This window comes from Adiantum capillus-veneris, chromosome 27, assembly GCF_014529385.1.
Source record: "Adiantum capillus-veneris isolate H3 chromosome 27, ASM1452938v2, whole genome shotgun sequence".
Classification (NCBI taxonomy): Eukaryota; Viridiplantae; Streptophyta; class Polypodiopsida; order Polypodiales; family Pteridaceae; genus Adiantum; species Adiantum capillus-veneris.
The window spans coordinates 128,840,417-128,912,505 of record NC_140957.1 but is presented as its reverse complement, the minus strand read 5'-3'; the positions used below and the strand labels follow the sequence as shown (position 1 = coordinate 128,912,505).

General features: G+C 42.8%; 1 protein-coding gene across 3 annotated transcripts; it reads left to right on the top strand.

Moving 5' to 3' along the window:
• Positions 1 to 18,388: 18,388 nt before the first annotated feature.
• Positions 18,389 to 51,425, top strand: LOC147422750 (putative protein S-acyltransferase 22). Of its 3 annotated transcripts, XM_086503671.1 has the most exons (10): positions 18,389 to 18,709; positions 18,799 to 19,017; positions 19,643 to 19,756; positions 49,169 to 49,444; positions 49,523 to 49,591; positions 49,706 to 49,777; positions 49,931 to 50,059; positions 50,155 to 50,235; positions 50,322 to 50,483; positions 50,555 to 51,425. In XM_086503671.1, exons 2-10 carry the CDS (start codon positions 18,976 to 18,978, stop codon positions 51,092 to 51,094), a joined length of 1,485 nt encoding a protein of 494 aa, XP_086359797.1. In that variant the 5' UTR covers positions 18,389 to 18,709; positions 18,799 to 18,975; the 3' UTR covers positions 51,095 to 51,425. The 3 variants fall into 3 exon arrangements, with proteins under 3 accessions (XP_086359797.1, XP_086359798.1, XP_086359799.1); XM_086503672.1 differs by lacking the exon at positions 18,799 to 19,017 and having other exon boundaries at positions 18,390 to 18,709; XM_086503673.1 differs by lacking the exons at positions 18,799 to 19,017; positions 19,643 to 19,756 and having other exon boundaries at positions 18,390 to 18,709.
• Positions 51,426 to 72,089: the final 20,664 nt, after the last annotated feature.

Below are 72,089 nucleotides of genomic sequence, written 5' to 3'. Positions count from 1 at the left end.
CTGGTAAGGCATCAAGAACAGTCTGCACAAGGGAACTGTCTGAAATGACTTCACCTGCAAAAATAAGTTGCTCATTGATATCCTTGACACCAGCAAGAGAAGTGTCCATATCATCATCCTCATGCATAATCTTTGACTCCAGCTCTTTACGCAACAAAGCAATTTTAGCCTCATTGCGGCTTGCATAAAGACCTGCTATAATATCCCAAGCCTGTTTTGCAGATTTTGCTGAACGGATGTGAGGAACAATAGTGCGCTTCACAGACAACGCAATCAATGCATGAGCCTGTGTATCCTTTACATCCCAACGAGCTTGTTCTATCGTAGGCAAAACAACTCTAATAGCAGCAATCCTTGCAGCAAGACCTGCAACATCTCTTGCATCCTTAGAACCAGGACGTACATCAATGCCCTGCACAATATTCCAGAGGCCCTTTGACACAAGAACATGTTGCATCATATAAGCCCACATAGGGTAATTGTCCCCATCCAACCTGCCCTCAACAGCAAACATCTCGAACACATTTGTGTTGTTGTCATCCATGGTAAATGCTCCACCTGATGTGAAAACCATCCGAAAAGAGGAGAAATGAAGCGGGAACAACATGTGCTATATAGCACAAACCGTAGAAGACTATAAGGCACCTGTTATGCAAAAAATGGCACTCACAGAATATTTGCACAAAATGATGAAATAGCCTGTGCAGACCTGCCTGTAGTAGAAACGGAGGCCGAAATGAGCCTGAATCAAAAATCTGAGCAGACTAAGCTCTACGAGTACTCCCGAGATTTTTGTCGACCTGCACGCTCGCCAAACCTCACTGTAATCGGAGAAAGTGAGCAGCGTGTGCTGGAGTAGCTGGCGACTAAGCCCGGGAGGACGTGACCTGCTCTGATACCAATTGTTGGAATTAGGGTTACAGAGAAACACACACAGCTTGGAGAAGACGAAGGAAGCTCAAGGCACACAATAGAGAGTGTGTTACTTAGTGTGCAATGGAAAGATAGATAGCCCTAGAGTGATGGGCGTATATACAATGCTCGGGGGAAAAAACCTCCTAAAGAGGGAAAAAATGCCCCGGCGGTCCTAGTGTGTTCACACACATCACTACCACATGTATATGGTAACAAAAATCTCTCTGTTGTGCAAAGCAAAGTTCTCTGGTAGACTCCATAAGCAGCCATTGTACAGCAAAGCACAGTGCTTTGTTGGTCTTCATGTGAAGCAGGGGTTCTCTTATGTGTCCAATTGACTTTAGCTCATTAATACTGGCACACATCTTTGGCACTATATGGATATATGCTCACAATTTACACAGCCAAGCATTGTGATGTATCCATGCCAGTGTAATCGTGCACGACACGTATACCAGGGGCTCACATGGTTGAGACTTTCATTGAAGCCAAGGGCTTATTATTCTATTTTTGGTTTGGTATGCATGGCATAATAGTGCGATGGCCGTACAATACCCATCATTGCATACGCTTCCGCTATAACATTAAATACTCTGTCATGGACAAGGTAAGTAATATAAAATATTTTTAATGTTATTCTTAGGCAAAGTGCCGTATTTCAAGTTACCCTGGTACAGTCACACTCCCATACAAGGTCAGTGGGTCAAGATGTGACTTATGGTATCTCTCTCTACAAGAGCATGGTACAAGTACACAGTTGTACGCTTATAGGATAAGCTAACCCTCTCTCTACAAGGACATGTAGTTGTACGCTTATAGGATAAGCTAAGACACAAACATGGTCTGCATGGGATCATATGCAAGGGGCATACAAGACATTCAAATAAGGGGTTTTCCTCAGCCCAGCATTCTCTCTCTCTCTCTTTCCAACTTCTATGCGGGAAAGGTGAAACTAGGCATGATTTTATTGAAATCTTTTTATGTCAATACGGTAACAGGAAGGGCTAAGAGTGCCAGCTATTTTGGAATGGTTAAAAGCCATTTGTTTGTAATCCATTAGTGATGGAACAATTCTATTTTGTTGAGTACCCATCGATTCTAATGGACAAGCACGAGTCTTTCCGTTAGAAAATTGTGGGGCATTCTTTTCAAGCTACATGCTTTACGTGGGCAACTCAACTTGAGTTGTGAACCTCGTAAGGGCTTATCTCTACCAAGGTGTCTAGATGAAGCCAATATTTTCGACAGCACGACTATTCACAAACAACCAAGATCATGGATTTTTGGGTGTGAACAAGATTTAGTTATGATTACAACTCCAACTTCAGTGGAGCTCATATTAGCACTAAGAGTGCCTCTATGAGTACACTTTTGGGTAAGACCCAACTCGTGATTATTAAATCAGTTATTAAAGTGTGATGGTCAATACTTGGAATCTTCATACTTGCACCTTCAAGGAAAGCAGTCCATCAGCTGCCAAGGGCTCGTGGATAATTTAACTTCCAAAGTTGAATTAAGATACTATCGGCTACTAGTTGAGCAATTTTCCTGCAACGTTTAACCAGGGATTTGACAATGCTAATTTTACCCAATGGGTCTAGTTTGCAAAGGCAACACCCACAGTTACATGTGCAATACTACTTGCATTTCACTAATTTTTAGTTAGTGTTCCTAGGCCTTTGTCGGCAAGAACTTTGGGCAGGTGCTCTTCACTCTGCTACAAGTACGCATCTGTTTTGGTTTTGTTTCTTTTTTATGTAGGATGCATAAACTATGTTTGCTCTTCAGAGAAATGACAAGGTCATGTAAGAGCCAAGCAATTTGGCCTATGATGTCCAAAATATATTTTTTGCATTATGCAGCTATAGACCCACTTGAGCAAGGCTAATGAGGGTCCCTCTCACTCCTGTCGTAGAGTGTTTGTAGTTACCTCCACACACAAGTACATCTTGTACTTGTAGGATGTTCTTTTTTCAAACATCTTTAGTTGAGACATATTCCACATGTGGCAAATATGAGTCTCTGGGATTGACACTGGAGCCCACTATTTCAAGTATGTGTCACGACAATGTCCCTAAGTGCTAGTCAAATCTGTTTTTTAGACCATTTTCAGCACGACGTATCAAGAGCACTTTTAGTGGCTAGAAATTGTCGGATACTTAGAATGACTTGTTACGGTACAAGTGTTGCTAAACAACATTACATATGGTTGTTTATATATATATATATAGCAAGGCTATGAATTGTTCATGAAAAAGTTTCATTGTTTGTACCTAGACGTGACTTCTGTTTCACCTTCTATTATGGTTTAAACGTTTCAACAAGGCTTGCAAATGATTGCAGCAGAAAGTATTTAGTTTCTTTTGAGAGCTATTTACATTCCTCTTTTGTGTGTGCTAGGAGCATCACATTCTCCATCAGTTTTTGCAAAGATTACCATGGATATACAGGTTCGGATCTGTTTTTGCTAAATGCATGCACACTAGGTGTTATGGGCCCTAGTGTTTAGCAAAGACTGATTTGGAACGGCATGCATATTCATCACATTACTTGCTTATGAAGCATTTTGCACTCTCAGTGCAGTATCTCTATGAGATTACTTTTGGGTCTACCAATCACCAATAGAGGTCATGGCTCGGTTTTGGTGCTTGTGGATTTTTCAAGTTAACCACAATGGTTATTCAGGACATTGTTTATTCCTAAGCAATGTTGTACGATATTGTGATCCCCTTTACTAGTTATCTGGGAGGACTGTCTGTAAACTGTGGGGGAAACACACCTCAGTATTGTCAATTATCCAAGGGGATAGGTAGATTACAAAGTGTAATCTTGTGCTAAAGAATATGCAAAGTGCGTACATTAGCACCAAGCAATCCAATTAATAAGAATTTATTGCTCTACATGGAGTTTGCTTACCATCAGATAAAGCATGTTTGCGACTAGGTTTAGTCTCTTCATGTATACGTCAAGTTGTCAACCTTGAACACTAGTTATGGTGGGGTTGTTTACTGATGAAATTTGAGAACAAGTCAAGGACTTACACTTAGCTGATGAGTTATGTCAACAAGTTTCCTTCATGGAAAGTGAAAAGCGGTACTCTTTCAGGTACATCTTTGTTGTGATAACTCGTTTAGCATGCTCATGTGCGTTCTAAATGGAGTCTACACACTATGATTGGATTGGAACCGATAATGCAAGATGGTTGCAAATGGACAACAATGTGAAAAATCAAGTTGTTATTCTTGATTATATTGGACCTCCTACTGCACCATGTTTCGGTTAAACAAGCAGCTGGATCCATGAGGGATACCACGCTGGAAAACATTAGTGTTCTTATGAAGATCCTACCACTTTTGTTTTCGGTGACACAAACGCTTCTCCAAGGGGGAGTAATGTCATGCCAAGGGTAGGACTATAGGAGGGCACGGCCCTGGCCAAGGGCAGATGGATACACATGCGGTACAGGGGCTATATATAGCTAAGAGCCAGAGGGCCAAGGGCCTATATATAGGTATGGTTGGGAAGTTATTGGCATGTCTATCTCCCTATGCCCTTTCATTTATGCATCCAGTATTTCGCATCTACGAAAAAGTGATATGTCGACTACGTATGGGAGATGGAATTTCAAAATTTTTTGCAAGCTCCATTGGTGTCAAACAAGGATGCCCACTTTCCCCAACTCTCTTTGGGCTACTCATTGATGAATTGGAATGCATGGTTCTTGATTTTATGCAACAAGAAGGCATAGAAGAGGTTAAGATTGGAAATGCGGTGATCATGCTTTTGCTTTATGCCGATGATGTAGTGCTCTCGGGACATACCTTAGAAGATGCAAAAAAGCTTACGAGTGTCTTGGAACGCTTTTGCCTACATAGCGGGTTGTTCGTGAATGGATCCAAAACCAAGGTTATGCTTGTAAAGACCCTTAATGACAAAAATGTATGCATTGTATACAACAATGGGCAACTTGAAGTGGTAGATAGTTTCAAGTACCTTGGCCTTGAGGTTCCATCCAATCATGAATGGAAGGATTGCGCAGTGCGTCACTTGGAAGCCGGAAAGAGGGCTTATTATGCATTTGAGAACATGTGCAATGCTGGAGAGATCAAGTGTTGGACTCTCAAAAAGTACCTCTTTGACACATTGGTGACATCGGTGCTTCTTTATGGAGTGGAGGTGTGGGGTGGTAGCTTTGGGAAGTCTACTTCGAAAGAGTTTGAGAATGTTCAAAAGCGTTTTCTCACCAACTTTCTCCAAGTCAATACATGAACACCCTATATGCTCTTACTTCTTGAGTCGAGATCGCTTCCCATTGAGGTCTTAAGCATGCAAAGGATTGTGGAGTACATGCTTAAGACACAACATAGCCCTTTGTATCGACTTCCTAGAATCGCATATGAAGCAAGTCAAAAGATCCAAAAGACATGCAAAAGACTAAGTTCAGGTGGATGCTTGACATCAAGAAATGGTTTGGAAGATAGGATGCATGTCACTTTGTCAAGGATGCATCGATCGACTCCCAAGTTAATGAAGCCTTCTTACAACGCCAATGTATCATGGCTTGGGAGAAATCCGGAGGTTCTCACTTCAGCCATTACACCACACACATTGCCCCAAACTACAAATCTCTTTTCTTCTCCGAACGAAGTAATTGAACCCATACCTACATCCTTGAGCCCATCCCGTTGAGTGCGATCTGCACCATTGCCTCCATTCGTCTTAACTCCCATTCTCTACGTTGCAAGACAGGACGTTGGGGCACTGGCGAGGAGTCTCATCGACTTTGCACCTTATGCCCTCGTCAAGTGCAAGAGAGTGAGTACCACACACTACTTGAGTGCTCGGCTTTTGACCACATTAGGTCCTCTTTTCCCCATATATTCAGCCATGAGCTCTCCCTACATACCTTCCCCTCCCAACCACAATGTGGACTCTCTATTGCGACGCTCATTGCATCCATTTTTGAGCATCGAGAGTCACTTATGACCTCCACTCACACCACATGACATGTTCATTTGGTCCCATAGGTCATATTTGACCTTCGAGGACGATAATAGAACTCTCTCTCTCTCTCTCTCTCTCATGCAACCGTTTTTTGACCTCGTAGACATCAGTTCACTCTTTTGATCATAACTTCTTCATCCAAACTCCGATTTGGGTGATCTATAGCCTCAATCAAAGAGCACGACACTTTCTACTCATTGATGTAAAGATAGAAATTTTCAAGGTTATGGAAGGCATTTTTGTAGCATAATTTCTAAACTGAACAGGTTCAGGAAGGTTGACTCTCATCTCTTATTTACATACAATGTCTTCTGACACTCATAAGGGTTATTCCTCTTCAACAAGGTCCACAACCATTGTAGAAAATGATCCTGAATCTCATAAGTGTGGAGATAGCAAGACAACCACTCAACCAATGGCATCGGCAACCATGATCATGGCATACTTGGTATCATTGCAAGAGACCGTAAACAAACAAGGTGAAGACTTACGGGCGCTTGCAATGGAGAATGGCACACTAAGGGTTCTTATGGTTGAGAATGTTCACAAACGGAACCTACCTCCGTTTTCTCCCCTTGGATAGGTGGGAGGGGAGGTCTCCCCCAAGGCCAAAAATAGAGCACCCCCACTCTAAACCCCTCATAGACAAGGTGTCGAGAGCTACCATCACTATCGCTTTCGCAATCCTAGATTTTTGGGGGGGCGGGGAGGAGGGGATTTTTTTCTCTTTTTTAACACATTCAAAAGCTTTAAAAAAAAAAAGCATTCACTTTTTGCATTAAGTACAACAACCTACTCACTTTGCATTCACTACAAGAAGAGAGTTTTTATTTTTGGGCAAAACTCACAAAATGTGAGTGTGATTGATGAATTAAGACCAAGAAAATTTTACATAGCTAGCCATGTTTGCACCCAGCCATGGCGTCAATCTTAATACCAAATACTCAGACCATACATCAGATACATCGACTGAAGGAACCCTGGAAGAGGAGCCAGGTGCCACCAAGAAAACCCACCAACTCTGACACGGAGCACCTCTAGATCCCGTCACCAACCCTCCCATCCACAACATGACCTGCAAGACCACAGTGCGGTAGCGAGCCTGCAAACCAAAACTTGGCTTCAAGGGAGACAAACCCTTTACCATGCAGTATCGCCAAGGGAATGCCACCGCCACAAGCACCACAACCCCATTCGTATCTGAGCCGCAACCACCAAAGAGATCCAACCACCGCTGGCCCATACAAGCCGTGGAGGGGCGGCCTCCACCACATTGGCAAAAATAGATGGTTGCCAAAGCTGTTGTGGATGATGGGCACATGCCAGCCAATGTCTCCCACAAGACAACCCAAGTTTGCATTGCAAATCCCATCCCTAGCCACAAATACCCCCCCATGCCCAGAGCACCTTAGAAGAAGAATACCCCACCTCCCCCAAACAGTCCGCCTATGAGCCCCCTCGTTCCCACAAAGTTGTCGAAGCTAAAGTGAGACATCCCTACTCCTAGGTTTCGACAAAGCTGAAAAAAGCCTCCCTAAAAGATTACTTAAAGAGAGTTTTTGTAAATAAAAAAACCCTCCCTAATGGACTACTTAATGAGAGCGTTTTTATAAAAGAAACCCTCCCTAATGGATCTGCACAGGCAATGCAGATCCATTAGGGAGGGTTTTTTTTAATAAAAAACTCTCTCATTAAGTAGTCCATTAGGGAGGCTTAAAAAAACAAGTGATAAAATCACCAGGCCTGCCTTTAAATTTGAGATGGAAAAAGAAACTAGACCCCAATAAATGCATCCCACAACAATAAATGAAGCCATAGGATCAAACGGGTTGGTATAGGCCATGGTCACTTAAGGGTTAGTTTCCCGTTTTGCAAATAGACATCACAAACAACTTGCAGTTTTCCACCTGTTTTTGTTACTATGCCTAAAAAGGCATAGTTCTCAAACTTTGCTGGTAAACAACCGGTCAGCCCTCTCTCCATTGTCTGCACCTCACTCTCCCTCTCACTACCTGTTGATCACATGAACCACCATACCTGTAGTAGTCAAGGTGTCCAGGCCTATTGAAAAATCAAGCCTCGAGTGACCAAAGCCTTATTAATAAACAGAAAAGATACCTTTGGACTTCAGTGCAATAGGCATATGTACACTTATGGACACTTCACAGCTCGGATGGAGTGAGCAAGCGATTTACCTCATGCAATTCTAGAAGTCCAGTGGCCTTGACATGTTCATGCCTTGTGTGGAGACTTGACACATGATGCACGCACTCCAGGAATTTGACCTATCCAAGACGGAGAAACTACCGACAACTCTCAACCGAGAGACGGAGTAGCTGCCAAAGACGATTGAGAGACGGAGTAGCTGTCAAAGACTCAACCGAATGCTCTGTTCTTTGTGTGTGTGTGTGTGTGTGTGTGTGTGTGTGTGTGTGTGAGAGAGAGAGAGAGAGAGAGAGAGAGAGAGAGTCGTAGGCTGCACTTTCATACCAAAGTTGAGATTTCGTTTGACCTGCATAGTTGCCCTAAAGGATGGGCTTGGGGTCAAGGGTTGCTGGCATGGAAGAGAATAAAGGAGGATACAACAAGTCACAGAGCTGGAGAGAGGTTGCAGAGCCAAAGATGGTCGCATAATAGAGATCACAGAGCGAGAGAGTTCATGGCCGATGCTGCGTAGATGGAGCGGAAGAAAGTTGGAAGCACAGAATACCTTAGACTAGACAAGGCTCGACATATTTAGGCAGGGAGGGGCGACACTGCTGACGAATAATCAAGGTCGAAGATCTCTTTTGGCTTTTCCATTTTTCATGGTACTACAACTACACAGAGGCACTATTCTCTCCGTGAGGGCATACATGGGCTCTCTCTCTCTCTCTCTCTCTCTCTCTCTCTCTCTCTCTCTCTCTCTCTCTCTCTCTCTCTCTCTCTCTCTCTCTCTCTCTCTCTCTCCCTCTCCGAACTCCGAACTCCGATTTAGGTGATCTATAGCCTCAATCGAAGAGCACGAAGCCCTCTACGCATTGATGTAAAGACAGAATTTTTCTGTGTAATGGAAGGCTTTGCTGTAACAACATCTCAGAACTGAAAAAACTGTCAAAACTTTGCGTTTTTGTTGCCGACTTAAAGGCAATGTCAGACAAAACTCGCAAGGGTGGAAAAGCCACACTCTCCATGGAGAATGATGCAAAATCTCCAAGGAATTTGGATGCTAATCCAACCACATCATCTACAACAACGGAAGCAATGATCATGGCTTACTTGATCTCGTTACAAGAAATCGTCAACAAACAAGGTGAAGAGTTGCGTGCACTTGCAATGGAGAATGGTACTTTAAGAGTTCTCGTAGTGGAGAATGAGCACCTCAAGAAGGTTCTTGAAATGCAAACAACACGCTTGATGCATCTTGAGAATGAAGTTCAAGAATGTAAATGCTCTCTTGTTGACATGAATGTATTGAAAGAGCGCTTGAGCAAAGTTGAGAGTGATCACGTATTGAAAGAGGAAACAATAGATACAATACGACATGATGTATGTGAGATGAGAAATGCATCCAAATCATGGGCTGATATATGTAAGGATAATGTGGTTTCTACATCTCCTATCACGCAAGCCGTTGTCCAAGCAAAGAATGTAGAAAATGTGGACACTCAAGAATTGCACGAACGACAAAAACGCTCAAAGAACATCGTCATTCATGGAATCAAGGAGGAAAGCATGGAAACACCCCAATCTCTTGCAGTTGCTATTGAAGAGTTTTTTGCTACACACTTTGGCATGTCAGGAATCATGGCTTATGGTGCACATCGAGTTGGAAAACAAGGAGTCCCTCGCTCGGGAGAAAGACCTATTGTATGTACCATGCTGATGAGGTAAAGAGAAAGATCATCCTTGACAATGGTTGGATCTACCTCAAAGGAACAGGTTGTAATGTATATGAGGATCGCACTCTTATGCAACAAAATGTACGTCGCAAAGCATATGAGGAAAGAAGCAAGAAGGTTAAGGTATCACCTCAAGAAGAAAAGCCACTTAAGGAGGATGCAAGTCCACCCAACAATATAGGGACACATGATCTATGAGACCAACTCATGCTTGCGAATAAGCTTTTGGAATTGTAACGGGTATCCATGGAATGCGGGAATTGGCATTGATGAGCTTACCAATGACTCCGATGTGATACTTCTTGTCGAAACATGGGAGCATGATGCGCAACGAATTCTTGGATTTGACAAATACGATGTGCATTCTTTGATGTGGGCCAAAAATGCAAAGCAACGAAGAGGCCAAGGAGGCGTAGCATGTATGACCAAAAAGGGTTTGAAAGATGTTTCCATTGTCAAAGAAGATAAGTATAAACGCTACTTATGGCTGAAAATCAGCCCACCAAATGGTCAAGTCATGTTTGTGGCCGGTTGATACATTCCTCACTATGACTCCAACTTTTATGCTTGCTTGAATATGGATAGAGATCAGCCCTTTGTTGAACTAGAGGAAGACATCGCTCATTACAAGGATCAAGGTGAAGTCATTGTTTTTGGAGACATGAATGCTCGCAAAAATATGCTACAACACGACACACAACAAGTAGACATGCCGCATGTCTCAAGAAGAATGGATGACTCATACATGTATAATCGAAGTTCTAATGATGCAAAAGAAGTGGATCACTATGGAAAGTCACTTCTACATATGTGCAATAGTACCGGAATGCTCATTGCAAATGGTGTATCTCTATGGCAAGGCACCAATGACTTTACATGTAGAAAGCACAACGGTGCTAGCGTGATTGACTATATGTTGTTCTCGGAAGCCACTCTAGAATGCATACAAAGCTTTAAACTTGGTGAATGGAATCCGGAATCGGATCATAGGATGTTATGTATTGACCTCAAGTGTGGTAAACGGCCCGAGCATGTAGCCTCCAATCATGATGTGAATCATTTGTACCTACGTCTAGACCTCAAACGAGCACTTATATATGCTGATATGGTGGACCAAATGTTAAGCATGATAGAGCATCAAGAGAGCCCAACATTAGAATGCAAGTGGAAAGTTTTCAAAGAAGTAATTTTCTCTTGTGCGAAGGAATGCTTTTCGGTGAAACACATGTCTTGCAAAAGGTCCAAGAAGGCTAGCACCAAGAAGAAATGGTTTGACATGGAATGTAGTCAAGCCCGAAAACACTTGCTAAGATTGGATGCAATCAAAGACATGGAAGTTTACTTGGAATGTTCACACACATACAAAGCACTTGTTCAAAAGAAGAGGAGAAGGTGGGAAGTAGAAAAACAACTTCTTTTAGCACAAGAGAAAGCACATGCATGTGGCAAGTTTTGGCAAAATCTAAAAGGCAAGCGCATTGAGAGCTTTGGTGACTTGACTCTTGAGGATATGTATATGCATTGTAAGAACCTCTATGAGCAACCCAATGTTGATAAGATGGAGTGTTGTAGCTCCCTTCCGTTTATGTCTCCCTTCTTTACCATTGAAGATGTATGCCGCGCGCTTGAGAAACTTGCTACTCGCAAGGCAGGTGACCTTCAAGGTGTCAAGGCTGAAATGATTAAATGGACAAGCAAGAAAACACGATATTGGATATGCGATATGTTTAACCTTGCACTTCAGTATGTCATGCCTCATGATTGGAGTGCAAATTGGATCAAACCTTTGCACAAAGGAGGAGATGTAAACAATGTGAACAACTATCGCACTATAATGGTTGGTTATTTGATGGCAAAGTTATTTGGATGTATCATGGAGATGAAGATAAGTTAATGGGCTGAAAAGAATGGCAAACGTGCACTTGGCCAAGCAGGTTTTTGAAAGCATCATAGCACTATTGATCACCTTTTCACTCTTCGAGTTCTTATGGAAGCGTCTCGATTGAAAGGAAAAAAGTTGTATTGTTGCTTTGTGGATTTCAAGAAAGCTTTTGACATGGTACCGCGAGGAAATCTTTAGAGATGTATGCAAAGCCTTCAAGTGCCGAGAGAATTTATGCATGCAATCTTTCGCATCTACCAAAAAGTGATATGTCGATTACGTATGGGAGATGGAATTTCAGAATTTTTTGCAAGCACTATTGGTGTCAAACAAGGATGCCCACTTTCCCCAACCCTCTTTGGGCTACTCATTGATGAATTGGAATGCATAGTTCTTGACTTTATGCAGCAAGAAGGCATAGAAGAGGTTAAGATCGGAAATGCGGTGATCATGCTTTTGCTTTATGCCGATGATGTAGTGCTCTTGGCACATACCTTAGAAGATGTACAAAAGCTTATGAGTGTCTTGGAACGCTTTTGCCTACATAGCGGGCTGATCGTGAATGGATCCAAAACCAAGGTTATGCTTGTAAAGACCCTCAATGATGAAAATCCATGCATTGTATACAACAATGAGAAACTTGAAGTGGTAGATCACTTCACGTACCTTGGCCTTGAGGTTCCATCCAATCATAAATGGAAGGATTGTGCAATGCGTCACTTGGAAGCCGGAAAGAGGGCCTATTATGCATTTGAGAACATGTGCAATGCAAGAGAGATCAAGTGTTGGGCTCTCAAAAAGTACCTCTTTGACACATTGGTGACACCGGTGCTTCTTTATGGAGTGGAGGTGTGGGGTGGAAGCATCGGGAAGTCTACTTGGAAAGAGTTTGAGAATGTCCAAAAGCGTTTTCTCACCAACTTTCTCCAAGTCAAGACACAAACACCCTACATGCTCTTACTTCTTGAGTCCGGATTGCTTCCCATTGAGGTCTTGGGCATGCAAAGGGTTGTGGAGTACATGCGTAAGACACAACGTAGCCCTTTGCATCGACTTCCTAGAATCGCATATGAAGCAAGTCAAATGGTTCAAAAGACATGCAAGAGCAAAATACTAAGTTCGGGGTGGATGCTTGATATCAAGAAATGGTTTGGAAGATGGGATGCATGTCACTTGGTCAAGGATGCGTCGATCGACTCCCAAGTTAATGAGGCCTTCTTACAACGCCAATGTATCACGGCTTGGGAGAAATCCGGAGGTTCTCACTTCAGCCATTACACCACACACGTTGCCCCAAACTACAAATCTCTCTTCTTCTCGGAACGAGGTAACCGAACCCATTCCTACATCCTTGAGCCCATCCCGTTGAGTGCGATCCGCACCATTGCCTCCATTCGTCTTAGCTCCCATTCTCTACGCTGCGAGACAGGACGTTGGGGCACTGGCGAGGAGTGTCATCGACTTTGCACCTTATGCCCTCGTCAAGTGCGAGAGAGTGAGTACCACACACTACTTGAGTGCTCAGTTTTTGACCACATTAGGTCCTCTTTTCCCCATATATTCAGCCATGATCTCTCCCTACATACCTTCCTCTCCCAACCACGATGTGGACTCTCTATTGCGACGCTCATTTCAGCCATTTTTGAGCATCGAGAGTCACTTATGAACTCCACTCACACCACGTGACATGTTCATTTGGTCCCATAGGTCATATTTGACCTCCCAGGACGATAATAGAACTATCTCTCTCTCTCTCTCTCTCTCTCTCTCTCTGTGAAGTCCACAGGTAGTGAAAGTTCAATGCACCATTTACAATTGCTTAATTAAGCAAGGAGGGATGACAGAGGCTCTTTCTTCGGGAGGACATACGTGGGTTCCCTCTCTCTCTCTCTCTCTCTCTCTCTCTCTCTCTCTCTCTCTCTCTCTCTCTCTCTCTCTCTCTCTCTCTCTCTCTCTCTCTCTCTCTCAAGCTACAAAGTCCACAACCAGTGAACGTTCAATGCACTAATTGTGGCTCCAGTGAATCCCTAGCATGAGGAATCAATGATTCCATATCCACCACCCCCTTGACACCACCGGGCTCGTTGAAGTTGAACCTTGGGCTGCGAAAGCTCTAAGCTAGGCTCAAGCACTTGAGAGGTGCAAGCGATGACACAATAATTCAATTATGGATGCACCCACTTGGACTCCCCTGCATCTCAACGCTTCTTGCACTCGGTTGAACTCTCTGCAGCCCAATGCTCATGAAGTAGCACTGCTTGGAGTGCTTGTAGATAACGGCTCCAACAACGACTACACCTGCTTCTCGAGGTAACCAGAGGAATGTGTAGAGATTGCATGGTGAATGGACTACCAGCTAGATGAAGTTGAGCGTTACCTAGAGAGGAATGTCACTGATGATAGTTCATCTTGCTACCACAACATCGCTACCCATAGTGATCCAACACCACGTCACTTAGGCTTCACATGTACACTGATGATGCATGCTTGCCTTACTAGCTCTGTCACATCTCGCTCTGCCAGAGATCAGAGACCACCCGCCCCCTATCTGATTTAATGTTTTTCGTATCTCTCCAAACGCTGCCTTGCAAAGCCAACCGTGCCAAAAATGGGCGAGTAGCTCAAACAAAGCTTCGTTTTGATCTTCAAAGCTCACAAGACGACGAGCTGCGTAGGGTGTTGTAGCCTTTTCAATGCACGTAGGACGAAATAGCTGAGGCGTCTCCAACCCTGCTTGCTCAAGCGTGCAAACCCTACCGAAACTCTAAAGAGTCAGCGTCCCATTGAGGTTGAGAGAGAGAGAGAGAGAGAGAGAAAGGATTCAGGTAGTTTTCGGGGAACAGATCCGAGCTACTGCTCAACATTCTTGTCTGCACCCCAAAATTCATCACCAGGCTCTGCATCATCGTCACATAGTTCAACAACAGGCTCTGCATCATCGCCCATGGGATTCATCATCAAGAAAAATTGTCGCAGGGAATTCCTTGGAACATGGAAGACGAGAGAGAAGAAGAAGAAGAAGAGAGTTTTGTAAACTGTCAGACTTGGGCTCCAAACATAGAGAACCAACAAAAAATCTGCAAAGAATCGATTTGCAACCTATATTCATGATGACTCATAACGCCTTCCAAGTTTCGAAACTCATCATCTCAAAAGGAGCTTTTTTTTTACAAAAACAAATTCAATATCTTATTTTATTCATGATCAAATTTTCAATCAAAGCTTTTAGAGCTTCTCTCCTATGGGTGATTATAAAGTATCATGTCTTGCTTGTCTCTAGACATGTCTCGCTTGTCTCCAGACATGTCCATCATTAGATTTACACACTCTTCATTTAAATGAGTACCCACTATCTTATTTCAACCAATCAACATTTTTTGCCTATCAAAAAATGCTTAAAAATACAACCCAATCTTTTTTCTATTTTAGTAAGCAAAAAGAGAAGGCATCTCTATAGCCTTTGCCCTTTGGGCAGGCCAAAAAAGACTCTCTCCTCTTGGAGTAGTAGTGAATGTAAAGTGAATAGGTTGTCACCCTTTTCTTTTGATAGGAATTTTGAAAGATACTAATATAAGCTTTGAAATTAAAAGCAAAGCAAAAGATGGAAGGGGGGGGGGGGAGGCAGCCAACCAACTTTGAATGGGATCTTGAGAGATTCCATGTATTGGATAAGTGAATAGAGTTTTCTTTTAGCTATCTCTCTCTCTCTCTCTCTCTCTCTCTCTCTCTCTTAGTGTTAAATGCAAAAATGAATACACTTTTCTTTTTAAAAGCGTTTCAATGTGTTTTTTTTTTTAAAATCTCCCTCAAAGTGCGTCGGGCAAACCCTTTGAGGAATATTTTTTCTACTAGAGAGAGAGAGAGAGAGAGAGAAGGGCTAGAAAATACATTTTTCCTAACCGGTGAAAGTAAGGGCAAAATTGGATTTCTCCCGGTTCTCAGGTCAAAATTTGAAGCTTTTGCCAGTAGTGACACTAAAACTTTGTTTTTTTTTTTTGGTTTTACTAAAGGCAAGCTCAAAATCTACCCGGGCTTTTATAATTTCAATTGATTAAAATACGCTGGACCCGGGTTTTTTCTGACACTAAGAGAGAGTCTCACTTCTTTCTTTTCAATTTTTATACACATTAAAGAAGATCCATTCACTTTTGTATTTTAGAATGGCTTCTAAGTCCCTTGTCACACTAGGACACCTGTCACACCCTCCTTTTGCAAATGGCCGTTAATGCTTATGTCACACCAGACTTGAAAACCAAAGCTGCACATTTTTCTTAGTGAATAGGAGTAGCCTACGTGGTTAAACCACTAACTTAGACGTTGTCTCTCAGTGTTCGATGCCTCTGAAATGAACTCCTACATGCACTTTTTGTAGTTGGCCGCTACTTTGAGAACTTGGTCGAGTGTACGAGGCCATCCCTCTGACAAGGGGTGGAGGCCAACTTTTTCCTTTTCATCTACAAACGATTGGCTACCACCTCTGCATGGCCTTCGCTTCCATGCCCTAGTGTGATATGGATGTAAGACAAACCCCTTTTCTTATTCAAGAGTACTATGAACTCTCTCTCTCTCTCTCTCTCTCTCTCATGGAGAAGAGGGCTCAACAACTAGGCTTCCAACAATTTTAAGAGTCTCGTAGATGAATACACACCGTCTCAAGGAACATTACTCTTTTGTGAATTTTAAAATTCAATATCGCTCAACAATTAAGCTTCTGACACATGGTGCTTCTCAAGCCGTCATTCTCTCTCTTCACAGTGCCCTCCTTATCGATTTCTCTCAATTATAAGAGTTAAATACTATACAATTATATAGTTTTTCTCCCGCTCATTTTTTTGCCTAATAACCCTCACCCACACGTATGCCTTGTCTAACTTATGCAGCACTACACCTTAGGACTTGCCGTGCTCCTCTATTAGCTTCCACAAGAAAACTATAGGCATGGTCCCTAGGTAGCATGCCCCCCTTTGGTTCATCCTTGATGTTGAGGATGGGGCTCAAACCGCACTAGATAGGACAACGTGGACCCCTGCCGTATGAATATTCGCTCGAATTTTGGCTCGCTCGAAAAATGTCACTCGGTGTATGGTAAGACTCTTTGGTCTATGCACGAAGAAGGCATTGAAGAAGGTCACTATTTGCACGAAGAAGGCGTTGAAGAGGTCACTATTTGCAATGCGGTAATCATGCTTTTGTTGTATGCGGATGATGTAGTGCTTCTACCACACAAGCTTATGGTTGTCCTTGAGAACTTTTGCTTGCAAAGTGGGCTGATTGTGAATGAATCCAAAACACACATTATGCTTGTGAAAACCAACCATAAGGAGAAGCCATGCATCGTGAACAACACTGAGACACTTGGAGTTGTTTAGAGCTTTAAGTACCTTGGCCTTGAAGTTCCATCCAATCACAAGTGGCATGAATGCGCTATGCGTCGTTTGGAAGCGGGAAAGAGAGAATATTATGCATTTGAGAATATGTGTAATGCAGGAAACATCAAGTGTTGGGTTCTCAAGAAGTACCTTTTTGATGCATTAGTGACACCGATTCTCCTTTATGGAGTTGAAGTGTGGGATGGGAGCATTTCAAAGTCTACTTGGAAAGAATTTGAGAATGCCCAAAGGCAATTTCCTTACAAACTCTATCCAAGTTAAGACACAAACACTATATATTCTCCTACTTCTTTAGTATAGATCTTTTACAATTGAGGTTATGGACATGGAAAGGGTTGTGAAGTACATGATAAAGATGCGCCAAAACCCCTTACATCGACTTCCTACAATTGCATGGGAAGCAAGCAAAAAAGTTCAAAAGGCGCATAAAAACAAGATCTTGAGCACAAACTGGATGCAAGACATATAGAAGTGGGTTGGGAGATGGGATGCATTACACTTGCTACATGATGATTCAATTGACTCCCAAGTGAATGAAGCTTTTCTACAACATCAATGTATTACGGCTTGGAGAAAATCCGGTGGGTCACACTTCATACATTCCGCCACCCATATTGTCTCTAACTACAGAACCATGTTCTTCGTTGAAAGAGAAAACCGTACTCACACTTACATGCTTGAGCCTATCCCCTTGTCGGCGATACACACTATCGCAGCCATTCGGCTTAGCTCCCATTCCCTTCGATGTGAGACAGGGCGTTGGGACAATGGAGAAAAGTCAAATCGACTATGCACATTATGCTCTGCAAGTTCTAGAGTCTTGAGTACCACACACTACTAGAGTGCCCAACTTTTGGTCATATCCGAACTTGCTTCTCTCACATTTTCAGCCATGACTTAGACCTACACACTTTCCTCTCCAGTCACAGTGTGGGCTCTTCATTGCGACTTTCATCACCACAATTTTGGAGCATCGAGAGTTACTCATCAACGATACACATACTACATCACATGTAACTTTGATCCCATAAGTTATATTTGACCTTCGAAGACGATAGTAAAATCTATCTATCTCTCTCTCTCCAAAAAAACGAAGAGATTTTAGCGCGGTGTGCACTTTCATACACTTTTCAATGTCGCAGAAAAAAAGGTGCTTTATTTTTTCCAGGTTGCGAAAAACCAACTTGAACGTGAACTCCTTGGTTGAAGGTTGCCGGTTGAGCAGAAGTTGGCAACCACGTGAACTGAACCTTGGTAGGATTTGTATGAACTTGGCCAACGCAAAGGAATTTTCAAATCCCACGTTCCGATGCTTTCAACCAACATGCCCTCCAGAGTGACAGTGGCCTCCACCATCATCCATGTGAGCTGCACCCACGCAGAAGAAGTTGCCATGCTTGCTTTTCTGCGTTGCTTTTGCAGGCGTTTCTCTGCAGCACGGATGCAAAGGCGCCATTTGACTCGAACCCTCTTTGTTGCTTCTCTCCCATGTACTCTCTAGCTCGCTCACGGTTCTCAAGAGCGAGACAGGCGCCCTCTGCGCCGCTGACCTATTTCTCGAAGGACGAGCAACTCTGGCTGTGGCGAACGATGCGTGGACATATATCTATCTACAGACGCACAAAACACCAAAGCAGGTTAGCTCTTTTGTTATCTTTTCTTTGGAGCCACTATCGCCACAGCCAAGAGTACATTCAGGACTGTTCCGTTTCTGTGTCTTGCGTAGCTGCTGGAAACCCTTGCTTTGAGACTCTGGGCTTACAAGCTGAGCTTGAACTTGGATCTTTCAATGCTTGTGATCTATGTTGCTCAGCATGGCTCGCGCAGGAATGCTCTGTTTTTTGCCGAGTGACTTTTTCTACAAGTAGATGACTCAATCACACCAGTTAATTAATTCCTCGAAATGCGTCATCATGGATGGGAGCTGCCATATCATCCCCTCCAGGTATGCAGAGTTCTGCATGCTTCTAGAGAACCCCCAGTTATGTTTCATCAAACAAATGCTGACAAACTTCAGCTGGGATAAGGCTCAGCATAGCTCTTTCCTCATTTGTTTACGTGCCTGTGGATAGAGACTAATGCTCTCCTTCATGCATGTCTGTACTATTAACCTCCATGCTGATGGAGGGTACTTCAGCCATAGCTGCATTTTTGTGCTTTAAACCAGGAACCTCTTTATTGATTCTTAGCTTGCGCTGCAGTTCAAGGTTACCTTGAAATTGCATTCAGCGGTGTTCTTATGTGTATGGGTTACTAGCAATGGCGTTGTTCTGGATTATTTCTGTAGTGAGCTCGATTTATGGCAGAGAGGAGGTGTAGGATCTTTCTGTTTTTTCAAGCATTTCTAATGAGAAGGCTTAGGCTCAGCAACTTGCAGAACCTGTAATCCATGTGTGATTTTGTGTGCTTGCAAGCATATTTTGCACCTATTGATGCCCCACATTTGTAATTCGACTGTCTCTTGTAAAGCATTTCAGATTAATTGTCTAAGTTGTTAGAGATTGGCAACAACTTGCATGCTCAAACCTTGAAGACGTTTTAGTCAATGTGATATTTTGTTGTTTTGCTAGGTCATTGCGATTGCTGGGTTTTTGGCCCTTGGGTTTGCTTTCTACATCTTCTTTATACCATTCGTGGAATATAGTATTCTGGAGACTTGTGGTCTTGTAGCATACTCTCTAATAGTAAGTTCAAGCAGTCTTTTATTTCACGAGCACATACACACACACACACACACACACATAGAAATGAAAGGAAATGTTATATTAATGTCTTCAAAAGGCCAAAATGACCCATGGGACCAATGTGTTACAAAATAGTGAATCTAATACCATGTCACACACACACACACACACACACACACACACACACACACACACAGAGAGAGAGAGAGAGAGAGAGAGAGAGAGAGAGAGAGAGAGAGAGAGAGAGAGAGAGAGAGAGAGAGAGTCACACAACAATATTTGACCATCTATTATCCTTGATAGGACCTAGAGAACCCATGTTCCTCTTAATGATGCTACTCACGTCCCTTGTTGCTTAGCTCATTCATGCTCTCAGGGGGACCTAAGCTTCCATGGGCACCTCACAAATTTAAGTGCTCCATATTAAATGGGGTATAAAGACTCCTAAGTAATGTCTAATTGTTCTAGCACCTTAAGGTTGGGAGACCCTTTTTGCACATTTCTCGTTCATCCCAGAAGCATCAAGACTCCAGGGGCAGATCTTCGCTGAGTTGATCCTGTAGGTCTATCATCAGTCATAGTTGCAATCATACTCGTATTGTTAGTTGAAACATAACCGTATGAAAAATAATATCATACTTCAACAGAATTGGCAAGAAAAGTTCAAGCTAATGAGGTTGATGGAGACATTAATGATGGTTGACATTGATAGGAGTTTCAAGATTAAAACAGATGTGAAAATTTTCATATTTTTGTAGTGCTAGTGCTTATCATGTATAATATTACGTGTGTGTTCAAAATAATATTTGGGTCATGTATGTTCCAAGCTCAAGGGTTGAAACATACTCCTATCCTACTTTCTTACCCATAGGCTGCTAGGTGTAGCGGAATTGTTTAAGGATTTAGCTTGGATCTAGTACTCCGCACAAACACAGTGTTACTTAACTTCATTTGAAAAGAGAAATTGAACTGAACACAATGAAGGAGAGAGAGGTAGAGAGAGAACCACACGGCATGTCGGTTCCCAACCACCCTCAAGGGCCCCCTTGCCCTGTTGCCAGAGCAAGTACTTTCTTTATTACTTGCACAAATGCTGATACAATGACTAAATGCTGAGATGTTGACGAGAACTTGATGCAGATGCTTGGAACTGCTAAGATGCCGAGGGGTGTTGACGGTAGATGCTTGGTTCTGCGAGGCTAAGGTTGAAAACCAAAAACACTAGTGAACTTGGCTTGGATTTGCATTGCTTGGCGATGACTGGGCTGAAAACTGCATGTTGAAAACGCTGGAGTATTGAGATAAAAATGCCGAGTTTTGGTGCTGAAAACGCTGAGGATGATTGGCTGAAAATGCTGGTGAAGTGGTGCTGAAAAACGTTGGCTGATGCTTGGTTGTGCTGCGGTACTGGTACTACTGGAGAGATGACCCTCCCAAATCACTTATATAGGCCTTCCATACTGGGTCGAGGAACCATTTATCCAGCTCCACGACTATGGGAAGATAATGCTAAAAAAATGTCACTTATTACAAAAATGACTTAAGAGGTGGTTCACATGTTGGAATTCTTAAATGACTATACTATGCAAGAGAGGGTATGCACCTATGACCGGCTTGGGCATGCACGTCTTGCTAGAGGCTCACAAAGTGTCAGGCTAGGTCCTAATCCCCCTCCCCTCCCCCTCCCTGCCCACTCGTATATTGGGGTAACATTACCTACCTCTAGGAATCAGATTCCGATGCAACACCACTGTTCAACTTAGACTTTTTGGGGAGATTCCTTCAAATTGGACCAGCACACTTGTATCAAATCACCTCCTTCTTGGACTTTCCATTAGATCTAGAAGTATTACCCTCCCCTTGCTTGTGCTTTTGCTTTGATGTCGTGGATGACTATCCAGTCAAGGTGTTAGAGCCTTGTAGAGCGTCATAATTGATTTCTCTTGATCAAACACCATGGGAACAAGGTCCTTTCATTCAATAAGTGGTCCTCCCCGAAGTAATGAAGGCTGAATAATGGGCTAAAATAGGCTAAAAGTGCGTATGCAGGGCCAAGATGGCCTACAATCATGAAATGCAACTTAAAATGCCAAGTCCACATTGTTGAAGAAGATAATCAACGATGGGTGGTCCAAGTCCACATCGTTGAAGAAAATAATCAACTCTAGGTCGAGGTAGAGGCTTGGTACCACATGCTCATAGCTTTATGTGCCATGTGGCATGCTACTGGTATGTCAAAAGTTTGTCTCTTGAGCCTAAGAGATTTTGTATCAGCAACTTTGTGAACCTATTTGCAAGACTTGCATATATGGACAAGTCCATTAGATAGGTTTGTACATTTTGGAACTCTCTTGCATAACTGATTCGTACACATTTGATGGGCATTATTACTCTTTGGTGGGCATCAGGAAACACCAGCATGTAGCCTAGAATTTTCCAAGTCAAATGCATTAGTAGGTTGGGATATATGGGCCTTACAATATGCTGAAACTATGTGCACACATGTGCACATTCATGCAATCATGAAGGAAAAGTCAATTGACATGCAATTTGAGTTTTAGTGCCACACACTTCAAGGATTCTCCTACGAACTTTGAGGCTAGTGCAGAGAACAAGGACATATCGCTACACGGTGCTCCAAAAGGGCACAAGAATTAGGATGATTGGCAGATTGAAAGAACAGCAAGACGAGGCGATACTAGTCCCATAACAAATTTTTGAATAAAACTAATGTTTTATGAAAGAATCTGTTGATTCTGGAAAAGAGAATGAGATGGAGCAGTGACAGCTCTCGAATGAACTTGATAACAAATCATGAATCATAACAAATCATGAATCACGACTGATTCAATGGAATGAATGACTGGACCACTCTGTTCAGTATGAACTTAGTGATAAATTGGCGATTCTCGCACACGACAGTGCTTGAGGCGACAGATTCTCACGATAGTGCTTGAGGCGAACAATTCTCGCACACGACATTGCTGGAGGCGAATGACTACTTGCACACGACAGTGCTTGAGTCGAAAAATCTCGTTAGACATGATCGCAATATGGGATTAGTTAACCCGACATCAATGAGGTCCAAAATGGATCTAGATGTGGTTACTAAATACGTTGCTGGCAGTCATTGTCTGAGATTTGGAATGAATGTTTCTGTGATTGATTGTCATGTGATGTCATGTGCACTGATGTGACTGTCGTCTTGTACATGTGCTGGATGTGTCGTGTCTAGTGCGTCGGTACTAACAGTCAGTGTCTACTAAGACATTTTATGGCCTCTGTCTGTTTTGCATACGTAATCGAGGGCGATTACAATTCTTTCAAGAGGAGGGTATGTCACAAAATGGTGACATGGCATGATCACCCGCGGGCATAAACGGTACGAGCAAATGTGTTGATGTCACGTGACACATCCAACCCTATGTGTCCGTGGACAAGACTAGGGTTTAGTCAGTCAAGTCAGTCTAGAATAGGAAGTGATCTGGCACTTTTGTGAGTCTGTTCGCAGACCGTGCATGTCCAGACACTTAGATTAGATGCATATCCTCTGGTTGCACACAACATGACCATCAGATTCCAGTCAGATCCCATCAGTAGCATTTTTACAGTGCATAGACCTATTTTCCCTATTTTTGACATTTTTCACTTATTGTTTTTAAGTGACTTTTGTTGGAAAGTAGGTAGGGCAATTTTGCTAAGTTAATATATAAGCAAACCGGAGTTAGCACTTTTTGGCAGAAGAGGCAGCAGGAGCACCTTGCTCAACAGGCAACTTCTTAGCAAGACCAACCCCCGCGACAACTCAAGCGTTTCTCTCAACAGAAGACCTAGCGTTTTTGCACCAGATCAGCCAGCGTTTTTGCACTTGCAAATTCCCGGCGATAGTAGAACCACAGATCAGCCTAGCGTTTTGCATTTGCAAGACATCAGGCAACAGCAGAACCAGCAAAAGCCCTAGCGTTTTTGCAAGAAGACTTCAAATCAGCCCTAGCGTTTTTGGTTTGCAGATCAGCCCCGGCGTTTTGTAGACTCACCGCGACGGAACATCAAGAACCACCAGCGTTTTCAGTTTTCAGCCTTTAGCACTCGCAGATCAAGTCCTGAATCTCGCAGATCTCACCTTCCCGCAGTAGATCTTCGCCGCACGGTCAGATTCGGCAAGGTTTACAGCTCCAGCCCAGAAAACGCAGATTTCAGCATCTGCGTTTTCAGCGCGTCGTCGTCGCATCGTCGTCATCGACATAGAGTCATAATTCAGCAGATAAAGATTTGCAGACTTCAGCCCTTAGCGATTTCAGTTTTCAGCCCGTCTCGTCGTCGTCCTCATCGTCGTCGACATCGTCGGCAAGTCCAAGCATTGTAGAGATTTGTGCAATCATAAGTAGACCGCTCTGGCCATAGAGAGTGGGGCCTTCGGAGGAGGGTTTTACAACGTCTCGGGTGTCGTATTTCCTTCTCTCTCTATCTCTCAGTCTCATACACTTTCTCGCTCTGTGTCCATTCACTTTGTGTGTCCATTGCACTCTCTCATTAAGAATGGAAGGCTCTCCCTTCCATAAGTAAAAGGAACCTTGAGCACAATTCGGAGCACTCATCTTGAGCAAAGTTCAAACATTCATTCTGTTGCACCTTATAGCTGACGTGGCAGAAACCTTATCGATAGATGTTGACGTGGCAGAAATTGTACGGACAGCAGTACGGATCTCCGCATATCGCGCTGACATGTTGACGTGGTTGTTGTACGGATTTCTGCAAATTGCGCTGATGCTTTTTTTCTGGGCAGATTTTTGGGATTAGTTGCTTTAGGGACTATTTGCTTTTGAGTTTAATAGCTTTTGGGGCTTTGCTTTTTGCATCCCTTGTAAGAATAAAAGAGCCCTAAGGGCCACACTTCTCAGAGCATCTAGACACAGAGTCTGAGAGCGGAGGACCCTTCAGAAGTTGTACTTTGCTCAAAGATTAATATAAAAGAAATATCGAAAGGGGCGCCAGTCTTTGGGGCCAATCTCTCTGGGCACGGAACTACGCCGAGCCGTGTCGACCAAATTGAATTGGGATTTTAAAGTTGTGAAGTATTTTAAGTGATTCGCTCTCTTGTCCCGACAGAATCTAGACTTGGAGTGCCCAAGTTTGTTACACTACCAGAATGTTGGGTCGAGCAACCTTTAATTCAGCCCCACAACCATGCTAAATAATGGCTATTATTATTATTACTTAAGAGGCGGTTCACACGCTCACATGCTTATATGCCGACTGATTGTACTGTGCAAAAGAGGGTATGCAACTATGACCTGCTAGAGGCGCTCACAAGAGAGGGTATGCACGTCTTGCTAGAGGCTCACAAAGTGCTAGGCTAGGTCCTAACCTAAACTACGACTAATGCTAGACTGTAGCAGAAGCTTGTCCATGTGGCGCAAGTGCAGTGCGCACGCGACACTTGGAGCATATGGTTGGGTCTTGATTGAACTCTACCAATGCATAGCATTATCTTTGAGAAATCCCGCAGCTCGAGTGTAAGGTGCAGCGGAAGTGAATGTTGAACTTTGCTCAAGATGAGTGCTCCGAATGGTGCTCAAGGGTTCCTTTTACTTGCGGAAGGGAGAGCCTTCCGTTCCTTTAGTGAGAGATTGCAATGGAGACAAACAAAGTGGATAAACACTGTGAATGAAGGTGCTGAGACTGAGAGATAGAGAGAGAAGAGAATACCACACCAGAATGTTGTCAAACCCTCCTCCGAAGGCCCCACTCTCTATGGCGAGAGCGGTCTACTATTGATTGCACCATAGTCGCAAGGGATGCATTCCGGGACGGGGAACAGGGGACGGGGCTCAAATTGATTTTTAGTGTAAAAAAGAGGGCGGGACAGCAAGTGGGGACGGGAAGCCCGAAAAAGGGCGTCCCCTGTGACTATGGATTGCACAAATCTCTACAATGCAATGGACTTACCGACGATGTTGACAATGACGAGACGGGCTGAAATCTGAAAACGCTAATGGTTGAAATCTGCAAATCTTTATCTGCTGAATTCTGACTCTATGTCGGTGTCGACGGCGATGACGATGATGCGATGACAATGCGCTGAAAACGCAGATGCTGAAATCTGCGTTTTTTGGGCTGAATCTGCAAACGCTGGCTGATCTGACCGTGCGGCGAGGATCTGCTGCGGGAAGGTGAGATCTGCGAGGTTTGGGGGTTCTACTGCGGAGTCTGACTGCTGAAAACTGAAAACGCTGATGCCTACGTTGGTTCTGTCGCGGAGAATGTGCAAAACGCTATGTTGTCCTGCTGATCCAAAAACGCTAGGGCTGATTTGGTGTCAATCTGCAAAAATGCTATGGTCCTGCTGTCGCCAAGTGGATGTGCGAATGCAAAACGCTGGGCTGATCTGCAAAGCTGAAAACGTTGGCTTCTTTGTTGGCTGAAAACGCTAGGAGTTCCGCCGGGAGGGGGGAGGGGGCGGGGGGCGTCTTGCTGAGAAGGTGCTGTGTTGGACACTTGGTCCGTGCTGCCTCTTCTGCCAGAAAGTGCTAGCGCTAGTTTGCTTATATAGTGACTTACTCAATTTGCCCTACCGAGTTCCCAACAAAAGTCACTTATTAATAATAAGTGAAAAATGTCTAAAATAGGGAAATTTGGTCTAGGCACTATAAAAATGCTCCTTATGGAATTTGATGGTAATGTTGATGATCATGTTGTGTGCAACCAGAGGATACGCATCTACTCTAAATGCCTGGACATGCACGGTCTGCGAACAGACTCACAAAAGTGCCAGAAAACTTCCTAAGCTAGGCTAACTGACATGTCATGAAGTGGCTTGTCCACGTACACATAGGGTTAGATGTGCACGTGAAATCCCCTCCTTTTCAAAGTGAGGTACTGGTACCAAACTGTGTGGCGTTGAGGGAGATCGCCAACAACGTCTGGAATCTTGGAAAGGACTCTTCGTCGGCCCACTTTGATGCGTGGGTCATGCGATACTTGAACTTCATAAAGGTCTGCAACGCTTGCTTCTTTGGGCCGCGCTGAAAGCGACACAAAGTCATCTGTGGCTCCTTCAATGCTTCAACTTCGTCTATAGTCATGCGTCTACCTTCTTCAAGAATCTCCAAGGATGAAAATTCTTGAAACCACTTCCAACACAAGAACAAGAACATATCCATTCCATGTACAATGACTGGAAAAATTCTAGTCTTCCTAAAGGACTGTGCATGCAATGTAGATGAACAAAGTGACGGAGTGTCAAACCATTCACCAAAAACACGCAAACAATGGAATCGAAACTTGTCTTTTTGATCTAAATCTATCAACTGTGGCAAATCACAATGGAAATGCCGATGCTTGATGCTCTGTTAGGTGCAGCGGAATGAACGTTAGCGCTTTGCTCAAGATGAGTGCTCCGAACTGTGCTCAAGGTTCCTTTTTTTCTTATGGAAGGCTCTATTATGGAAGCTAGAGCCTTCCGTTCTTAATGAGAGAATGCTATGATCACAAACAAAGTGAATGGACACTGTGCGTGCAAGTTAATGAGACTGAGAGATAGAGAGAGAAGAGAGATACGACACCAGAGACGTTGTAAAACCCTCCTCCGAAGGCCCCACTCTCGTCGGCGAGAGTGGTTTACTTATGATTGCACAATCTGGTACAAACTATATGCATGGGACTGATGCAAGTCTAGGCTATGTCGACGATGACGACGGGGATGATGAAGTCGACCTAATGGCTGAAATCTGCAATCTTCCTACTGCTGTCCAAAAACGCTATGGGCTGAAATCTGCGATTGAGCCAAAAACGCTGATTTTGGGGCTGTTTTCTGTGGGTCTTTGTCGCTGAAAATCTGCAGGTTTAGGGCTGAAAACTGAGGTGTCTTTTAGGCTGAAAATCAATGGTCTATCCGGGCTGAATCTGCTACTCCTTTTAGGGCTGATCTTGATGGACTTTTAGGGCTGCAAATCACTGCATATGCTGGATTTGCAAGGCTGAAGATGAAACTAAAAACGCTAGGTTGTTGTGTTCCAAAAACGTTAGGTATGCTGGTCTTTCCAAAAACGCTAGGTGTTGGATTCTATCGGCGATGCAGATCTGATGTAAAAACGCCAGGCTGAGGATGCTTTGCAAAAACGCTATCTGATGGTTTGACTGCGGCGAGGACCTGTTGATGCCAAAAACGCCAGGCAATGCTTGTGGATGGCGATGGACTCTTGTTGGAGGAACCGCTATGCAATGGGGTCTTTGTTTGGAGGGAAAACCACCAAGGTCCCGTTGAGAAGTTGTCTGCTGAGCTTGGCTCCTGTTGCCTCTTCTGCCATTTAGTGTTAACTTTGGTTTGCTTATATTTTTTCTTAGCAAAATTGCCCTACCTACTTTTGTTGGAAAGTCACTTAAATTAATAAGTGAAAAATACCAAAAAAAGGTAAAATAGGCTAAAATCACTGGAAAATTCCCCTGATGGAATCTGATGGATTCTGATGGGAATACTGATGATCATGTTGTGTGCAACCAAAGGATATGCATCTACACTAAGTGACTGGGCATGCACGGTCTACGAATAGACTCACAAAAGTGCCAGATCACTTCTAAATCTAGACTGATTGGATTGACTGAACCCTGATCATGTTGTAGCTTGTCCATGGACACATAGGGTTGGATGTGTCACGTGATATCCCCTCCTTTTCAAAGTGAGGTACTTGTACCGAACTATATGGCGTCGAGGGAGATCGCCAATAGCATCTGGAATCTTGTAAGGGACTGTCACAAAGTGATGACGTGGCGGACAGCACAAACCCTAATTTTTGCCAGAAACCCTAAAATTCCTGCAAACCCTAATTTTTGCCAAAAACCCTAAATTCCGGAAATCGCGGAGGCGGATTATTAAAATTTTTTTTTTTTTTGGAAAATGATGAGCGACGCGAATTTTGCTTTTGCTTTTAAAAAAAAAAAAAAAAAAAAAGAGAAAAGACTCTCTAAGAGAGAGAGAGAACTGATGCTTTTGATTTTAAAAGCTTTTGGGGCTCTGCTTTTGGGCATCCCTTGTAACCTTTAAATTAGTGGTGAGGGCCTCACTTCTCAGAGCATCTGGACGCAGAGTCTGAGAGTGAAACCCTAACCGCTCTCTTGTACTTTGATGATTGATTAATATAAAAAGAAATACCGAAAGGGGCGCCAGTCTTTGGGGCCAATATCTCTAGGCACGGAACTCCGTCGGGCCAGTGCAAATCTATTGTGATCTGTGAATTGTTTTGAAGTGGTTAATTGGTGCTGTCGCGGTTGATTCTTGACTTGGAGTGTCCAAGTCTGTTACAGTGGTATCAAAGCACAGCCGATTTCTCTTCTACGGGAAATCTGATCCCCGATTTTTTTTTTCCGCGGCACCTATGGCTTCAGGCAATGATCAGTCGACTCCCTCTGCACCTGGAGATGCGGGCTGGGATCACAACGAAGATTCAGACAGAGAGTATGGCCCGCCTCGGCCTACTCAGGCGGAGCAAAGAGAGATGGAGCGTCGTCAATTGATTGGCGATGCAACAAAGATGATGCTCAATTTTGCCAAGGACCCGAAGATGGCAAAATATATGAACCAGACCTCTTTGAAAGAGGTACAGACAGAGTGGCAGAGAACCACAACACCACTCCCGAAACCCGCTCTCTAGAAACCTTCTGCCTCCAAGAAATATACGGAGAAGGAACTGGAGAACGTGGTTGATGCACGGATTGCTCAGCTTTTTGACATGCAAAAGAAAGCCAAAAAGCACGGCAAAAAGCAGAAGAAAGGCACTGACTTCCCGGGATATTTAGGTCGTCGGTCGACATTTGACAAGGCAAAGAAATTGAAGAAGCGCGTCAAGTTTGAAGACCTACCCAGTTCTTCTTCTTCTTCTTCTTCTGACAGTTCTTCTAGCTCCTCGGATTCGAGCGAAGAAGACAAAAAAGGTAAAAAGCGAAGCAAGAAGCAAAGCTTCGGAACGGGCAAGAAAAAGGCAAAGAAGGCTACATCTCGCCCAGAGACTGACAGTTCTACCGAGGACTCGTCTACAGACAGCTCAGATTCCGATGACGGAAAATTATATGCGAACAAGAAGAATTTTTACAAAGCCAACCAATATGACTTTCTCGAAGATAAAAGCAAGAAAGTCCGAGAGTTTAAGGAGGGTGGCCACTCGATCAAGTTTGATACTTTTCAGGATACTCAGATGCTTCGAAGGCTTTGTCTTTTTTTTCAGCAGTTTGACATCGCTTTCGCGGGAGGACGCTATTCAGAGCACTCCAAGATTGAGAGAGCTGCCTCTTACTTTAAGAGGAATGCTCGTACTTGGTGGTCCACGCTTCTATTAAGCAAGACTGTGCCAGTTACATGGCTGAAATTCAAGAGGCTTTTTATTTCTTCTTGGTTGACTCAAGAGTTTGAGCGAGATATACGAGCTGCTTGGAACCATCTCCGGATGACCAAGAACGATACAGTGAATTCTTACTGTGAAAGATTCTGGAACTCTTTTCTACCCGCCTCTTCATTCAAGAAGATCTCGTTCAAAGAACAGATTGAGCGGTTTACCTTGGGTCTACCTAGAGAGATCCGAGATCACTGCTTGGAACAGAAGTCGGCTTCTATTCAGGAGTTGATGAGTCATGCGAAGCGGGGCTTTGCCATTTACTCTGGCAGTCTGACCTACCCCACAGATGAGGCCATGACACAACGAGCCGAACAGACTTCTGGGAATGAAAGTAGAAAGAAAAAGAGCAAGCCAGAGAAAAAAGGATGCACAACCCAAGCTTACTCCTGAGGAGAGAGCTCGCTTCATCAGAGAGGGGAAGTGCTTTGGATGCGGGGAACATGGACATATGTTCGCGAAGTGCCCTAAAAAAGGCACAGAAAGAACAGAATGATAAAGACGACGACAGGCCTGAGAGTTCGAGAGCAGCTGAGGAATGTGGGAGAAAAGGCAGATAGAAAAGTAGAACTGGTATCACATGGCGTGGGACTTGCACCGAATCAAATGAATGAAAGTACAAACTTTGCCGCTTTTTTTTTGGGACAAAGTGAAGGATCAGGAAGCTCTTTTGAAGGAGCCAAGGCCAACTTCTTTTCACTTGGAATTGGCGGCTCGATTTGGAACTACGCCCGACAGACTGACGCCACAGGTGGAGGTATTTCGACTGGCACCCGGATGGGATGTTGCCATTACACCGAGCATTGGCAAACTTCGTTTGCAATGACAGGGGTGTTCAGGGCACGCGAGTGACGTTCTACTCGGGATCCCTTGGTACCACAAGAACTACGCCGTGGTTGACTACCGGGCCGAGAAAGCGACTTTGATAAATGAAGGGCTTAGAGATTGTACTTGATGAACTTCAGTTTTCTTACTCATTCTTTTGGGAGAACTGAACGATGGATAAAGGTTGAATATGTTTTGACCTGAAGAAAAGAACGCCAATATTTTTTTTTTCTCCACGCTCATGCCGATTGCTTTTGAGAGGGCCTGAAGATCATACCATTGATCTGAAATCTGGAAGCACGCCACCGAATCGGCCACCTTATCGTGTGAGCCGAGTACAGAATGAAAAGATTATGAACTCAGTGAAAGACCTCTTGGAAAAGGGTCTTGGCCAGCCTAGTACTTCACCGTATTGCTCTCCAGTGTTGTTGGTTTTGAAGAAAGACGGATCTTGGAGAATGTGCATCGATTATAGCACTCTCATCGAAATCACCATCAAGAACAGATTTCCGATTCCTAGGATCGATGATATACTCGACAGGTTACAGGGATCCTCGTGCTTTAGCAGGATTAACTTGAAGAGTGGATATCATCAGATCAGGATAGCGCCAGGAGATGTCTACAAGACAGCTTTTCGGACGACTTTTGGGTTATTTGAGTTTTTGGTGATGCCTTTTGGCTTAACCAATGCTCCTGCGACATTTAACCGGATGATGGATAGGATTTTTTGAGAGTACAGGCTATTTGTTGGCACTTTCTTTGACGACATCATTGTTTTCTCCAAGAATGAGGCAGAACACAGAGATCATCTGCTTCAAGTCTTTCAGGCATTACGAGATCACACGTTAGTGATTAATGCAAAGAAAAGTGAATTTTTCCTACTAGAGATACACTTTTTGGGACACATTGTGTCAGCAGCAGGAGTGCGAATGGACCCGGCCAAGATAGAGACTATCCGTGATTGGCCGTGATTGGCCCGATTTGAGGAATGCCCATGAAGTTAGAAGCTTCTTGGGACTGTGTTCGTACTACAGCCGGTTCATACGAAAGTTTGCAGAGGTTGCTTCCCCTTTGCATACCTTGACACAGAAAGGAGTACCTTTTTCGTGGGGACCCACAGAGGTGACTGCCTTTCAGACATTGAAAGAGAAATTCACTACAGGACCAGATTTGACTTTGCCGGACTTGCAGAAGTCATTTGAAGTATTTTGTGATGCTTGTGGTCGTAGTCTGGGTACGGTCTTGATGCAAGAAGGCCATGTCATAGCTTACGAGAGCCGTTTATTCTCTAGGCCGGAGATGACAGCACAGATCTATGGGAAAGAGCTTTTGGTGGTTATCCATGCTCTTACTCCGTGGCGGCATTACCTACTCGGAGCGGATTTTACTGTCTTTACAGACCATCAGAGTTTGCGCTACTTCTTGTCACAGAAGCAGCTTTCGGAAAAGCAGATGCGGTGGGTGAACATCTTGTCACAGTTCCACTTCCAGATTGTCCATGTGCAGGGACAGAAGAATGTGGTGGCAGATGCTTTGTCTCGAAAACCGTTGGTTCTGGCTATTTCCGCGATACATCATAGGAGCTTCGAGGATATGGTCGATCAGTGTGCCACAGATACAGATTTTGCAGATATTTTCACACGGATACAGGATTGGGAGACAATAGCTGGATACTCCCTTCGGGAAGGCTACTTGATGAAAAAGACTATGTTGTGCGTTACACAGCCGTTGAGGGAAAAGGTTATGACTGACTGCCACTGTCCACCTTTTACGGGTCACCGCGGCATTGCTACCACCATGAAAGGGGTAGAGAGAGATTTCTTTTGGCGGAGACTGAAGAAGGATGTGGAAGAGTTTGTGCGCAGTTGCTTGGTATGCCAGAAGGTCAAGTTTGACAGGCATAAGGCACAGGGATTGTTACAGCCTTTACCCATACCCAACCGCCCCTGGGAAAATATTGAAATGGATTTCATTTTTTTGATCTCCCGAGAATACAGAATGATCACGATGATTTTCCGATTACATGGGACGCTTGAGACGATTGTCTCCGACAAAGACCCCAGATTTAAGAGTTTGTTTTGGAAGGCAATTTGGGAGAACATTGGCACGCGGTTGCAGTTCTCGTCATCGTTCCACTTGCAGACTGACGGGCAATCTGAGATTGCCAATTCAGTGATTTTAGATTTATTGAAGTCTTGTATCTCGCATCAGAAGACTCAATGGGAAAAGAACTTACCTTTGGTGGAATTTGCCTACAATAACACGATACACTCTTCGACGGGGAAGATGCCATGTGAGATTGTTGAAACTGCTGCGAAGGTTCCATCCTTCCTGAGCACGAAAGATTAGAAATTTGAAGCGGATGAATATTCGCGAGATTTGGATACGGCTTTTGCCAAGGTTCGCGAGACTTTACAGAAGTCTCAAGAACGACAGAAAAAGGCAGCGGATCGCCATCGTCGCGACTGGAAACTGAAGGAGGATGATTGGGTGCTCTTACTTTTGAGAAGGCACGCCTAAGAAAGAAAAAGGGAAAGGAGAGGCTTTTTCCAAAGCTTAGTATGTGATACTACGGACCTTTCGAGATTACTGACAAGATAAATGATGTCTCCTTCCGATTGAAACTGCCAGATACTTGGAGGATTCACAATGCATTGCATGTGAGTCTCTTGAACCCTGTTAAGGGTGATGTGCCTGATGATGGGGAGCTTGATGAGCAACCCAAAGTGGAAGAAAACGAGGAGATCCTTGTTCCTGAACAGATTTTGGCACATAATGATACGAAGAAAGGTAAAGTCTGAAGGCGGTTCTTGGTTAAGTTCAAGAACTTTCTTGCATTTGATGCGAAGTGGATGGAGGAGGAGGACCTAGTAGATACTCCTCGGATTGTGAAACTTTACCTCGATGTTTTGGTTTAGCATAGTCTACTCCAAACGGAACCCAGAAACTCAGCTTGGTCGAAGATCTGGTGCAGTGGGATGCACAAGAGGGGAGTTACTCCGCTCCTTTGTCAACAGATGCCTCGATTTTGATACTAAAGTCACTGATGTCTCTTTGAGCTTCAGGGATACTGAGAGCTGACAGTATTCTGCTGGATGACTTTATGAAATGGAATTCCTGATTATGATACTTATTTGTTCTTGACTTCTTGTGAGTGCAGGAACTGATAGCCGAAATGACTGCAGCATTTTGGTCTGATTGATCTCGAATAGACATGGTTGCAATAGGGGTTAGTCAATCGGACATCGATGAGGACCCGATTGGACCTAGATGTGATTGCTAGCTACATTGCCGATAAATCATGGTCTAAGATCCGAATGAATGTTGAATGTCATGTGATGTCCTGTGATGTCTGGTGATGTCCTGTGATGTCGTGTGATGTGACTGTCGATTTTGTACATGTGCTAGATGTGTGTTCCTAGTACGTAGGTACTAACAGTCAGTGTCTGCTAAGACGGTTTATGGCTTTTGTCGGTTTTGCAGGCGTAATCGCGGTCGATTACAATGCTTTCAAGAGGGGGGTATGTCACAAAGTGATGATGTGGCGGATATCACAAACCCTAATTTCTGCCAGAAACCCTAAAATTCCTGCAAACCCTAATTTTTGCCAAAAACCCTAAATTCCGGAAATCGCGGAGGCGGATTATTATTATTATTATTATTATTATTATTTTTTGGAAAATGATGAGCGACGCGAATTTTGCTTTTGCTTTTTAAAAAAAAAAAAAAGAAAAAGAGAAAAGACTCATTAAGAGAGAGAGAGAACTGATGCTTTTGATTTTAAAAGCTTTTGGGGCTCTGCTTTTGGGCATCCCTTGTAACCTTTAAATTAGTGGTGAGGGCCTCACTTCTCAGAGCATCTGGACGCAGAGTCTGAGAGTGAAACCCTAACCGCTCTCTTGTACTTTGATGATTGATTAATATAAAAAGAAATACCGAAAGGGGCGCCAGTCTTTGGGGCCAATATCTCTAGGCACGGAACTCCGTCGGGCCAGTGCAAATCTATTGTGATCTGTGAATTGTTTTGAAGTGGTTAATTGGTGCTGTCGCGGTTGATTCTTGACTTGGAGTGTCCAAGTCTGTTACAGGGACTCTTCGTCGGCCCACTCTGATGTGTGGGTCGTGCGGTACTTGAACTTCATAAAGCTCTGCAATGCTTGCTTCTTTGGGCCGCGCCGAAAGCGACAAAGTCTTCTGAGGTTTCTTCGATGCTTCATCTTCGTCGAGAGTCATGCTTCCTTCTTCGTCAAGAATCTCCGTGGCTGAAAATTCCTGAAACCATTTCCAACACAAAACCATGAACATACCTATTCCATGTAAAGTAAGTGGAAAAAATCATGTCGTCCTAATAGACCGTGCATGCAATGTAGATGAACAAAGAGACGGAGTGCCAAACCGTTCACCACACACACGTAAACAATGAGATCGAATCTTTCTCTTCTGATCCAAATCAATCAACTGTGGCAATTCACAACAGAAATACCCATGCTTGGTGCTCATACTGTCATGTGCTCTTTCTACAACTGTGTCAGGCCAAGGAAGAGACATGGAATGTGACTTCCTTGAATGCATACTTTTCAGCTTTTCATGAAAAGTCTACATACATTTGTGCTCATTCATGAGTGAAACGTCCTCAACGTACAATATGTCATACCTAGGAAAAGGGATCACATAAAGACGCTGACTAAAATACAGGAAACGATCACGAATGAAACACTTGAACAATGCGTGCGTATCAATCATGTGAACACATAATACTTCCTGTGAGGGTTCTTTGGACCTAGGCTCGAGAGCCAAGATCGCTTCTTCTTGAATGATCGAATCGTCTTGTGGGGGTTCTTTGGACCTCGACTCGAAAGCCAAGATCGGTTCTTCGTGATTGATTGAATCTACAATGAGGTTAGCTTCGCTAGAAAAAGCATCCACTAACACATCATCCTTGTGAACAATCACATTATCTTCATGCAACTCATCATGCTTGTGAGAAATCACATCTTGATCATGCAAATCATCATGCTTGTGAGAAATCACATCTTGATCATGCAAATCATCATGCTCATCATTATCATCCAAATCATGCTTATCAATATCATTCAAATCATTATGCAAATCCTGTGTATCATGCAAGATCGCTTCTTCCTGAATGATCGAATCGTCTTGTGGGGGTTCTTTGGACCTCGACTCGAAAGCCAAGATCGGTTCTTCGTGATTGATTGAATCTACAATGAGGTTAGCTTCGCTAGAAAAAGCATCCACTAACACATCATCCTTGTGAACAATCACATTATCTTCATGCAACTCATCATGCTTGTGAGAAATCACATCTTGATCATGCAAATCATCATGCTTGTGAGAAATCACATCTTGATCATGCAAATCATCATGCTCATCATTATCATCCAAATCATGCTTATCAATATCATTCAAATCATTATGCAAATCCTGTGTATCATGCTTTGGAGAAGAAGAGACCGAGAGAGTCTCCTTTCCTCAAATCTCTTGCATTTGTGCCTGAACTTGAGAATAGAGTCGCCAGAACTCTTTGTTTTGTCGGTCGCTCTGTTCTTGTATTGCTTTGGCTTTCTTCCTTGTGGCTTCTCTTTCTGCTCTTCTTTCTGCGTGTCCGCATTCCATTTCTGCCATTCTTTCTGCATGTCTGCGTTCCATTTCTACTTTTCTTTTTGCGTTTCGTGCTTCGCATTCTAACTTCCTTTCCATAAACATCTGGTTCAAAGCCTCCATAGGAGTTAGTGCAATCTTTGTCGTAGATGGGGAAGGGGGAGGGTCGGAAAAACCTCCTGGTGGAGAAAATTCTTCTTCGCCTCTCTCATGCTCATCACCTCCAAGCGAAGTATCCATTCCGCTTCGAGTGATGACCATTCTGAAGTCATGGGTTCTTAAGTTCACGAGGAACTTGGGTTCTTGGGGGTCTTGGTTCTTGAGGTTCTTGAGGTTTTCTTTCACTTGCAAACCTGTGCTTGAGAAGGATCTTCTCTTCACCCGAGTTCTACTCCTTTCCGTAGGCGCACCCCGCCTTGTGCTCACACCAAGGTTGCTTTTTTCCACCTCACGTCGATTGGCCGGCCGCTAAGTGGATGGTCCGCTCTCAATGAGTGAAAAGAGACACAAGGGGAGGCTGGACAAGCCCTTCTTTCCTGGGATTCCTTTCACTCTTCAAAAACACGATTAGGAATCGACACGCCCAAGTGAACCTGGGTTCGTGCGACATCAACAAGCAAAAAAAATTCTGTGGTTCTTTCCTTGAGTGATACAGAACACTGCCAAAGCTCTGATACCAATGTTAGGTGAGCGGAATGAATGTTAGCGCTTTGCTCAAGATGAGTGCTCCGAACTGTGCTCAAGGTTCCTTTTGTTCTTATGGAAGGTAGAGCCTTCCGTTTTTAATGAGAGAATGCTATGATCACAAACAAAGTGAATGGACACTGTGCGTGCAAGTTAATGAGACTGAGAGGTAGAGAGAGAAGAGCCTTCCGTTTTTAATGAGAGAATGCTATGATCACAAACAAAGTGAATGAACACTGTGCGTGCAAGTTAATGAGACTGAGAGGTAGAGAGAGAAGAGAGATACGACACCAGAGACGTTGTAAAACCCTCCTCCAAAGGCCCCACTCTCGTCGGCGAGAGTGGTCTACTTATGATTGCACAATCTGGTACAAACTGTATGCATGGGAATGATGCAAGTATAGGCTATGTCGACGATGACGACGGGGATGACGAAGTCGACCTAATGGCTGAAATCTGCAATCTTCCTACTGCTGTCCAAAAACGCTATGGGCTGAAATCTGCGATTGAGCCAAAAACGCTGATTTTGGGGTTGTTTTCTGTGGATCTTTGTCGCTGAAAATCTGCAGGTTTAGGGCTGCAAACTGAGGTGTCTATAGGCTGAAAATCAATGGTCTATCCGGGCTGAATCTGCTACTTCTTTTAGGGCTGATCTTGATGGACTTTTAGGGCTGCAAATCACTGCATATGCTGGATTTGCAAGGCTGAAGATGAAACCAAAAAACGCTAGGCTGTTGTGTTCCAAAAACGTTAGGTATGCTGGTCTTTCCAAAAACGCTGGTGTTGGGTTCTGTTGGCGATGCAGATCTGATGCAAAAACGCCAGGCTGAGGATGCTTTGCAAAAACGCTATCTGATGGTTTGATTGCGGTGAGGACCTGCTGATGCCAAAAACGCCAGGCAATGCTTGTGGATGGCGATGGACTCTTGTTGGAGGAAACACTATGCAATGGGGTCTTTGCTTGGAGGAAAAACCACCAAGGTCTTGTTGAGAAGTTGCCTGCTGAGCTTGGCTCCTGTTGCCTCTTCTGCCATTTAGTGCTAACTTTGGTTTGCTTATATATTTTCTTAGCAAAATTGCCCTACCTACTTTTGTTGGAAAGTCACTTAATTAATAAGTGAAAAATACCAAAAATAGGTAAAATATGCTAAAATCGCTAGAAAATTCCCCCGATGGAATCTGATGGGAATACTGATGATTATGTTGTGTGCAACCAGAGGATATGCATCTACACTAAGTGACTGGGCATGCACGGTCTACGAATAGACTCACAAAAGTGCCATATCACTTCTAAATCTAGATTGATTGTGTCACCAGCTAGTGGCAATTCCATTTTTGTTTATTTTCTCTTTCTTTGGGGAATTTCGTTTGTTTTACCTTTTGGAAACACCCCTCTGGAAATCTAACTGCCTTGCATTGCATAGCCAGTGTGGAACTGTTCAGAGAGAGTCCAGGCTTGAGGGCTAAAGAGCACTAAGGTTGGACAAGGACTATGGTTAGCCAAAGTGGGGTCATTGGCCAGCCAAAGCGGAATCCTTTGCTACATAGGCTACATTTCAGTTCTGGGTGTGGCTGCAATGTACAAAGAGGATCAGATGACCTAGAAGAATGTTATGGCAGAAACTCCTAAATTTTAGGGATTGCTATTTTTGGACGGCAAAATGTCTTCGCGTCATTACGTGCAGTTTGACATGGGGATCATTTTGTTACTCTGTGGCCAAGTCAACAGAGGCTACAGGTGATATATTTTTAAACCCGAGGGTCTAAAGCGGGAAAATGCACAAATGAGTGACACTTGGCACTCTGAGGCCAGTTTACTATTTAAAGAGAAGGCAAAAACGTGATTTTCAGCTGTGAGCTCGTTTTTGAGTGTTGTCACAGGTGGGAGAGCTTCAATGGAGTGCTGGCTTACCCTCTATGTACAGTGAGGGGCAGGATGTCATGACCTGCACACCTCTCACTGCTCTCTCTCTCCTCTATTCTTTGTGGTTATGCCCCTCTAGTGGGCTCATCAGATTGGCCATGTTCAGTCTTGTGGTTTGATGCTCTATTGCTGAGGCAAGAGCCTCCCTGAACAGGAACAAGAGTAGCTAACTGCTACTCCAAAGCAGGGAAACGAGAGGGTGATAACCTCTCAAGTAAACACACAAAAATCAGCACTGTTTTATTGCTGATTTTGGGCTGTTTTGGGACTGTTTTGTGCTCGGAATCATGCCATAATCAAGGGGCACGTAGTCCAAGGCATTGGGAACAGTGCAGGGATAGTTGACAGCTGAAATTAGGTCAAAAACAGGTGCTAACCAGAAAATACAGCGGTCTGAAATTTACTGTTTTGCAACTGTATGGATGCTAGATGCATTGGGAACTGTGTCCAATTGTCAGAGAACACTTCTCGGAAGTGTTGGGGCTCAAAACAAGTGAAAAACCAAAAATTCCAGCGAGCTGTAATTGCTCTTTTTGAGTTGGAATCAGAGGGTTTATGCAAGTGGAAGTGAGTTCCAGTAGGGGAATTGGTTTCGCGCAAGTTTTGGGGTTGTTATGTTGTCGAAATTTGGCCAAATCAAGTGGTATCTAGTTGGATATAGACAAAGGATTCCTGGGACTCTACTTTGTAAATTTACCCTCTCAAAGAATAAAGAAATACCGAAAGGGGCGCCTATTTAAGAGCCAATCTAGTGTCTGACTCGCATACAGATGCATTCTAGCATCTGTATCCCATTCCCCTCTCTTGTGTCATTATAGCACAGGTAGAATAGACGACTAATAATGGGTGAAAGCTAAATCAAGGTTTGAAGTAAAGTCTACCGTCCTTTTTGAAGTTAACAGGTCGGTTACATGGTTCCATGGACGGGATTAAATCACTTTTTCCTCAAAAAGTGAGCCTTGGTCAGTTTGGGTTAAAGACACAGAGAGAGTTTGGGATGACCTTGAAAACAAAGAGGGTTTGAAATTAGATCGAGTGGATTTACAGGTGAGAAAGGCTACGAGAGTCTTTCTTTGAATACAGGTGAGAAAGGCTACGAGTCTTTCTTTGGATTTACAGGTGAGAAGGGCTACAAGAGTCTTTCTTTGGATACAGGTGAGAAAGGCTACGAGTCTTTCTTTGGATACAGGATGGATGGCAACAAGGAGGAGGGTTCCTCTTTAGAGGATAGACAGCCTATTCAACTGCACATGAAATTGGCGAGAGTTCAGGCCAAGCAGAGAAAGCTTTGCAGGTTGTTACTGCTGTGACCATGTTCAAGCAATTGATGGAGAATCCAAGATTTATGGAGTTCATACAATCTTCATCAATAGCACATCAAGTTCAAGGCAGTTTTGGCATGCCAGGAACAGTGTTTAGGGGTATGCAAGGCATGGTGCCCAACCCCATGTATGCAAACATTGGTTTGCACCCAGGATTTCAGGGCACACAAGGTTAGTTTGGGGTGTCACAAGGCAACTTGGGTATGGCTGGTTTTTCAATCCCATCAGTGAATATGACACCTGGACATCAACATGTTATTGGCCAGGGAGTAGAGATGGCTCCCACAGGTGTACCCATTATGCAAACTGTCTCTTTTGACAATTTGGAGTCAATGGATAAGCTAAAGCCATACAAAGAATATGATCAGTGAGTCCATTGACACATTCAATGGCTTTGATGAGAGGACAAAGGTTTTCTCTTTCCTCGAACAGTTTGACAAAGCATTTGTTGGAAGGAGCATTTAAAGTCAGGAAAGCTGCCACTTTTCTGGAAAAAAAAAAATGCAAGTCAGTGGTGGAATACATTGTTGTTACAAGGACAGACTCCTTCCACTTGGAATGATTTCATACAGGTACCGAATTAGCTAAAGGCTAATTCAAAACAGGTACATGATGATTTAATAAGATTTCTTGTGAGAAATCTCGTGTAAATCAAAGGGCAAGTAGTCATACTGATGCAGAAGATCAAAGGCGACGAATTGGTGCGATTGGCACGCAAAACAGAGCCCGAAAGAAGAAAATACAGCTTGCTGTATTTTTCTGCAGATTTAGGGTTTTGACCCTATTTGATGCCTTTTTGTCCCAAGAGCTTCGGGGAAGCTAGAGGACAGTAATACAAGTGATCTGGAGCATTTTAGGAGCTAAAAACAGAGAATTCAGCGTGCTGAATTTCTAGGACAGGTTTGCAAAAGTGCTCTATTATGCGTGGATAATCACTTGGATATGTGGATTTTTGGTTGTGAAGGTTTCTACTACAATTATGCTGCCAAAATTGGGTCAAAAAGAGAATTTTCAGCCCAATAAAAGTGACATCATAAGGGTAGATCATAGGTTAATCTCCAAAGATCAAGATGAAGAGCATAGAAAGATTGTTTTCGATGCTTAGTATGCAAATCAGTGATATTGCATAAAGGCTGAAATCTTGAGAGTTGGAAGATTCACAATGCGTTTCACGTGAGTCTTCTCAGACCCTATGTTGGTGATGTGCCAGAAGATATGCCAGCTGAAGATCAGCGGGAAGTCGAGGAACTTGACGAGATCTTGGTCCCGAAACAGATTTTGGCACATAAAGAAAGAAAAGAAAAGGCAAGGTTGCAAGGTGCTGTTTGGTAAAGTTCAAAAGCTATTCACCTTTGGATGTCAAGTGGATGGAAAAAAGTGAACTTGCAGAGTCACTAAAAGTATGGGAACTTAAAACCTTGGTTTGCAACCTACCTTGACCCCTTGAGATTCAGAGCTACATGGATTGTCAGTGTGACAATGGCTTCTGAAAGAAATGTTGTACATGTTACTTACAGTGAGCTCAAATGAAGTGCATGTTACATGAATGTTAGAGCTGTACAGATTGTCAGTTTGGCAATTGCTCTTATGGAATGTCCAAAAGTTTGTTTAGTGCTATAGAAGTGAGTATTTCTTGTCAGTTTGTCAAGGGTACAACAATTATTTCTATTGAAGAGTACATGTGTAACTGCATTCTTAAACTGTCGGTTTGGGTATGCTCGAAAGGTTACTGGATCCAACATGTACTAAAAGACAGTGGCAAAATGTGACGCTTCCATTTTGTCATTCGAAAGTTATGGACTCAACGCAATGGCAGGTGTGATGCTTCCACTATGTCATTGGGACAGGGTTCGCACGCAGGCAATACATGTGTCAACGAGGTGTTGATTGTAAGCATGTATGTGTCGTACATGTGTCGACACGGTGTCCGGACACTCGAGTGCTGACTGTAAGCATGTATGACATAGGTGCAAACGAGGACGTTTGAGATTTCAAGAGGGGGGTATGTCACCAGCGAGTGGCAATTCCATTTTTGTTTATTTTCTCTTTCTTTGGGGAATTTCGTTTGTTTTACCTTTTGGAAACACCCCTCTGGAAATCTAACTGCCTTGCATTGCATAGCCAGTGTGGAACTGTTCAGAGAGAGTTTAGGCCTGACGGCTAAAGAGCACTAAGGTTGGACAAGGACTATGGTTAGCCAAAGTGGGGTCATTGGCCAGCCAAAGCGGAATCCTTTGCTACATAGGCTACATTTCAGTTCTGGGTGTGGCTGCAGTGTACAAAGAGGATCAGATGACCTAGAAGAATGTAATGGCAGAAACTCTTAAATTTTAGGGATTGCTATTTTTGGACGGCAAAATGTCTTCGCGTCATTACGTGCAGTTTGACATGGGGATCATTTTGTTACTTTGTGGCCACGTCAACAGAGGCTGCAGGTGTAGACCGGAGGGTCTAAAGTGGGAAACTGCACAAATGAGTGACACTTGGCACTCTGAGGCCAGTTTACTACTTAAAGAGAAGGCAAAAACATGATTTTCAGCTGTGAGCTCGTTTTTGAGTGTTGTCACAGGTGGGAGAGCTTCAATGGAGTGCTGGCTTACCCTCTATGTACAGTGAGGGGCAGGATGTCATGACCTGCACACCTCTCACTGCTCTCTCTCTCCTCTATTCTTTGTGGTTATGCCCCTCTAGTGGGCTCATCAGATTGGCCATGTTCAGTCTTGTGGTTTGATGCTCTATTGCTGAGGCAAGAGCCTCCCTGAACAGGAACAAGAGTAGCTAACTGCTACTCCAAAGCAGGGAAACGAGAGGGTGATAACCTCTCAAGTAAACACACAAAAATCAGCACTGTTTTATTGTTGATTTTGGGCTGTTTTGTGCTCGGAATCATGCCAGAATCAAGGGGCACGTAGTCCAAGGCATTGGGAACAGTGCATGGACAGTTGACAGCTGAAATTAGGTCAAAAACAGGTCCTAACCAGAAAATACAGCGGTTTGAAATTGACTGTTTTCCAGCCGTATGGATGCCAGATGCATTGGGAACTGTGTCCAATTGTCAGAGAACACTTCTGGGAAGTGTTGGGGCTCAAAACAAGTGAAAAACCAGAAATTCCAGCGAGCTGTAATTGCTCTTTTTGAGTTGGAATCAGAAGGTGTATGCAAGTGGAAGTGAGTTCCAGTAGGGGAATTGGTTTCGCGCAAGTTTTGGGGTTGTTATGTTGTCGAAATTTGGCCAAATCAAGTGGTATCTAGTTGGATATAGACAGAGGATTCCTAGTACTCTACTTTGTAAATTTACCCTCTCAAAGAATAAAGAAATACTGAAAGGGGCGCCTATTTAGGGGCCAATCTAGTGTCTGACTCGCATACAGATGCATTCTAGCATCTATATCCCATTCCCCTCTCTTGTGTCATTATAGCACAGGTAGAATAGACGACTAATAATGGGTGAAAGCTAAATCAAGGTTTGAAGTAAAGTCTACCGTCCTTTTTGAAGTTAACAGGCCGGTTACAGATTGGACTGACTGAACCTTGATCATGCTATAGCTTGTCCACGGACACATAGGGTTGGATATGTCACGTGACATGCTCAATCTTTCTTGTGCTCTTTCGGATACTGTGTCATGCCAAAGAAGAGACATGGAATGTGAATTCCTTGAATGCAAACATTTCATCTTTTCAAGAGTAATCCGCATACATCCGTGCTCATTCATGAGTGAATCGTGTTTATCGTACAATATGGCATGCCTGTGAAAAGGGATCACATAAGGACGGTGACTAAAATACAGGAAAGCATCACGAATGGAACACTCGAACAATGCGTACTGACTGAGCATTCGAACACAGAATACTTCCTGTGGGGGTTCTTTGGACCTCGACTCGAGAGCCAAGATCGGTTCTTCGTGATCGATCGAATCTGCAATGAGGTTAGCTTCACTAGACGTGAACAATCACATCTTGATCATGCAAATCATCATGCTTATCATTATCATGCAATTCATCATTCTTGTGAATAATCACACCTGATCATGCAAATCATCATGCTTATCTTTATCATACAAATCATGTGTGTCTGACTTTGGGGAAGCAAAGACTAAGAGTCTCCTTCTCCTAATTCTGTTCAATTTGCGCCTGCATATTAGAAAAAAGTAGGACCAACTCTTGCATGTGTTGGGCTCTTTGCGCTTCACGCTCTAACCGTCTTTCTTCGCACTTGCGATCGAATTCGGCTATTCTTTCTTTATATTTACGATCCAATTTTGCTTTTCTTTCTTCGTGCTCCAAGGCGGCGCGTTGCGCTTGTTGTTGTATCCTCATGTCCATCATCGTCTTGACCAAAGCCTCCATAGGATTTGGTACAATCCTTGGCGTAGATGGAGAAGAGGGAGGGTCGGAAAAACCTCTTGGTGGGGAAAAGTCCTCTTTGCCACTTCCATGCTCACCACCTCCATGCGAAGTATCCATTCCGCTTCGGGTGATGACCATACACTGAAGTGGTTGGTTCTTAAGTTCGCGAGGAACACGGGTTCTTGTGGTTCTTGAGTTCTTGAGGGTCTAGAGTTCTTGAGGTCCTTGAGGTTCTTGAGGGTGGTCTTTAGCTTGCAATCTGTGTTAGAGAAGGATCTTCTCTTACCCGAGCTCTTCTCTTTCCCGCGGGTGCACCCCTTGGCGGCCTTGCGCTCACACCAAGGTTGCTTTTTCCCACCTCACGTCGATTGGCCTGCCGCTAAGTGCACGGTCCGCTCTCAATGAGTGAAAAGAGAAACAAGGTGAGGCTGGACAAGCCCTTCTTTCTTGGGTTTCCTGTCATTGTTCAAAAACACGATTAGGAATCGACATGCCCAAGAGGACTTGGGTTACGTGCGACTTGCAACAAGCAAAAAAAATTCTTGTGGTTCTTTCCTTGAGTGATACAAAACACTGCCAAAGCTCTGATACCAATGTAAGGTTTAGCGGATGTGAATGTTGAACTTTGCTCAAGATGAGTCCTCCGAACTGTGCTCAAGGGTTCCTTTTACTTACGGAAGGGAGAGCCTTCCATTCCTTTAGTGAGAGAGTGCAATGGACACAAACAAGTGTATAAACACTATGGATGAAGGTGTTGAGACTGAGAGATAGAGAGAGAAGAGAATACGACACCAGAATGTTGTCAAACCCTCCTCCGAAGGCCCCACTCTCTATGGTGAGAGCGGTCTACTATTGATTGCACAAATCTCTACAATGCAATGGACTTGCCGACGATGTCGACGATGACGAGACGGGCTGAAATCTAAAAAGGCTAATGGCTGAAATCTGCAAATCTTTATCTGCTGAATTTTGACTCTATGTCGGTGACGACGGCGATGACGATGATGCGACGACGACGCGTTGATACCGTAGATGCTGAAATCTGCGTTTTCCGGGCTGAATCTGCAAACGCTGGCTGATCTGACCGTGCGGTGAGGATATGTTGCGGGAAGGTGAGATCTGCGAGGTTTGGGGGTTCTACTGTGGAGTCTGATTGCTGAAAACTGAAAACTCTGATGCCTATGCTTGTTCTGTCGCGGAGAATGTGCAAAACGCTATGTTGTCCTACTGATCCAAAAACGCTAGGGCTGATCTGGTGTCAATTTGCAAAAACGCTATGGTCCTGCTGTCGCTAGGTGCTGCAAAGCTGAAAACGCTGGCTTCTTTGTTGGCTGAAAACGCTAGGAGTTCCGCTGGGGGGGGGGGGGGGGGGGGGGGGGGGGGGGGGGGGGGGGGGGGGGGTGTTCTTGCTGAGAAGGTGCTCTGTTGGACACTTGGTTTGTGCTGCCTCTTCTGCCTGAAAGTGCTAGCGCTAGTTTGCTTATATAGTGACTTACTCAATTTGCTCTACCCAGTTCCCAATAAAATTCACTTATTAATAATAAGTGAAAAATGGCTAAAATAGGGAAATTAGGTCTAGGCACTGTAAAAATGCGATGGAATCTGACGGTAATGTTGATGATCATGCTGTGTTCAACCAGAGGATATGCATCTACTCTAAGTGCCTGGACATGCACGGTCTGCGAGACTCACAAAAGTGCCAGAACACTTCCTAAGCTAGGCTAACTGAATTGAACTGAATCCATGTCATGAAGTAGCTTGTCCACGTACACATAGGGTTAGATGTGCACGTGACATCGAGAAATCTTTGATTCTTCTGTGTAGTTCCCCAAAGCATAGATGTTGTCAAATTGTTGTCGTCCTGCCATCTTTAGAATCCTTTGGTTGGTTAGGTGAAAACCCCTAATGTGGATAGTAGGGATATCCATACTAGCTCCAACCATTGTACCCAGGTGATGGTGGGAGAAATTGTGGCAATGGCGGTGGCAGAGGCAGTTGCACTAGATCAAGGTCAGACGACTGTATCATGTTCCTAAAGACACTCCCATCGAGACAGAATGCTGAGTAGGTTGTCGGTGGAGGCTCATGTACTTTCTGGTGCTGGAGGAGGTGGTACCACTTGGGGCATCAGAGGGGGTAACATGTAATTCAAAAACTGTTGAAAACTTTGCAACATTGGGAGATTCTGTTGAGGATGCCGCGAAAGTATGTTGTGAAGCTTGTCAAGATGGAACTCGTATTGTGCTCTATTTGTTCTTGGTAGGACTCGTGTGCTTTCAAAAGAGCACACGACTAGAGCTCTAATACAAGTGTAATGGAAGGGCACCATGTTCCACACCACGTTCTAACAGAAAAGAACAGATTGAACAGACTGGAGACGCTTCAAAACAATTGAATTGAAAGAGAAACACGATGCATGAGACACGAAGTGGTGGAGTTCCATCCCAAGAGAGCTGTGGCCCCAAACGATGGCGACCCTTTTGGTATTTCTTTATATTGCTTCAACACGGTACAACACCTGTGGCTGTGCTCTGCATTTGCATGCGGTAGAGAGAGAGAGAGAGAGAGAGAGAGAGAGAGAGAGAGAGAGAGAGAGCCATAGTTCATATTTAAAGGCCCTTGGCTTACCAAAAGCAGTTTACATGAAAAGCATTAAGTTCAAAAGCATCTAGTCCTCAAAAGCTGCCAGCGTAGCTCGTGGAAGTCTGTACAGCCTGCCATATCATCAGCCAATGCAAAACGTGGGCTTTGTACAGATGCCGTGTCATCAATAGGTCAATGAAATTTATTGGACGTCCGTACAGCAACCACGTCATGTGTGTGTGTGTGTTTGCTTTACCCTAGGCCCTGTTTGCTTTACTTTAGGCCTTGTTAGATGGGGTTTTGGAGGTTCTGTAAGTTGGTGAAGACTTTCTCTTCTTCTGTTTCTGCTAGGGTTTAGGCCCCTTGGCCGGGATTTGCAGGTTGGGTAGGGTTAGGCTCAGGGTGCCCCTAATTCATGCGGTCTTCAGTGACATTGACACATCAGCAGTTTGTGACATAATGTGCTGAAGCAACCTTTGTGTCAAGGTAGTTATTGCATGCAAGTTATAATGCACTTCCTTGATACTGGTGAATGGCCAGATGGCCTCACCAAGGGCCAAAAGTATTGGTTGGTTTGTAAGGTCAGTAGATATAGATTGAACAATCATGTGTACTGCAAGGGTAAGGAATTGGGATCAAGTGCTAAGAAGGGTACCTCTTTCTATTGAAATCAAGGAGATTCTTACTAGCTGTCATGAAGGTGTCTATTGTGGGTACTTTGAATTAGAGTTCACTAGCAAGAAGGTATTACAAGCTGGCTTTGTATGGCCAAGTTTGGACAGCACATACATCATTGGTGCTTTTTATAAAGATTATTTTTAATGCCAAAAAAGTACTGTTTTTCTGCCTAAAATTTTCCACTGTATAGGGTGGTTGGCTAGTTTAGGGAAGCTGTCTGCCCCATCAACTTTAAGTTGAAAGCTTTTCTTTTCATTTGGCAGATTTCCAATAGTTCGGATTTTTGGTAGTCTTCAAAATTCAATTCTGATGGTAGCTAATGATTAGAGAGGTTCTCCTTACCCTTGTCACCGATATTCATTCAGTTAGAATGAGATGTAGGCCCCAAAACGCTTGTAGATGGTTGTAGGTGAGTAGGTTGCTCATGTCATCTTTTGCATTTGGTTTCTGTGTGTTTGCTTGAGACTCTGTAGTGCCCGAGAAGCCAATGTATGCTTTCATGCCGTAGCTAGGTAGACTCCTCGTGTATTGGCATAGTATGTTAGTGCGCAATGCATGCATAGCTATGTTCCGTCGCAGAGTGACCGCTAATAATTTTTTTGTGTTATGACGTAATCTGCAAGTCTTCTAGAGTCCCTTTTAGCTAACGTGGTTGCTTGAGACTCTGTAGTGCCCGAGAAGCCAATGTATGCTTTCATGCCGTAGCTAGGTAGACTCCTCGTGTATTGGCATAGTGTGTTAGTGCACAATGCATGCATAGCTATGTTCCGTCGCAGAGCGACCGCTAATAATTTTTTTGTGTTATGATGTAATCTGCAAGTCTTCTAGAGTCCCTTTTAGAGACGAGAATTGAGAATGTGTAATCTTGTTCTAGGGAAAATTCTAGGACCTATATTTGTGGTTGGGTTATGTGAGCTAACATGTTTTAAGTCTAGAAGTATATTTGGAGGCGAGAAATTTATCAATGCATCTCTTTTGAGTGTGCATAGTTGTTTGCTTATATGGTTAATGCACGACGCTTGGGCGGTTTGCTGCTTGTATGCAGATATTGGTGGTCTCTGCACTTTATACATGGTGTGTGACAAGCGATCCAGCAAATGTCCTAGTGAGGGGTCTTAAGAAGCATGGCTCAGCTGGGAACAGCTTTGAAATGGTGTCTTTGGAGCCTAAAATACAGGGTCAGGCACAAGAGCACTTACCTAGCTTCATGCAATGTCCAAAAATCAACCACTGTCCAGTGGATACATGCATTCAATCATCAAATGCACAAGACTTGGAGCCAGGAAATGGAAATTCGTTTTGCAGTTTGTGCCGTGTTCCGGTATTGCTAAGTTTGTCAATTTGGATCTGTAAGAATGAGTTTGCTTAAATTGCTAAATATTTTATTTTCTTTTATTAGATTTCCTTTCGTACCAAGCACTGCTGTGTTTGTGACAAGTGTGTAGATGGATTTGATCACCATTGTCAGGTTAGGCTTCCCTTTTTTCTGCAGTTGTTATTGAGATAATCAATTCTCTTTTGTGGTTATGTTCACTTTTTTTGAGTGTAGTGACAATCCTAATACCTCTATTTGTCTTTACAGTGGTTGAACAACTGCATTGGTAAGAGAAATTACAAGATTTTTATCATCCTAATTGTGGCAGCTTCGTTTATGGTAATGACAACTAATTACTGTGTTGTGCCCACAAGGTGCAAGGTTTGAAATGACATACATACATCAAAATGTTTCTTACTTTGTGGTAATTGTAGACAATGTTTACATCTCTCTCTTTGATTCTTTGTTGTTCCTTTTGTCTTGACAAGACAGTTCACCCTGCAATGGTCCTTTGGACTTTGGATAATAGTGCAGCGTTCCCTGAGAGAGAGGCGCTATGAAAATATTATTTCTCTGAGGCTGGGCAGGAGTTTTCCATCTTTGGGCTACCTTCTTGTGTTGGTAAGCACATTATTTGTTTGAATGTGGACTACCAAGTTATAGTTGGATCATAAACAACTCGACTACCAAATCAGAAACAATGGTATTTTGTGCAGGTGTCTTGCACTTTTGTGGCAATGGTGGCAACCTATCTTCTGGCCCAGCTTATATTCTTTCATGTTCTTCTCATAAGAAAGGTAAGCTTCATCACACTAATATGCTAAAATGCTCCTTTAATTTGTTTGGAGAGGTGAAATTTTCTGTCTGGACTTTTAACTGGTAGGGTTTAACAACATACGAGTATATTTTGGCAAAGAGAAATGAAGAGTGGGATACAGAGAAGCTCCAGCCAAAATCTCTGTTGATGCCAGGTCCCACTTCTGATGGCTCCGCAAGATTCCAGCAAAAGCAGAATATTGGTGGACCCTTATCAGTTGATCATGAGGTGGCATTTGCGTGTTCTTTTCTCTGTATATCTTTGTGTTGTGTTGCTAAGGGATCGTTTTACATATGCAGCTGAAGGCAGAGAAGGATGTTGGTGCTTCCTGGAGGGCGCTCTCTCAACGATTCTCGACAATCAAGATTAATCCCTGGAACTCTTTTTCACATAAAGAGGAGGATGCACAGCTAGCTTCAACTTCTATGCCCATATTGTCGACAGAACCAGATGCTCTGGTGAAAGAGATAGAGAGCAGCTTTGCGAGTAGCCAAGGTTTTAGTGGAGAATTGGTGGCTTCCAAGAGAATTGGAAGCGCCAGTAGAAGGTTCTCATGCGGTCATTCTGGTCGCCTAAATGAGTTCATTCTCTGTTCATGGCAAAATGGCAAGCTCCCTCTTGATTCATTTGAGCAGCTTGATAGCAGCGAGAATGACTCAGGCACTTTGAACCATCCTGTAGTGAAAGATACACTAAACCCATTGCAGAGGGAAGCGCGCAATGTGTTTAGGTCTAGCCATTCTTTTTCTAGTGGAGTCTTGGAGCCAACACCTGGAGTAGCTTCAGCTGTGCACTGCGACATTGCATACCAAAACGAATGTAATGAGGAACTTGTGTAGCTGTAATGAGGATCAAGGGAAGCACTGTAGGATCAAGAGGAGTCGTCGTCCTTTGCTGAAAGGCTAGTTGACAAATCAGGAGTATTAGCCAAGTTGAGAAGAAATGAGATAAATCAGGAGTTATTTTTGGCATATATGCTGACAAGAGTTGAGCTGGAGTGTGTATGGGGTAGTTATTGGCACTACCCAAAACTCAGGGAAGTGATTATTTATCTATGACAAAAATATGGCTATGGTGTGGAGACTTAGTCGAGAGCCAGTAATTGGACTTGTCTCTCCTGGATAAGTTGTTTTTCAAACCTTTGCTTGGCTCTTCCATACTCTTCTTTTCTGTGGGTATTAATTCTCCCTTTTCCTACCTTCATTTATTGTGTGCATCCTTCAATGTTTGCATTCAATTTTGGTGGCAACCGATTTTTTTTGTAGTGCTTGATGATATGCCTGCCCTGTCCAGAATCTGCCTGAAATCTACACTTTAATGTTGTCGAGCATCAAATTTTTTAAGGAGAAAGTACACCCATGTCAACGATCCACCCGGAAAGAGAATCACAAAAAATTTGTATATCATAAACACATTGATGTGTGGAAGGAAACAGCCTGCAAAAACAAAATGCGGAAAGTTATGTGAGAAGCATTTCAGAAGTTCGCGTGTCAACAGTGTCATGCGAGTACCTGTAACAGTTGGAAAATGGTTTTCCAATATGACCTAAAGACAAAATGAACTGAGTTCACCTCCATTGGTTTTGCGAAGCCAACATGGACAAGACCAAGGATATTAAGGCATGATAAGTTGCCTCCTTTGGGGAACAGTCTGCATATTGTTTGCCATTAGCATAAGAAGAGAGAACATGATGGGGCTTGGGAACACCAAAAGGGAATCAAATCTTTAGACACAAGGTGTTGTAAAAGGAGCAACAGGAAGAACACAAAGAGAGCGTCACAACACACTTTCATTATTAGAGAGAGTTGGCATGGGCTGGGTTGGGCAATCAATTGATAGACCTGTCCAATACAAGGTTGTGATTAGAAAGATTGATTAAAATACTTTTTTGAGTCATAGTAGAGTGCCATATCCCTTCCAAATGTTAACCATGAAACATGATTCAGGCAAGAGCCGTGTACCATCAGGCAAGAGCCACAAGTAGGCATCACCATGGTCACCTAATTGATGCACCAGATGTATTGGAAATTATGTCGCCCATTTTAATATCAAAGTGAACATTAAGTATTGAGTAGCTCTAGAGATAGAGATGAGGTGAGTGGGCACGTCTAACACATCATGCACGACATCACAAAAAGACACCCTTCACAAGCAAGGTAGTGTCATCACCAATGTGATCAGATGAAGAAGAAGAAGAAGAGAATTTTAACGTCGTAGGAAACTATCCCAAGATTAACACACTCCGTTTGGTGAGCATGCATTCACAAGCCAAGCCATAAACAAGCTCACCATAAACAAGGGAGATGTAATGCAAAATAGAGTTAATTTATTCATTCATGAAATGAGCTTTAAGTAGCTCTACAGCCTTGCACCAATACATGTGGGATAATTCCACCTTTTCTCTTTTTGGTTTATACTCTAGGACAAAACTCACACTTTACACATAGTCCTCAAGAAGACCAAGGACCTGGCTATTGACTTCAAGTGGGATTGGAAATTCAATGATTGAATGTGTGCTTGAGAGATGACAGACCACACTGAAGGTGGTTGTAGGGATAGGATAAATGGCATAAATGAGGAGAGAGAGAGAATTGAGGATTGGAAACTTGGAGAGTCATAGGAATTGATTGGGCAGAGAGGAGCATACATGGACACTGCTCCCATAGATGACATTGTCATTGTAGAAGGTCCTCACATAACGATAATGCAAAGAATCATTACAATAATATTTCAACTATCACATAACTACATAGATAGCCAATAACTCTATTGTGTAATCTCCCAAATGAGGAGAAGGCATTTGTGAGCCACACAATCACTTTTTAAATTTGATAAACACATTAGATGGTGGTGGAATGTGGCCAAATAGCTTGGAGAGAAGGGTGACACTATTTTAATGCACATTTTAACACAAGTATGTTTGATGGAAGATGCAAAGAAGCATATAGTCTCAGTGGAGGAGGGGAAGACAGCTTATGAGCTCTTGCACGCACCAACACATACACGAAGAGAGCACACAATAGAAATGGAGGCTACAATTTTCTTCTTCTTCTTTACTACTTAAAATGTTAAAATAAGTCTACAAAACATAAGTAGGAAATACAACATTAGTAGTGGCTATGCAGAACGATCAATGTGAATCTGCTAGAGAGTGAGCTGCTAGAGAACATGGAGGATTAATCACACTAGCATTCATGATTAAGAGAGTACTGAATTGACACAATGATGTGAAACAAAATAACACACTAGCTTTGCATTAAGGTAAAAGTGTGCACAAGCATTCTCCTTATGTGGGAGAGAAATGACATCTAGAACTAAAACAAGGGTGTGTACAAGTCAAGGAACATCTCTACAAGAATGGAGTGAACACTACAAAGAAGGGGGTGGATTTGGGTGCATTTGATGTCATATACAAATATGCATGCCACCTGTGATGAATCCACATGCACATTACATGAAAATATGCCATATAAGCTCCATGTAGACAAGGGTAGATACACAACAAGATACATCAAGGGATACTCCCACATATCCAACACCAACTGACACAATGAGGGGTCATTACTCTTGGTAGGTAGACCATGTTAATGGAGTTCCTAGTTATAGTATCATTGGTGATTCGCCTTGTGTTTGCTACCTCCTGTTAATGATAAATCAAGGAATAACCCCACATATCCAACACTAGCTGGCACAATGAGGGGCCATGTGCGCTTTACCGCATGTGTCGGAGGCTGGGAACTTGCCAAAACACTGTGTGCAAGCCACGAATCAAGCACACAATTAGAAGATTCTAGCAAGCTCAAAGGGGCAGGGGTGTGTCACTCACCCCTCAATGCTTCCGTCGTGAAGAATCCCTTGCCGCGAAGAAGAAGGATCCGCGTTGCCGCCACGCTCAACCGCCTTGCCGCCGCAATGCTCGATCATACTCTCTCTCTCTCTCTCTCTCTCTCTCTCTCTCAAGCATACACATACACACATACACACGTAAGCACATGAAGGAGGAGAAGACAGAGGTAGAGCAAGAGCACTTCTTAGCTTGCACCTCAGAGAATGAGAATTTCAGGTCAAAATAGACCTTTTATAAGAGTTTGATCCATTCACACATGGACGCCCATAATGGCCGGTCATTGCAAAAATATTGTAAAATAAGATAAGTGGTGCGCCTCTCATCGGTGATCATCTACACACCTATTGGACCGACAAGCCCGGTCCATGACTCAATCAAATAAATAATAAGGCGTCTGTTGAAGGTGATAGGGTGTTCGTTAGAATTAACATGTCCTCCCTCTTGATGTAGATTCTGTCATGGAAACTATTAAGATGAAGCTTGTTCGCCAAGGTGGAAGAGCATCTGAGGTTGAATGTTTTTAGCTTTTGTCAAACCCTACAAAATCAACCAAAAATGGCATAGTAATCGCATTCTTATATACAATTAAAAAGCATATGCAGTGCATAGGCACAAAATGGATTGGTAACATAATATTAAACAATTTGTTAACAGTAAACACTAAACTGTAATATAATCAAACACATAAGAAGTTGTAAAGGTAAAAAAATAAATAAGTATAGGGTCGCTAATTTTGCGGTTGAGAGGCACTAGAGGTCAACTATTAATACTATGGGAAAGCTTCTCAATTCTCTCTGGTCGATTAAGCTGTTTAATCGCGAGAGCAAAGTATTTCATGTCCGAGGGCTGACTAGAGGCTATACCTAGAAAGCCTTGTAGTTAAGCTATGATAAAAGCAATTGCTTATGAAATCATTGCGTGAATTATTTCCTTTTTTTGACCCCCCAAAGTTTTTCACACTGATTCAATTTTTGATGTGTGTGCTTATTTTGTATGCCTTGGGCTTTTTTCTCTTCAAGGAAAAGCGCCCACACTGGGAACCTCTAGGGCTCTAGTACCATAGGCAATATGTGTGAGTGAAGTACCAAATTAAGATTTTACATTATTGGCACTTTTGTTTTTGTTTTTTTTTTTCATTGCCTTTTAATTTTGTAACTTTGAGGGGTCATATTGCACTGTTACCCTCCCTTGGCTAGTAAACTCCCTTTATAATAGCTAAACTAAAGGTCAATAGGGATTAAGTCCACTAGAAAGCACTAGTACATAGCACACAAGGCTGCGGCTAAATTGGATTAAGAACCTAAAGTAACCTTTGACAATTAGGAAGGCATTTTCCATGGTATTAAGAGAAGATCTCTAACGCCTATCTTGGTCAAAATAGCTTAATCAAACTTCTTGATTCTATAATCTAGATAAAAGGTTATGAAAAATATATATATTAAATTTAATATTTAATACTAAGCAAAGGTACTGAATATTATGCTACCAATCACAGTTAAAGTAGACAAACATGGATGCTAAAAAAAACAAGAGGCAATGCTAATGGTCAGAACCACCTGTTCGTGTTGATGATCACGCTCGATTCAAAGAGTGAACGAGACAAGGACTCCATGAAGTTCAAAATTGCAATTACTGGAATGAGTTCCTATACACACAAGGAATATCTCTAAGAGGTACATCAGTGGGAAGAGGCACCAACCTTTATTGAACACAATCAAAACACATCAAGAACCCTAACCTAATTATTTGCACCCCCCTAGAGAGTCAAGGGAACAGGATATTGAATAGATGGGCGGGTAGCTCTAGGTCTAAACCCCTATCCTCGTCATCATCGAGAAAAACAAAGTCATCATCCGTGAGACCATACGTGCCATCCGTGCAATCATGTAACTCTTCCTCATCATTAGAGGCACAAATGTTCACTAAGAACGTCACTGGACGTCTATTGTCATCTTGGTCAAGAGGTTAAGCTTGTGCAATCAGAGAGACTTCCTCTACTAAGTATGGATCAGTCGTGGTCAAGAGGGGTGCAAATGAATGATGGATGTCAGCAAACACTCCCCCCTCCCTTGGGCAGATCATACCTTTTGAAATGATGTCGTCATCTTTTGAAATCAATTGTTCCAAGTTCTTATGGGTGAAGACTTTGACCAATAGTTTTTGACCGCCCTAGGCGTTTCATCTAGTTGCAAGAATGGTACGGTACTCTCCCATGATTTTATTTGCAATGTTGCTATTGGTGGTGAACTTACAATGGGAGGTGCAAATTCTTTCTTGTTTGTATAGATATTTACAATGGTAGGTGGAGGTTGTGTCGAAGCTTATATTTTCGTATATGAACTACATGAAGAGCAAGAAGCTTCATTTGTTTTTTCTATAATTGAGCCGAGCGAAACAAGTCGTTCTCGCTTGGGTACCCAAACTAGCTCCAGATGATGTGTGTAGTGTTTTGTGATCTTTCCCTTCCCACGATCTTCAATCAGCTTTATCGTTACAGGATTTGACTCACATAGGTCTATAGGTGATATGTAAGAACACGTTTTACATTTTGGTACCCAGATTTGATCATTCCCTTCATAGTAGTTTTGGACTTCCAATAGTTGTTTAGGAATCCAAGGCAACATTTTCTTACATTTCTTGGAGCGAGTGGGAAGTCTCTTACAAGGCTTCTATTTTTTAGCATAAAAATGGTCGCTACAAAAGCTTTAGGGACCCATTTGCATGTTTTCTTTGTTCTATTACACCAATCTTGTGTGTCTCATGTTTTGTTTCAGCAACAGAAGTTGAAGTTCCCAAGGGTTGGGCTATAGTTACAGATGTTTCAACCTCTTGGACATCCACTGTTTTGGGTTGTATTTTCTCGAGAGATGATATCTCAGGGACTATCGCTTGAGTGGCAAGGCTAAGAGTTGGTTTCTGTGTTGTGACACTCCCAGTCCCCTAATCAATAGTGCATTTGGTCGCTATCGTCCACGTACACCCTAGGTTTATATTACCTTCCATAGTTCCAGCAGGCATGATAAAAAAGTCTTGAGCTACAACCCCGTTGTCATAACTGATAGAAGTGTGCCAGATTCCAAAATTCGTAGTTTTTTTCTTGTCGACACCCTTGACTTGGATAGTACTCTCAGATAGAGATGGATTTCCTAATTGACACCACACCTCATATGATAACAGATTATATTTACCCCCCGTGTTCAATAAGGCGTTATATAGCACTTTCCCATAGACACTATTTAGCTCAATAGGGTATCGTAGAGGTGTATCAAAGTCCAACTAAGTTTCCTCTGTTTCAACGTGAAATGCATGTATAACTCCAAGGTTGGCCTCTCGTTGGCGTCTAATACGTTGCTGTCGCTCCTTAGCCTCAACTTGAGCTTGTATCTTTTTTAAATCTGCTTGTACCTTGGTTGCCTTTTTTTGATGGATGGCACATAGCTCCTCTTGGCTTAAAGGATCATAGTATCTCTTAAATTTACTCCCATTGAGGAATCCAATGGTTTCAACTCCATCAAGAGTTTCCACACGAATGGTACCTTGTGGGGTGATTTTTCAAACTCTATATGGTCCTTTTCCCGCATATTTCAACTTTCTCTTCTCGTTACGCACTCCATACATAAGGACTTTATTCCCAACCTTGATATCCTTGTTCTTTAGATGACGATCAAACCATTTCTTTCTCCTATCTTTCTTCACAAGTGCATTTTGCATAGCCAATTGCCTTCCTTCATCTAACCTCTCAAGGATATATAGACGCTCAACTAAAGGTTTAGCATCCCAACCTTCTTGTGAAGCTACCCATAGGCCAGGAATTACAAAATCCCATGGCATAAATACTTCTTGGCCATATACCATTTTGAATGGTGTACAATTTATAGCCACTTTGTAAGAAGTACGATAAGCCCATAGAGCTAATGCCAACTTCAAATCCCAATTTGTCAATGAGCTTCCACTGTTTTGGTCAAGATAGAAATTAAGGTCTTATTAGTGCTCTCAGCTTGACCATTTGCTTGTGGATAATAAGCTGTAAACTTATGGTGGGCTATCATGAAGTTGGTAGTGAGTTCCTTTATCATTCCATTTATAAAATGAGTACCATTGTCACTCACAATTTCAAAGGGACAACCAAATCTTGTAATAATTTTCTCAAAGAGAAACTTGGCGGTTGACCTTGCATCAGCCTTGTGTGTCGCTCTGGCTTTCGTCCACTTTGTCACATAGTCAGTGGCAACAACAATATATTGAGATCGAGTGTTACGAGCTGTCTAACTAATTGGGTCTACAAAGTACAAATCCCACTTTTCAAATGGTTGAGTCACTTTAATAGGATGTAAGGGCATCTTATCCTTTCCTTGTGTGATCTTGTAACGTTGCCATTCATCACATCCTTTTGCAAAAAGTGATGCATCCTTGAATGAGGTAGGCCACCAATAGCCTGATTCTAACACCTTCCTAGAAGTTAGTTCCCCTGAGAAATGTCCTCCAGCTATACCCATGTGGGCTTCTTGCAGTATGTATAAATACTCATCCTCATGAGCACAATGTCTAAGAATATTGTCCTTCCCTAGCTTGTAGAGAGTTCCTGCAATTAGAGAATAAGGTTCACATTCCTTTAACAATTTTTGAGCTATATCCTTACGAAGCTCCTTACGAAGCTCTTTGGGTGGAAAACAATTAACTAAAAAGTTTACAATCTTCTCACTCCATTCAGGCATGGTCTCGACTAGGAACAGGGAAGTATCGAGCAATTCATCATCAATTCTTGTAGGGGCTTCACCATTGGGTATGGGAGATAGGTGATTCACTATGACATGTCTTTTACCGGGTCTCACCACAACGGCAAAATCAAACTCAAGAAGATCAAGAAGAATCAACAACCATTGTGTAATTCTTCCTGAGGAACAAGGTTTATTTACTAGATACATTACATTCCAATCGGGCACTCGTAGAATGGGAGCACTGGTTAAGGTCTTTTTTAGTAACTCATAAGCATTGTCACACTCCACATTCCAGTGGAAATCAATCCGAAGTTTGTACAAGGGACGAGCTATCTCGACAAAGTTTAAAATAAACCGCTGGTGTAATAATCAACATGGCCCATGAATCTTTAAACTCCTTTATAGTTTGTAGGTGGTGGCAAATTGGACATGGCTTTAATTTTGCTCTCATCTGTGGAAATCCCATTTTTGGACGCTATATACCCTAAAATGACTCCATGTTTAACCCAAAATTGGCATTTGAAAGTGTTTAAGGAGATGTAACACAACCTGCACTTTTCAAACACTTTTTGTAAACATGATAGATGTTCTTTCCAAGAGGAATAAACACGAAGGTTATCAAAGAAAGATTCGCAAAACTCCCTCAAATATTCTCTAAAAGCAGTGTTTAATCTTTGGAAGGTAGCAGGGGCGTTGGTAAAGCCAAAAGCCATAACACAAAATGCGAACACTCTAAATTTGATTATAAAATCCGTTTTAGTGTAATTGTGATTTGATTGTAGCGAGAGTACCATCTAAAAAGGCATAAGATTCCTTCCGTGCAACTCTTTTCAACACATGTTCCGAATATGGCAAGGGGTAATGGTCTCTCCTAGTGGCGGCATTGACCTTCTTGAGATCCACACACACTCTAAGTTTCCCATTATTTTTTGGCACAATAACTATTGGAGACACCCATTCTGAGTGCTCAATAGGTTATATGAATCCGCATTTTAACAAGCTTTTCAATCTCTTCTTGAACAATCTTTGCATACTTAGGATTCATTGGGTAGGGTCGTTGCTGGACTGGTTTAGCCATGCTATTCATGGGAATTGTGTGTTGCACCACGGAAGGTGGAACACCTTTCATATCATGATATGTCCAAGAAAATATATCCTTGAATTCCTCAAGAAGCTCTTTGAGTACATACTCCTCAGAGTCTCTGTAAGATCTTGGGCAGCGAAAATAGGTTTGGACTCCTCACCTAGGTCTGCTAACTCTATTTCCTTAACTATCACTGGACCATCATAGATTCCATTTCTTCCATCGATAGGTGTTCTCTGGGTCTTTGTATACACAACCTTACGTTTCTCTGTGGTATAGGATTTGAAATGATCAGGTGCAGGGTGTAAGTCTGTGGGGTCTTGTTGCTCTGTGGATTGTGATTTTTCTTTTGCTTCCTTTTTTTGTTGAGCTAGCTCTCAATTTTATGGTCTCCTTACTGTACGGCTCAACTTTGGCTTTTTTGTAGCCTCTAGCTGTGCAATGTCAATGAGTTGTGGACTACAACACTTAAGGCTTTAAAGGTATTCACCCCAATTATCCACCAACTTCCGATGAGCATCACATGCCCCTATATAATTAAGCTATTCACGGTAGATTTTGTTTCATTTATTCTAGCACGCACATTTGCTCGATATCGTCGCCTCTTATATCTCTTACTCTTCTTGTCTAATTTTTGATTATGGCCGATCTCCAGTGAAGAGTCACTAGAGGAACCTCCACTTATGTCTTCCTCTCTCCCGGATAGATTGTCATCTCGGGTACCATTGGGTCTTGAGTGGTTTGTCCCTTTTCACCAAGGTTAACTCAGATTCTTTGTCCTGAGAGTTTCAATTGATGATTCTGACTCCAAATCGTGTGGGCCATAGTCTTTTGAGGTGCTACTGGTTTCAATGCCAGACAAGCCTTCATCTGGTAGGTCATCAAAAGATATATGCATTGCTCCTATTATATTTAAAGGTACGAGTGGTGGCATTTCATCTCCCTCAGGTGTTGCCCAGGTCATCCTCCTATTTCCCCAAGTGTTTATGGTTGCTACTAGGTGGACCCAATCCACATTATCAGACTCAGTCATCCCAGTTAGAACATCCATATAAGGAGAATCTACCCCAACATCAGTGTCCATTTTACACGTATAACAATAGTGCAATGGGGCTGAGTGAATTGTAGAGTCAGATCTATGATCAATTATAAATCTGTTTCCTAGAGGATGTGCCCGACTAGTTACAAGATCAATTCGAATGACAGAGTCTTGGAACTGCAAGTAGACATGGTTTTTAGACCAGTCATGCACCATTTTTGCTTCCCTCATGAAAGGACGTCCTAAGATCATCTCAGATGACATAGTGTGCTTGGAAAAATTCATAACAATAAAGGTATGCCTTATTTTGTGTCCAAAGGCCTTGATCTTGAGATCTTCTAGCATCCCAATAGGTTTAACAATAGTCCCATTGGCCATCTTTACCACTATGTTTGTCGTTCCAAGGTGAGGTCTTCCCATAGTTTCCCAGCAATTTTCAGTTACAATGCTAACCCCAGCACCAATGCCTACATTGAGGTATTCAATGCTTTTCTCCCTTGCATATTGAAACACTGCAAAACTTTCTCAATGTATGTTTCCTGAGATAACTCAAGAATATGATGTTTGTGATCTCTTTTGATTCTCATGCCAAGAAAGTGTGTAGCATCCCCCAAATCTTTCATTGCAAAATTGGTGCTAAGTGTTTTCTTCAAGTTGACAATCTCCGCAATGGATTTCCCAGCTATAAGCATGTCATCAACATATAGAGCTAGAATGATCATCAAGCCATCATCTAGCTTTCTCATGTACAAGCAATGATCCTCTTTGCTCCTTTTATACCCTTGAGACCTCATACATGCATCAAATTTATGATACCACTACCTTGAACCCTGATTTAAGCCATAAAATGCCTTTTTGAGCTTACATACTAGCTCCTCACGAGATGCGTTCTCCTGAACAAACCCTTCAGGCTGCTGCATGTAAATATCCTCATCTAGATCCCCGTGAAGAAATACTGTCTTCACATCCATTTGGACACGTTCCATGTCCTCAATCGCTACAAGACCAAGTATGGTTCTAAGTGTTGTCATCTTGACCACAGGCGAGAAGATTTCATCTAAATCGACTCCCTTTTGCTGTTTGAACCCTTTGGTTACAAGTCTAGCCTTGTACTTTGGAGTTGGATCACCTGAGGTAAACTTCTTCTTGTAAATCCATTTGCAAGGTAAAGCTTTCGAATCATTTGGCAGTTCTACCAAGTCCCAAGTGTCATTAGCCAGAATCAAGTTATACTCAAATTGCATAGCCAGCTCCCACCTACATCATCCGTCATCATGGCTTCTTGGTAGTAGCTTGGCTCACTGCAATCGATCAACATGATGTAATCAAGACCTAGATTGAAATGTGCAAGTGGACAAGAGACTCTAGTAGATCGTCTCACTCCTTGACCATTGCTATCCGCCCCCTTTGGAGCATTGCTAGTGGAAGGTACATCACTAGCCCGCTGAGTTGATTTCAGTGTCTCTGAGAGGCAACATTCTCAAAAGTGACTCTCCGAACCTCTATTTCCTTGATAGGTTTTTTATGCATCTTTGACTCATTGAAGATCACATTTGAACTACGGATGACTCGACGAGATTTTGGGTGCTAGAGACAATATCCCATCTCTCCATCTGCACCATATCCAATGAAAATACATTTGTGTGACTTTGGCTCTAAGTTCTGTCAAATTTGTTTAGGCACGTGAGAATAAGCTTCACAACCAAAAACACGTAGATGGTCATAGTGGGGCTTACATTTAGACCATAACTTTTTTGGAATCTCATAATTCAATGGTGTACTAGGCGAACGATTTATGATGTGCACTACTGTCAAGACGGCTTCTGCCCAAAACCTTGTGTGAGATTTGCCATAGAAAGCATGGCTATGACTATTTCTTGAATCGTACAATCCATGCACTCAACAACTTCATTTTGAGCTGGTGTGTATGGTGTAGTAAACTTCCTTTTAATCCCCCTCTTAGCATAGAAATTTTCAAACTCCTTGGAGACATACTCTCCACCATTGTCAGTCCACAACCTCTTGAGTTTCTTGCCAAATTGATTCTCAACGAGTGCCAATAATTTCTGGAACATAGAAAGAACTCGATCCTTATGTTTCAAAGGATATGCCCACACCTTTCGAGTAGATTCATCTATGAATGTCACAAAATAGCTACCCCCCCTAGAGATTTGGTTGACATAGGACCAAAAACATCACTATGTACTAAATCTAGAGGTTCAGCCCGCTTTTGACCCAATGGTTAGTGGACAGACCCAGTCTGTTTTCCATAGATACAATGTTCACAAACAAGAAAGTCAACATAAGACAAGACAGGTAAGTAGCCAAAACGAATCAGAGTTCTCATTACTTTTTGGCTAATATAACCTAGCCGACAATGCCACAACTCAGCAGATGGCAGCTCGACTATAGATATGTAATCATGACCAACATCTGACATGTGCATGGAATACAAGGTACCATGCTTTTGACCTCTGATGAGTACAACATGATTACCTTTGCGTACTATCCACGAACCATTGCCAAATGTGGCGTTGTAGCCCAAATCATCAAGCTGACCAACAAAAAACAATCTCTTAGTCAACTTGGGCACATGTCTGACATTACATAAAGTAAAGTGCGTGCCATTCCTTAGATGCAATTTGACATTTTCGATACCCTCAATGTCTAGTTCATAAGCATCACCAAGTCTCACTTTGCCACAAGAGTGAGAATAAGTAGAGAACCACTCTCTATGTGGTGTCATATGGAAACTCGCACCAGAATCTACTATCCAATTTTGTGCATACTGCGCATCTTCTGTAACAAGAGCCTCGACAGGTTGATCTGTTGTGAAGACCAATATGTCAGAGGTAAGTGGCATAAAAACCACTTGAAGAGTCTCTACAATAGGAGCATTTGAAGACTCTAGCACATTGATCTCCTCTAACTTTTCTTTGCCCTTGTTTGAATCATCAAAATTAGAAGTGTCACCGGATTGTTTATCCTTCTTGCTTTGCTGCCATTTTTTGCAATCCTTCTTCACATTCCCTTTTTTATGGTAGTGATAGCACTCAACATTAAGCATAGAACCTCGAGACTTACTGCGTGAGCCTCCACGTTCCTTGCTTTTGGCATGACTTTGAGTGCGACCCCTCTGTCTATCACTAGCAACATACACATCACCATCCTTCTTGCCTTCGAGAGATTTCCTACAAATCTCCTCGGTAAATAGACTCCCAAGGATGTCATTGTACACAAGACCAGTATGAGGTGTTGAGTTGATAATCTCAATACAGAACGTATCCCAAGACAAGGGTAAACTGCATAGCAAGAAGATATATTTGATTTCCTCATGGAAGACCAAACCCTGAGTGGTCAACTGAGAGAAAATGATATTGAACTCATTAATAGGAGTAGAAATAGTGCCCTCTTCCTTCATACAAAGATCAAACAGCTTCTTCATCAAGAAAACCTTATTAGTGGCACTTTTGTTCTCATAATTGGAACACAACTTATCCCATACATCTCTAGCAGTCCTTTCTCCAACTATAGTAAAGTACACAGATTTGGCCAAAATGCAAACGGAGGGTAGATTTGGCCTTAGCATCAAGTCTCTCCCACTCAACATCTATATATTCGCCCTCTGGGCGCTCCATAATAGGATCCAACTGGCCTTTTTGTATAAAAACATCTTGAATCTGCTCTTTCCAGATAGCAAAATTCATCCCATAAAATTTTTGGATATTGTAAAATATCATTTTCACCGCTAGATGACATGGATGAAAGCTAGAGATAATATGGCGATGAACACTGGTAATTCCGAGAAAAATTTGGCATAGTTCCCCCATAAAAACTGACAGAATCTCAATCCAAAATTGTCACAAGAGATCAGTAACGCATCAAAAGTAATGCTGTTAGAGCATAAGACAGGCGCATCTACCACTAACTGTGTATAAAAAGTCAAAAGTTGACCCAAGACTGCCAACACGGCGTCAAATGCACCTAGCCCTCTCTATACATGTCCTATGGAGAGCCACAAAAAGAGGTACTCCAACAACCAGTATCACCGACAAGATCTCAACATTCGAAAATTCCCCAGCTCAAGAAAATCTCACGCTATTGACCCTCCCAAAAGGTTATGCAGACAAGAAACGAGACGAATCTTAGAGAGGGCCTCCGAACCGAGTCTCAAAAACGATCGGGATTGCCAGAAACAAGCCAAATTGGCTCCACAAAAGGTGCATATGGAGTTTTCACAACTCAACAAACATCCACTATCAACAATACTGCAAGGTGCAATATACGCGCTCAAACAGGCGCCAAACAAAATGTGCAAGCAATAAACAAATCCCTGCGGGGAGTAAAACCGCTCTCAAAAGAGCTCAATCACTATCAAAAGTGCCAAAACAATGCATATGCGCATCAAGTACTCCCACTGAAATCTGTGCTGATGCAAAACACTGCAACCAGTAAGAAACGTGGATGTCCTGTATGTATGCAAGAACCTGTGAGGAGATGGATGCTTGAAAAACCCGAGACAGTGTCGATGTCAAAAAGTGATTCTAATCAGCCCATAAACACCATCTCAATAGCACATAATAGCCATAAAACAGCTATATATAATCCCAAAATAGTCTCTGAACAACCGCACCTGTGTCCTGTATCTGTACCTGTACCTGTAACACAAGTGGAGTTGAAACAACTCCTGAAGCGTAGCTGAGATGAAGCTTTCGACTGCACGAACAACTTTGAAAGGGGCGTAAAACCCTAGGACGCTTGATGGAAACACTCTCAGAACGATGGATTTATCGATGCCAAAATCGAAAACCTATTTGTACTTTTGAAAGTACGCGTGCACGGACGCGAAAACGGCAAGCACAAACCCTGCTCTAATACTAGTTGAAGGTGCCACGGGAAGCGTGTGCGAGCGCCGAGAGAGAAAGAGAGAGACTTGTTGTCGGGTGGAGCGCACAACAACTTTATCCTATTGTAGCTCCTTATTCTCTTTGTATAAAGAATAAGTGTATTTTTGGTTAAGTTAGTACATGGGTTAGTAGTAAGTGGGATGTTCAGCCAGTTGGCCTGAATCCCAACAGTTCTAACTTTTGAAGCCATGAAAATCCATCAACTTGGAAATATTTAACGGCACTTTTTGGGCTTCAATCCCTTGACATGGGGAAGATGGGATCTCCATTTCTTCGATAGGATCAGGTAGTCCCTCTATAAACATTCTCTCCAACAAGAAGGGAGTACGCCCACTTTCCCATGACTTAAAGTCACTTTCTTTTTGGATGACACTTGGTATGGCTAGTGGTCTATGGACTTTGTGAGGTTGCTTTTGCATAGGGAACACTGTGTCTGTAATCTGGATCGGCCTAGGTGCTAGCTCTAGATCTCTTTGGGTATCTTCTACCAAACCCATTAATTGCTTGACTCCCTTGATCTCCTCTGTAGGGTTTGGGTAAGTTTGTATCTTTTTCTTGGGTCCTGGCCATTGTGGCTCATGACGATCTTCCTTGTTTTTTCTTTTCTATTGGTTGTTTTAGTCTCCATGGTCTCACCTGAATCAAAATCCTCTTCAGTGACATTCATATATACTCACTAGTCCCTATGTTGGTCTTCAAACTGGGATCTGACTTCACTGCATTTTGTGGTCTCTTCCTTTGTGTTTTCTTCTTCTTGTGAGATTGGGCAATTGATGCTGTTTCTCTTTCTTCAAGAATATAAATTTGGTTTTTGAGCATCAATCGTGTGAATATATTTATTGGTACCACATGTGTACTTTGTGTTGGCTCCTCAGTGACCTCAATTAAATTCAATGGAGTTATCTTTGGAGCATTTAGATTATTCAAACATTGGGCAATGAAATGATCTATGCTACATCGATTAAACATGAGTATCGGCATTGTAGATGTGCTTGCTTGATTGCCATTTGCATTAGTGTGGCATTTTTTTGTAATCTAATAGAACATTTGGCTACACGATGTGGATCCCCATACTCGTAGCATTGAAGAGGTGGTCTCTTGGCAGTGAAATTGATATTTTGGACTCTTGCAGCAAGAGCAGCTACTTGATAGACATGTTTGACTTGTCCCCAATAGTCCTCCATGTACTATTGTAGACTTTCTTCAAGCGCATCAATTCCATAGGCAATATTAGGATCTATATCTTCCTCACAACCTTTCAAACCAACAATAGATGACTCACAACCTACTTGATTCACATAAGTGATTCTCGGATGTGGGGGTTGTGGTCCTAGCACTAGAGGTGGTAAGGGTCTTGTTTGAACAATATTTTGGGCCCTAGGGACCATGTGTGTTCAAGAGGTATGGCAGGCATTAATGCAGGCACTCGAGTGTGTCCGTCCATGCTAAGGTTGGTCTATTGGCCATCACGCGTTTAAATACTATGCAATCCTTGGCTGGATGACCATATCTCCACATCATTGCGATTCCCATTAAATTTCACTCTAAACATAGGGCATTCACTGGTACTATGTGGACCATAGAAAACTAAGCACCATTGTTGCTCCCTTCTTGGATACATATGATGGTTTTGTGGAGCACAATTTTCTCTAAGACTTTCTTGAATGGCCTTTGTACGATCTGCTAAAGTCATCTTAGATATCTTTGGCTATTTAGCAATAGGCTTTATGGTCATTGGCTCATGACTTGATGCTTGGGAGGAGCTAGTATATTTAGGCTCAATAGACACTCTTTCTCCTTGAATCATTTAAGTTTTCCTCCAATTGGATCGCATTGGTGGTAACTTCTTCCCAAGTGGTGATTCCTCTAATGACTAGGCTATTGTAGATATCCACATATCATAGTCTCCTTATGAATCTATCAAGAAATTGGTTATTATTGAAGCGCTCATTTGGATTACGAGAATTAAAATGCTTCAAGTGACTAATAAAGTCTCTCACGAACTCCCCTTCCTCTCACTGGGATTTTTGGAGCTGAGATGCTACACCCCAAAGTACTCTCTCTTGTATGTACTCTTTCAAGAACAATCTCCTAAGAGTAGGTTAAATTGATTTCTCTTCCACCCTTAGGGTTCTATACCAATCCCCAACCTTTACACTCAAGGTCAGGCTTAAAGCATTACTCTTATGCAGGTCATTGTGTTCTCCCAGGGAATCACATATTTGTTCAAATAATTCAATATGCTTTCTCACATCCCTGTCTCCACTAAATTTTTATGTGAGCTTGGCTATTTGTACTGCCTTACTTCTAGGCTCTCTATCATGTGTGTTACGCATATTTTCAGCAATGGATCGACCAATAGCTTGAGCGAATGTTGCCAGGTTACCCAAGTGAGCAGGTATAGTGGGGACACCAAGCGCTCTCGAGACTACATGTGGAGTAGGTATTGGCATTGGGTTAGGCGTATAGGAAGCCCTTGGGTTCCAAGTTTGGTATGCTGTTGTGCCATGTGGTGGCCCAAAGTTCATATGTGAGGCCCTGGGCATAGCAGACGTGGGAAGTGACATGCTAATGCTATCCGGTATGGTCCCATTGAAATAAGAGTTCAGATGTTGTGGTTGTGGAGCATAAGTTGTTGAAACAATGGGAGGGGTAGGAGCTACATGAGCACGAGGCCCTATAGGTGCATTTGATTGATACACACTTGTAGGTACTTTTGCAGGCATTGGGCTACCATGTAGCGGTGCTTTACTAACAAATGAGGCCCATGGTGTGTTTTTGTTCATGCCCATCATTAGAGTATGTGTCATAAAAACTAATATCTAATACTCCCAAATGATTTTCTCATGTTAAACTGATCATTTAATATGGGGAAGTACCAGGAGAGTAAAAGCTAGAATATTGGTAAGGCTACAGATCGCCAGTCTCTGTCAGGGATCCAAAGGAGGGAAAATAGGTATCCAAAGGGGGATATCTTGCAAAAGAGCAATGTGATTCAAATGGGGCTTAAAAGACCTAAGGTTCTGCTCCATTAAGACTTCCATAGGCTAATGTTCCAAAAAATTAAACATTTTATCCAATGGCAAAAGCATAGGGGAAATTGGATGGTTATGGGAAGACTAAAAAGTCTTCCCACATCCCTAGGAAGGAGGGGGCGAGCCCATTTTGTAGGGGATGAGAAAGAAACAAACACACACACACACACACACACACACACACACACACACACACACACACACACACACACACACACACACACACACACACACACACACACACACACACACACACACACACACACACACACACACACAAGGGGGCCAGCCCATTTTGTAGGGGATGAGAAAGAAACACACACACACACACACACACACACACACACACACACACACACACACACACACACACACACAAACACACACACTCCAAGGATTCCCCTTTACACAAACACACACACACACACACACACACACACACACACACACACACAAACACACACACTCCAAGGATTCCCCTTTACACAGAGGGAATACTGGACACATGTCAAGCTCCTAGGCTAGTTGCCCCCAACCTCCCTCAAATCCTATTGGATGGCCATAGAGGTAGACCAATGAGAATTAGTCTAGAGTAAATTTAGTTTAATCAATTTAAAAATGCTTGATAAAAGAACCAATAGAAATTAATCTCCCTAGAAGACCATTGGACAGTCTACCAAGGGGTCCAATGAGCATTCAACAACCAATGGCTTGCCTGATTCCTATTGGCCAGAAGACGAAGTCCAATGAGAGTTTAATTGAACTATTTAGATACCTAAAGCTCTCACAAAAGGGGAAAGGGGGACACATGTCACAAGGCTAGAAATTATGATTTTAATTTATGATTGGCTAAGCTTTACAAGTGCCAATGGGATGCCCACATGAGGAAATAGCAAGAGGGGTCGACCAAGAGAGAGAGGGGGCTGATTTTGCAAAGGTATTATCACACACATACTCACACAACTCATGTGTAGAGCAAAGAACTCTCTCCTCCTCCAAGATTTAATGGAAAGCTCATCATCTTCTCCAAGCTTTTGAGAACGGAGGCCTACACCAACAACTCTTGGCTATGGAATGCAAATCCAACCAAGAGCCAAGCTTCAATGGTATGCTCATCTCCTCTACCATTCTAATTATTAAGCTAAGCTATGCTATTAGAGTGATTATGTGAGGAGAATAATTCTTTTTCGTAAGATACCTCTTCTTCCTCTCAATCTATCGTCATTCCTTGCTAGCTCTCACCATTTTTGAAGGTGTGCGAGGTCTTGGGGCTGAGGCTGGGGACACTAGGTGTGTTTTTTAAGAATAATTTGGTGTATGAAGCTTCCATCTTCATTACACCAACTAGTTTTATCAAGGAACACAAAGATTGTATTATAAAAGTCTCCTTTGATGGGAGAAGCTATAATACAAAGCCTTTATGGAGGGGGGACCGGTTTCATGTAAATCCGGTCAACTGTTGTCAATTGTTCTATCTCTCTCTCTTTTCAAGTATTGTCAATGCCAAATTAGCTAGGTGTAAATTGCTATGTTGCTTTCTCAATTAAGTATTCTCCCTATGCTCATTAGGATCTTGTTCTTAATGAAATGCTCACTATGTTATCAATTTCCACTCTACACAAGTTATAATGCATTAAATGTTACATTGGTATCAAAGCGATTGGTTTCTCTTTGCTTTCTCAAGAAGAGAGGTCCTCAAGCTTGCTACAAATGGTTGGTGTTATTAATTGCAAAAGAGTAAGTAGAATAGGGATTTTTCAGCCTTGCAGTGCGCCTGCTTTGTGCAGATAACGGGGCATCACCGTCAAGAGCTATGGTCTTAATAGTGGAGTCCCACGGGGCTTGCCTACGGCTTTGCCTACGGCTTTGCCTACGGCTTTGCCTACGGCTTTGCCTACGGCTTTGCCTACGGCTTAACCACTATTAAGCTATTAGAAGCTTGACAAGACTTGGTGCTATTTTGGTGGTGAAAGACCCTCTCTTCTATTCCTTGTAATTAATGATATTTGAGCCACGGGTATAGATGCTTGAGTGCTTATCTTTGAAGGTAAAGAGGAGTAGCAACTAGGGCTTGAAGTACCAAAGTACAAGTAAAAGTTTACACCTAAAAGTTTCTAGTATGGCTGACAAAGGAAAAGAGATTGAAATGAATGTTGATAGCTTTGATTTTGCTAATGAAAGAGCAACTAATGATGCCCCTATGCTTGTAAACTATCTTGTCTCTAGGCTACAACAAGCCCTGGGCAACCCATCCCTCCAAGTCAAAGTGCTACAGCAATTGCGCACCCATGGTATTCTTCAAACTCCCCACCAAGAAGAGAGAGTACCTAGGCAGTGTCCTTGTGAGACTTCCAAAAGAAACGCCTTTCCGATAAGGGAAGAAGAAGAGGATCCGTACGAAGGGCTGAAAAATCTACTGCTCGATGATGCATCTCCTTCCCAAAGGAGAACTCAAGTTTCAATGGTAGAGCCCCTAGTGAAAGAACAAGAAAGAAGTGAGTCTCTTGCCACCTTGGCAGAGATAGCTCCACGAAGACGGCTGACAAAACGGTCTCCAATACCCCCTAAATGGAGAAGACCATTAAACACTTCTCTACACCATAATTCAAAGAGGGACAAGAGAAAACAAGAGAAGAAAAAGCCGAGAAAGAGGTCACCCTCCTCTCCATGTTCTTCATCCTCTTCCTATTCTAAAGAAAGTGACGGTGCAAACAAGGAGGAACAAGGGAAGAAAAAGGCAAGAAAGAGGTCACCCTCTTCTCCCTCCTCCTCATATTCTTGCTCTTCTCAAGAAAGTGATGGTGCAGCTCTTGAACCACCTAAAAGAAGAGGCCATAGGAAATCCTATGCTGCGTGGAAGAGGCCGTCCAAGCTCATTGAAGTTCAAAGAGGGGGAAAGAACATCTCTTTCCTTACCTGCGATGGCACCTTTGGTGCTACGGACAAAGTCTTGGTCTTCATCCAACAATTTGATGTGGCGTTTGGAGATGAGGGCTTCACGGTATCCTTTAAGCTACGCCATGTAGCTATACATTTTCAAAAGTCCACCAGGCAATGGTGCTCTAGCTTACAAGCAAATGGTGAAGCTCCACAAACGTGGAAAGCTTTAAGAGCTTCCATCATGAAGCAGTTTTTGGCTACCGATGCCAAAGACAAAGTACTCACCAAATGGTGAAGCTTGAAGCTCTCTCCCTACGAATCTAT

Bases quoted from the DNA above. Each gene is read 5' to 3' on its own strand.
- LOC147422750 (XM_086503671.1), top strand. From the start codon at position 18,976: ATGCGTCATCATGGATGGGAGCTGCCATATCATCCCCTCCAG. The intron at 50,060-50,154 runs GTAAGCACATTA...TATTTTGTGCAG, and splicing joins TGGGCTACCTTCTTGTGTTG to GTGTCTTGCACTTTTGTGGC. The intron at 50,484-50,554 runs GTGGCATTTGCG...TTACATATGCAG, and splicing joins CCTTATCAGTTGATCATGAG to CTGAAGGCAGAGAAGGATGT.